Source organism: Gouania willdenowi, unplaced genomic scaffold, assembly GCF_900634775.1.
Source record: "Gouania willdenowi unplaced genomic scaffold, fGouWil2.1 scaffold_184_arrow_ctg1, whole genome shotgun sequence".
NCBI classification, from domain to species: domain Eukaryota; kingdom Metazoa; phylum Chordata; class Actinopteri; order Blenniiformes; family Gobiesocidae; genus Gouania; species Gouania willdenowi.
The window spans coordinates 272-72,360 of record NW_021144935.1 but is presented as its reverse complement, the minus strand read 5'-3'; the positions used below and the strand labels follow the sequence as shown (position 1 = coordinate 72,360).

Below are 72,089 nucleotides of genomic sequence, written 5' to 3'. Positions count from 1 at the left end.
AGATAACCTTTAAAGGGGAAACTTAAACCACTTTTTATCTTTTTCTTTGGACATTTTGCAACTTCCTTTGTTCCATTTTTGTCCATTTTCCCAAAATGTTGATATTTTAGTTTTTTCAGATTTACCTTCCTTTTGCCATTATATAACACCTGTTTCCTTTAATGTCACTTCTCTTTTTTTGCCACTTGACTGCTTTTGGCCCATTTTAGTCAATTTTTATTCTTTTCTTGCCAAGTTTTTGCCACTTTTGGACCATTCTTTACCACCTTACTCATTTTTTGTCACATACTCATCACTGTGAACTCTTTGTTTACCTTCTCAGAACAGCATCAAGTGATTGACTTGATCACCATTCAATCAATCTAACTGAACCAATCTGTTTTCAACAATGAATCCCTCTGTAAAAAATGAGGGGGATTCACTTTTGTTTTCATAAAAGTGTGGGTGTCGCATCCCCCGCATCCCTCACAGGTGAGACGTGCCTGGGTTGTGTTTTAATTTAAAAAGAACAATCATTTTAAAATGTATTATTTGTTGTTTTACTCAACTACTAGACATTTCAGACGACCCTTCATGGAATCACGACCCCAAGGTTGAAAAACACTGTGTTATATCATTTCCATTATAATTGAGCTGTTTTCATGATTTTAAAATGCAATTGTAAAGCCTTTTATTTTAATACTCATTTTTATTATTTTAATTTGTGCCATTTTTCCATGTTTTGGTGCCTTACTTGAATAAATGTGATCCATATTGTTGCTTTGCTTTGTTGGACAAATACAAAAAATTATGATTCTGAATAAATACAGTTTTAAACACATAAACAGTATTACCTTTATTGTTAATATTATTCCTTTAAGCCATGTTTGAGAGATATTTTGGACGTGCTGCGTCTGCTACACTGAAGTCAGAGTTTCAAATCCAAAATGCAGAGTTCAGAGGGTCTTTGAACGCAGCATGAGTGAGAAGATGATGTTGGTGCAGCAGCAGCACTGTCCATCAACTCTGTAGTGGACCAACCCTGGATGTCCATCAACTCTGTAGTGGACCAACCCTGGATGTCCATCAACTCTGTAGTGGACCAACCCTGGATGTCCATCAACTCTGTAGTGGACCAACCCTGGATGTCCATCAACTCTGTAGTGGACCAACCCTGGATGTCCATCAACTCTGTAGTGGACCAACCCTGGATGTCCATCAACTCTGTAGTGGACCAACCCTGGATGTCCATCAACTCTGTAGTGGACCAACCCTGGATGTCCATCAACTCTGTAGTGGACCAACCCTGGATGTCCATCAACTCTGTAGTGGACCAACCCTGGATGTCCATCAACTCTGTAGTGGACCAACCCTGGTCGTCGTTCTCAATTTGTTGCATAATGAGAATCGTTTTTATTAAACCAGGGGTGTCAACCTAATTTCACATCAGGGACAGACATATAAAATATTTATCTGTAACTCTCCTTTTACAATCTAAACCTAAATGAATGATTTCTGATAAGTTTGACACTCTTGGTTTTGTGGTTTTAAGCTCCACCCTCTGACCCCATTAATGTAATCAATAATAATTACTTTTATTTAAAAAGTGCCTTTCAGGCCACTTAAAAACACTACAATAAAAACAGTATAATAAATAATATTAATTTGTAGTGTACACGTTAGTTTAGATGCATACTGTTGTTGTTGAGTCATGGTTTGAGTAGTAAATAAAATCCAAACATTGCCATAGTTAATTATAGATGCCATAATGTTTTCAGTCTTAATTTACAGTGTTGACCAATTTATACCAAAACTTGACAAATTTTTATTGCTCACCAACTAAATGGGATCATGATTAATTCATTCAAAATAAATACTTTATAAACATTATAAAAAACAAACACCTGTGAGGTTAAAATTGATTTAGCACAAACCAATTCATCTGAATAACCTAAAACATTTTTAATAAGTGGAAAAATGCTGAATCTTTAGTTTTGAGAAGAATTGTAAGTTTTACGACTTGCAAAGATTATGATTTACAAATTTTCATTAGAATAATTAGGTGGAAACTACAAAACTAAGAGGGCAGTGTTCACCACAAACAATCATAGAAGTACTTGGATCAATTATTCACAGTCAAACTCAAGCTTTAAAGAAGGCCAGCACATGGTGCAGAACCTTCTGAATCACATTTCTCACAGCAACTGAATGAAGAGTGAAAATCCTCCTTATATCCTCCAGTCCAGCTGATTGTCAACAACTCACAGTCGTGCTCAACTCTACAGGTGCAGCAGATCTCCCTGATTGACATGATGAGCTGGACATGGCTGTGCACTTTGTACCAATCTGTAACAGTAGGTAAATCCCCCAATAGATCCCCTGGAATTATCAAACATTTTGGCCTCAGTAAAAGATAACCAACAATTTGATCTCATTTCACATTTTGTTGCTATTTTCCTGCATGGAAACATCAGTGACAGTGAAAGAATCTTGTCAAAAAATTGTAAATATGGTTAAAGTTGCATTTTTTGCACTAGACAAATGTTTTGTTAAGACCTTAATGTACTTTACCACCATGTAGACCCTTATTTGTGTAAATGTGGACAGAAAAACAGAAACAGACTTTATGAGGAGAACGATTAAAGACTCATACTTTCTCAAATTCAGCCCAAAATAATACTGAAATAAAGTACATATTAAAAATACTAGTTAATTACAGTGTTTAAGTGGATTAAATTAAAGCAGAATTAAGTGTTTACAAGATAGAGGAATTATTTAATTCAGAATTGAAATTGGAATAAACCAGCCACCTAATTCAGATTTAAGTTTAATTTGGAATTAAATTTGCATTATGTTTACAAGGTGAAATTAAAGAGGATTTAACTTTTATTCTGAATTAAAGAGGAATTAAAGCTCAAATGTAAACATGGCCAGTGACAAAGAAAAAAAAAAAAACTAAGTTGATTGAATAAATAAAAGTACTGAGTAATAAGGACATCAGTGGAAATGTAACGTTACCCCCTAAAAATAATACTCAAGTAAAATTTCAGTACATTAACTAAATTTGTTCACACTGTATGTACTGTATATATATATATATATATAAATGTCTCTGGGGTCACTGGACATTAGTGGCTGTGGTTGTTGTGGTTGATGTTGAAGCAGGGCTGGTTAGGAGAGGAGCTGTCTGTCAGTGTGTCAGCTGACAGTGCACTTATCATTTCAGTTTTGGCTCTAATTATTGATTTATAATCTTATTATTTTTTATTATTTTAATTTTATTTCTTGAAATAGAGGTTCCTGACAAAGTCAAAAAGCCTTGATCAATAAACACATTAATGTGACTCTTTTATGTATTTAAAAACTAAAAACTAGTCGGTGCTGACACTAACACAAGACAAAGGTTAAAGTGTTCTCTGGTGGTCTACTGCCTTTATGGTTAAACACAGGCCATGACCTGTTAGTCCAGGTAAGGCTACAATAAATCTGAAAACAATACCGTAGATACCGGGTTCGATCCTGCTTAATCCCAGGTTATCACATATACAGTCACTGGTTATCACCTGTACATCACTGTAAATAAATAAAACTAAAATAAGTCTGCATTCATAACTGGACATCACGAAGCCATCAGCAGACTGTACGTTTATGCAAAACTATCATACAAACATAATTAACCAGAGATCACCAGACACGCACACACAGACACAGACAAATCACATGCTGTGCAGTAACATCTAATTAAAAGCTGTTTTCTAGTATATACATTGGTTAAGATGGTGTTTTTTTAATGAACAGTTTCAATGGACAAGAGTAAGTCTGAGGGATGAATATAGTTTATATATATATATATATATATATATATATATATATATATATATATATATATATATATATATATACTGTATATTAGATTTATATATATTAATACATTAAAGGGTTGAAAAACCCTGTCAAGCCCTCCTGAGTTCAATGAGTTCAGATGTAGATATGATTTTCCAAACACTGTAGTTTTTAATGCCAGATTAAAAAAAGGAAATTGTTAAAAAAAAAATGTAATGTCTTTAATACAGAGAAAACAACCATTCACAAATAACAATAATAACTATAAATAATATCACCACCACCTCCCACCCCCAACAAGTATAAAATAGAAAAATTCCCAACAACAAACAGATATAAAATACTTGAAATATATACTTTTTTTAAAAACTTAAAAATATCTATTATTTACAGTTATTTACAAATTTACAAACTATTTTACAAATAGCAAATTCAGCCCTGTGATGAGAGTGGAGGAAAGAGGTTCCTCATTTCCCACTTTATTTACTTTTTGCCATAATTGCGCTCCTCCAGTAAAGCCCTCCACTCATCATAGGACTGAGTCTCAGTCTCTTCTCAATACCAGTTGCCAAAATACTGGCGATGTGTAGGAGGGTTCCTGTCCTTTTTGCACTTGCTGCAAACTATAGTGTCTTTCTTTTTGGTGTATTTTCTTTTAAAAATACCTGACTGATCTGCCTCCATTTTTCTTTTCCTATACTGCTGTGTGGTGTAGGGAACCGCTTGAGGTGTTACCTGTGTCTGAAATGTTAGAGGGGAAGTAATGAAGGGTTTTGGAGGGGCAGGTGGAACAGGATGAAAAAAGAGCAATGTCTGTGGTGGTGGTGGTGGCTGAGATGGTGGCCTTCCTTTAAGTTGTGCCTGCCCAGCAGTGTTCGGTGGCAGCACAAAAGGATGAGGCTGAGCTAAAGAGCCAAATGTAAAAGTTAGTCCTTTCTGCAGGGCAGGTGGAAGTCTTGATGGAGCTGCCATTGGGGCCTGTAAAGCTGGAAGACCCTGCTTTAAAATATCCTGCTCCTGTGCCTTGCACCGCCTGCAGTACCTATGAAAACACAAAATAATTATTATGAAAACAAAAGTTTCTACATTGTAAAATGCACAAAAAATGTAATCTTGCTTTTGATGTGATTTACATAAGACAAATATGTCCCCGAGGCCTTAATCTGGAATATGTAATAAAGTTTCATAAACAACAAAAAAAGTCTCATAATTAGTGGTCAACAAAATCAGCTGTACATAAAATATGTATATTTATATAAATCCTACTCACCACTGTGAAACTGTTGCAGCATTTACTTCAGGCAGCTGTATAGTGGTCTCGCTCATCAGCCTGGCGTTTGTGACTACGCACTCCCTGATGTTTTTGTATCACCACAGTGTATCTTGACAGCTTCTTTCCCTCACAGCGCACAGTGCTCGGGTAGATGCAAAAAGCTTGACAAAGATCGCCTCAACCACTCTGTTGCAGTCGGGCCACTGTGCAGGACTGTGAGCCCCGATGAAAGACCTGTAGTTAAAAATAATGTCTGCTTTAAAAACATTACAATAATGTGTGACTTACATTATATTTCACTTTTTTTTTACATAACCCAGATATTGTGTTTTCCTAGTTTAATTCACTTTTTGGTGCTCTCCACACCTGGAGCCACAATCTTCTTCGTAGCCCGGAATCGTCCCTTGCTCAGGCTGGTCTGGTGTCGAGCTGGGTAGACAGTTTTTTTTTTTGTCATACTCCCCCAGTTCCTGCCACAGAGCAATGACCTGACTACATTCCTCCTGAGTCAGCGCAAGACGGTGGTCTCTTAGTCCAGCCAAGTAATCAGCCAGATCCTGCACTGCACCATACCCTTCAATGTTATCAGGGCCAACTGAATCCTACCAAAAACAAAAACAAGAAAAAAGAACCACTGATGACAGCAGTGCACACTCATCAATCCAAGCTATTGCAACTTTTCTTTTTTTTTCTTTAAGGTAAACAACTTCTTACATGGCATGAGGAGGAGTGTGGAGATGGATCAGTAGATGGCGCTGATGCTAAAAGAAAAAGACAAGTATTTAGAGTAAAACATTTTAAATTTAAAAAAATAAGCAAAAGGTGAGATTTTAGAAACAGTTGTGTAAAACTCACTAGACTGTTCTGCAGGAGAAACTGTTTGTGTGGAATGGGGGAGCAGAGCGGTCACAGCAGGTGAAGGAGCTGCTTTGACCTCCACTTCTGGTCTACTTCAGGGAGCGTCTTTATCCAGCCAGCTGGAAGACAGACTCTCTGTGCTAAAGCACGCACAAAAAAATGCAAAAAACATAGATGAAAAATTAAAAGCAAATATCAACATAAACAAAATATTTGAAAGCTTCTGAAATAACATATGAATGCAAAAGACATAAATACAAAGGAGGTACATAATATACATTTATTTTTCATTTATAATATAAATGCAAAAACTAAATGAATAAATAAAATCAATGATCAAAGACTGATATTTTTTTAAAAATAATGTAATGTTGACTAACTTGTCGTTTGGGCCTCTTCCCATCTTAACCCTCCTGTTGTACTCGGGTCAAAATGACCCGCCACTGTGTTAAAAACCAAAAAAAAATCCCCTAAATGATGTTTTTTTAACTTGAAATTTTATGACTTTTCCTAGATTGGCACCAACAGTAAAAAAAGTGAAATGTTGCTTTTATTCACATTTCCATGTAAGCTGTACAAAAAAAGGTACAAAGGTGGTCTTCGGGTCAAAATGACCCGTGAGGCAAAAAGAGTTGAAATCAAGGTCACAGAGTTATTTACACACCACAGAATGTTACAATGTTTTAGTTGTGTCTCAGATCAATCAGTAGCAGAAGTAAAGAAGACAAATCAGGTGGGCTTCTCGCGGACCACTGTGCCTTTGATCAGTCTCAGATCAGTTAGTAGTAAACGTGAACAAGACAGTAGCTGACGTAAACAACACAAAGGTGTTCTCGCAGACTGCAGAGCTCTTTTTCTGTGGATTTCCAGAGGTTATAAAGGTGCTGCAGATGACACGACCCCGAATTCTGTCTGTGCTGAAGCCATGAGTGTGCGTTATAACGTTGGAGAGGCTCTAGAGCTGATTTTCTCAGATGTCCAGCAAGACAACTCTGATTCAGAAGCGGAAGTGGAGAATGTATCAGAAGAAGAAGATGGGGAGGAATATAACCCAGAGCAAAATGAATCATCTTCAGAAGAAGAAAACCCTGAAGCTGAAAGAGAGACTTTCCTTTCAAAAAATGGCAAAATACCATGGTCCTCAGCAGCATATGACCAACACGGCAGGCATGCAGAACAAAACGTCATAAAGATGACCCCAGGACCCACAAGGTATGCCGTTTCTCATGCCCATGACATTGTCTCTACATTCTACCTGTTTATCACACCTGCAATAGAAAAAATAATCCTGGAGATGACAAATCTGGAGGGTTTTCGCAAATATGGAGACAGCTGGAAAAAGATGGATGAGACTGACCTGCAGGCCTACTTAGCAGGCCTATGGGATCAAGTCATGGGTGGCTTGCGATGCCAAATCAAGCTATGCTTGGAAAATGCAAGTCTATACCGGGAAGCCGACCAGTGGATGCCCACAGAAGAACCAGGGGATACGAGTTGTGCTTGATGTGACAGAGGGACTGAGGGGTCACAATATGACATGTGACAATTTCTTCACCTCTTATGAACTCGGACAGCAGCTCCTGAAGAGGAAGATCATCATGGTTGGTACAGTTCGAAAGAACAAGCCTGAGCTCCCACCTGCACTGCTTGCATCAAAAGAGAGAGAGGTCTTCTCAACAAAGTTTGCCTTCACGCCCACCACCACTCTTGTTTCTTACCTCCCAAAGAAAAACAAGAATGTAGTTCTTCTGAGCACACTGCACGCAGAGGGTGACATTAGCGATCGTGAGGACAGGAAGCCAGTCATCATCCTAGACTACAACCGCAACAAAGGAGGTGTGGACAACCTAGATAAGGTGATTGGAACATACAGCTGCAGAAGGATGACTGCCCGCTGGCCCCTGGTCATCTTCCACAACATCACTGATGTTTCCTCCTACAATGCCTTTGTGATTTGGAGAGAGATCAACCCGACCTGGATGTCTCGTAAGCAGAACAAGAGGAGGGTGTTCCTGGAGCAACTAGGAAAGGCACTTGTAATTCCACTCATTGAAAGAAGGAAGCATGTCACAGAAGCCTCAGCAGCAGTTGTGAAAGCTATTCAGAGTGCAGGAGCTCCTGATCAACCTGAGGATCCAGCTACCACAGCCACTTCCCCAGCTAGGGCAAGTAAGAGGAAGAGATGTCAGTTCTGCCCTCAAAAGAAGGACTGTAAAACACATACTGTGCGCTGCAGGTGTAAGAAATGTATCTGCAAAGGCTGTGCACTTGCATACTGCCCTACATGTGCTAATTAGTTGAATGGGTTATGTTATTTTTCATATTTTTGTATTGTACATTGTCTTAAATTGTTCACTGGAGAAAGAAAATGAGTCATTGGGATGAATAAAAATGCATTCAAAACTCCTTTTTGCACATTTTTTTTTCTTTTCTTAAGCTATAGAAATACAAGTGAAGGGGGAAAACTCAAGTATTCACACATTGTGTGGTGGATGACAAGTTGTTTCTTCAAGCAAGATGAAATTTGGTGTTTAAATTCAATTAAGCTGCTTATATTGGGGGTTTAGTGAAGACGGGTCATTTTGACCCGGAGGACACAGGGTGTATACAGAAAATGAGGACAACAGGAGGGTTAAGACCTCTGCCAGCAAAGTGATGTCATCAGGCTCAGACACAGGTTTGCCGGGGGCAGATGAGGAGCGTCCAGGGGCAGAGGAGGGTCCCGGGACTGCAGAGGTGGATGGAGTTTCCTCCACAAAGGACGATGAGGGTACAGAGGTGGGAGGAGTTGAAGCGGTGGGGCCACTGATGGTGGACGAGGGCTGCGTACGTGCATGCGTCAAAGCTACCAAAAAAAGAAAAAGAAAAAGCATCACAACTACTGAATGGCAGACAAATAATAAATGAATGTATGTATGTATGTAACATGTAATCACATGTTTCCTTACATGGTCTGACTTTCATTGGAGACACCAGCCTTTTCACCATCTGGGTTAAGTTTTGCTCGCCTTTCCTGACCAAGAGGGAGGACAGGGAGGCAACAGAGGAGCATTTCTTAGGAGAAGGCTGTGATCCTTTACTCTGAATAGAGCTCTGTTGTGTGGTGACTGTCTGCTGAGACTTTTTCTCAACATACTGCTCTTCCTTCATAGCAACAGCAATATTGCCTGAAGGAAAGAGCTCCACATACTCCCTGAAACACTGCTTATTGTGGGCATGATCTGTTGAATCCTTGCTGCCTCCTGTGGGATCCCTCCTCATAGCAGCCACAAGGTAAGCAGCATACCCGAGAGCATTCTCCAGCACCCACTTGAAGGTCTGTCCACGGAAAACACCAAAGTGGATTTCAAAGAAACCCAGTAAGTGTTTTCTGTTGGATGGATCTCCTTTGTGCTCCAGCAGGTTGCTTCGAGCCTTATCCATCACAGCCTCCGGGGACAAGGGTCGCATCCATGGCTTTCCCTTATTAGCCTTTTTTATTTCCATTGCCTCAAAGGAGTCAGATATTTTTAAGCTACCATCAGCCCGTCTAAAAAAGTGGGGTTCCATCTGTTTGACAAAGAAATAAAAAAGACTGAATAGGCATTTCAGCAGTTGCTTAGTTGTAGTAGATGAGCAGATAATGTTTAATTAACAGCAAATATTTGCATATATTATGTACACACGCTGACTTAGAATTAACATGTTATTCCTAACACAGCTAAGTTTTTAATTAGCAAACTTGTTAAAAGAAAAAGGAGGAGCTAGATGCTAACCTCGAATAAATATAAAAAAGTACTGAATTATCTACACACATTTGCCCTATCAGGGGGAAATGAATGAATAAACGATTGACTGACTGACTGACTGACTGACTGACTGAATGAATGAATGAATGAATGAATGTTTGATACACAAATCTACAAATAAGTGGAACACAGTTTAAGAACACAGTAAATAAATAATACACGCTTCCGTTTGTAACATTACGTTAATTGATGAATTAAGCTACCACTGGAAAATAAATCTTAACACTTTGCCGTGACTTAAAGCACTATAAACAATGAGTTTAAGTGCCGAAACAACCCCAGAAAAACAGGTAGTGGGGGGTTGTGCCAGGTAAAAGCGTCGTAATTACGAGCGTGAATATAATAAAATGGCTCTTGCTAGACAGACACCCTGCCAATTCATTTTTAAAAAAGTGTTTTAAAAACACAAATTACTTAGTTCATTGCACTTACCTTGTAAAAATCGATGTAATGTTGAGCGATGCTGTGGTACAGTGAAATCTCCGGTAATTTTCCAAGTCCGCTGGCTAAGAATGATGGAAGTCCTCTGATTGGTCAATTCTTGGTTGCTGTGGGGCGGGACTTCGGGAAGCGATTGGTCAATTCTTGGTTGCTGTGGGGCGGGACTTCGGGAAGCAATTGGTCAATTCTTGGTTAATTCTTGGTCACAAGTCGAGAGCTGATTGGCCCTCACTACCAAGAATTGCCTCGAGCTACAGCCGGGCGGGAGAGCCTTGTGTGTGTGTGTGTGTGTGTGTGTGTGTGTGTGTGTGTGTGTGTGTGTGTGTGTGTGTGTGTGTGTGTGTGTGTGTGTGTGTGTGTGTGTGTGTGTGTGTGTGTGTGATCCTCACACAAGCAGCTGATCAGAGCAGACACACTCCACACTGCAGATGAAATGTGTCTGTTCTCTGTCTCCACCTTAGATAATGTTTCTCTTAGTTTTACAAGCTATTTATCTCGTTTGTTATCACTCTCTCTCTAAATCAGGGCAGACTGTGCACGGACTGAAAGCAGATCAAGTGAAGTCCACCACACACAGAGTCAGAGGAACCTCTGTGACTCTGTTCGTCATGAACATGTTTGTGCCTTTATTCTGTTGCTTCTCCACCTCAGTCTTCATTTTTCCTCTTGTTTTGACAAAAGTCACGTTAGAGATTTCTGCTGGAATATAAAGTCATGGGACTTTATCTACTCTCAAATCAAGAACATACGTTGATTTTTAATGAGCAGCTCCAGCAGCCAATAGTAATGCTTAAAACAGCTCATTAGATTGCTGCGTTGGTATAAAGACCTCTGATTGGCTGACATCCATCCTGTATTGATAAACTTCATTTTCAGAGCCTGGAGAAGGAGAAGAGATTCACTGTCTACTCAGAACACTTTGGATTACAATATGCTCAAAGATGATTATGGACTTTTGACCAAATAACATAAAAAAAAATAAAAAAAACATACTGCAGCTTTAAGCGAAGGGATGCGTACTGCTGAATTTTCACCTGCCAACTTTCTGGGTGTTTAGAACCGTGATTGTTTTAACTCAACCATATTTTTACACATTTTTGCAGCTTCATAGGCCAGTTAGCTCAGCTGGTCAGAGCGTGGTGCTAATAACGCCAAGGTCATGGGTTCAAACCCCATACTGGCCAGATATTAATCAAGGACCTTAAACCTGCTTTCATGTGTTGTAAATGTTAGTGTATGAGTCAGAAAGGACAAGGTATGAATATGTATACAATAAACACAGATAAAGAATATCTAAACTGTTAATCATTCCCAAACCTGGAAGAAAATTCACAAGTAGCCAAAAATCTAGAATGACTGTCAGTAAAGAAGCTTCTTTTTGACATCTTAATAAATCAGCAAGTAGGACAAATACCAATTTATTGATGAATAATCCCAGAACAATTTAGGTTAAAGATCACATTACTCCTGTATTAGCCTCTCTGCATTGGCTTCCCATAAAATATAGAATAGAATTCAAGATTCTTCTTCTCACTTATAAAGCCCTAAATGGACAGGCACCAGTCTATCTCAAGGAGCTTGTAGTGCCATACAATCCCCCCAGAACACTACGCTCTCAAAATGCTGGCCTACTCGTTGTTCCATTTGTCTCTAGAAGTAGTATAGGAGGAAGAGCTTTCAGTTATCAGGCCCCACTTCTCTGGAACCATCTACCAACCACGGTTCGGGGGGCAGACACCCTCTCTACCTTTAAGGTTAGGCTCAAAACATTCCTCTTTGGTAAAGCTTTTAGTTAGGAACCAGCTCATAGCTCATAGTTAAGATGCAATAGGCATAGACTGCCAGGGGGGGTCTGGCATGCTCGATTGGAGAGAGGTTGGAGAGGGCGTTAAGAGAGAGGTCATTTAGGTTAGAGAGGGACCGGAGAGGATCCCATTCCTCTCTCTAACACTCCCTCTATGTCTGCTTCTTCCCTTGTGTGTTTGATCCTGTACTCCTTCTGGCTTTTGTCTTGCAGGTCCGTGGGATCCTCAGTGTGGAGTTACAGAGTCTCAACAACTCTGTCTCCACCCTTTCCTCTGCACACACCCAACACAGCATAACGTGGATGGCTGTTCATCATAGGAATGGGATCCACACAAGGTTCCTGCTGCTTAACAGAAGGTTTTCCTTGCCGCCATGATGAATTCATGTTGGGTGTGGGATACACATGTATGTGTATATACGTATATATGCATATGTGTGTATCCATAAAATGAAGAGTCCGTCCTTAAGACTGCTCTACTGTAAAGTGTCTTGAGATACCATTGGTTATGATTTGGCGCTATACAAATAAAAGATTGATTGATTGATTGATAGCTGAGACCCCCCCCCCCCACCCACCCACACACACAGATATCAAAGAACGCAGAACCTGTCATGCCATCCACCAATCAGGAGCCAGCAGAAGGTATCGTCACACACTCTGCTGATGACATCATCAGGAGCTAGTCACACATCAAAGGACTCAGCAGCACCTTGAGTATTCTTTAATGAGGGAAACCCTTCTGAGAGAGACACAATAACCCCGAACTACTTGGACTCAGTGAATTTACTTTATCTCTGTCACTCTGACAACAGTTATATTTTTGATCTAATGATGGAAGTGCATCAGTTCAATGTAAAGAGTCTGGAACAAACATGCTTTGAAGCACTGAAGGATAACCTCTGTCCGGAAAAATGCATTGGGCTGTGGCAGTTTACTAAAGTCTGGTATATTCCCATTTTGTTTCAACTGAAATATGAGGCCTTTCACTTTATCTGTGAGAATTTTGAGGAAGTTTCACTCTGTGAAGAGTTTTTGCAGCTTGAGGCGCAGGAGCTGGCTGATATCCTGGGTCAGGATGACCTTACTGTGACCCAGGAGAGCACAGTTTATCAAAGTGTTTTAAGATGGATAAACCACATGCCTGAGGAACGACAGGGAGCCATTTCTACTCTGTTACCAAAGGTACGACTGGGGCTGATGGACAAAAGTTACATCACAGACAATGTGCTTGACAATGATGTGGTAAAAACAAACCCTGAGTCCCACCTCTTGGTCTCTGATACCCTTAAAGTCATGTCTCAACCTTCGTTACTCTGCTCTGAGTCTGGGATCAACAACACCTTGTTTTGCCGTCGCTTGCCAAATGCCGTCTTACTGATGTTTAGAATATTTTCTAAGACCATAGAGGCCTTTGACTACAGAACTAACAGCTGGATCACAGTTCACACTCATCCTAGTCTGGAGAATCCCATGACTCACTTATTATTCTACAGCACTGTCTTCCTTGGTAGATGCTTCCACATTGTGGGTGGTGGTTTAAGATGGACCGACCCCTCTAACAGAGTGTGGAGGTATAACCTAGTCACACACACTTGGCAGGAGATGTCACCAATGCAGGAGTCACGGGCCTTAATGAGTGTTACTGAGCTAAAGGGATACATCTACGCTATGGGAAGCTACAGGAATGATGATGTTTTCTCACACAGAACTGCTGAACGCTACCAGCCCAACATCAACCAGTGGACGTTCATTGCATCAATGAATGAAGGGAGGAGCTACGCCAGCTGCACCACACTGAACAACAAGATTTACATATGTGGAGGACAGAGTAATAGAGTACTGAATACTGCTGAGTATTACAACCCAGACACCAACCAGTGGACACTGATCACTCCTATGGGAACTCCTCGGTATAAACTTGGAGTCGTTGCATATATGGGCCACATTTTTGCAGTTGGAGGAAGCAATGGGTCCAGAAATCTGAGGTCTGCTGACGCTTATGACCCAGTGACCAACACCTGGTACGATGTCCCTGAAATGGTCCACACACACAGTTACTTTGACATTGCAGTGATGAACAAGAAGATCTTTGTTGTCTCTTGTAGAAGACGAAAAAGAATTGTTCAGTGCTATGACTACACTACAAATACTTGGTCTGTGGTATTTTCTGGCATGGGCCAGTGCAATGATTGGGTGAGTTGCTGTGTGATTTCTAGACTTCCCAACATGGCTGAGTACTGTTCACCTCGTAAACCCATCATACCCAGGACACAGATCTAAAAAAAGTCTAAACTAGATACTGAGATGAAGCAAATGTTATTTTCCATGATCCTAACTGGGAACTAATGTGTGAAGACTGAATTTCATTCAAATTAATGTCGTGGTTAGCAAGATAAGTATTCTAAAGGGTTAAAATAAGCAGAAATGGATGATTATTAGATTAAATTACTTGAAATCAAACTTCCTACAACACAATAACAAGTTAAATATACTGAATATAAAAAAATATTTCTTGTTAAAATTTTTTTTGCTTTGTCAAATTTAAGATAATTTAAGACTTTTTTTTTAAAGCAAAACAAACAGCAATGAACAAAACACATAATATGCTGCTGTATAAAGTGCTGTGATTTGTCACGTGAAGAAGGCAAAAACAAAATGATCAAACATTTGTGCAACACTACAATGTAAAGTATTCAAACATGTCTCAGTTCAAGGTCCATCTAACATGTGAGACCTAAGGACACTGAGGGAAAACTTGTGGCGTAGCTAGCCAAGTCAGGCACAAAACAACTTATTCAAAGGCATTGCAAACAAAAACAACTGTGATCTTGTAATAGAGAATAAGAACGCTACGTCAACTACATAAACTATGGAAGTATATCTGTACCATAATTCAATTTAAAATCCATTAACAGAAATGCTTTTTCATTTTCAGAATATAGCTGCATTTTTTAACTCATAAATAAAATGAATAATAAATAATCAATTTTCATTTTCTTCTTCCCTTAAACATGACGCTCTGGTGGGAGGAGTCAATGCAGACTGGAGAAGAATTACAAACGGTGGAAAATCAGATGATTTCAGGTCAAAATAATGTGAGCAGCTGATTTTCTGAGGGTGCACAGATCCTAGATGACTAAGATTGTAGTTTATAAATGTGATGACTGGACTACAATAGAGTTACACATAAGTAGTTTGATATTTGCAACCACTGTTTATTTGTCAAAGGTCACATATTAATTCAATGAAACTTTATTTATACAGGGACAATTCCAACAATAGTCACCTCGTAGCGTGAGATAACAGGCAACACATTGTGTGATCATTGGTTTCTAAGAAGGGTTTACAGATGAAAAGCTCTATTATAGCTAAGTGTGTGCTAATATGCTAATTATTGTAATATACAGTTTTTAATAGCAGACATGATATTTACAGTCATAATATATTTTGTTTCTGGGTGTGCAAATGTTACAGATGTGTTCCAGTGAATTAATATTCTTTTGATATTAATTTGAAAATATGTTCTAATTAATATTTCATCCCAAGGTTCCTTTTTCAATGCAAATATGGTAAACAATACCAAAAGTCCATATATTAATAACAATAAAAACTTAATAAATCTCCCCCAAGTGACCAAACCATAACACTGTATTTTTATTTTTTCCATTCATTATTAAATAATGATGACATGTATGGTGACCATACGTCTGGTTTTAGACATGTCCTCTTTTGTTTTCACCTGGTGTCAGGGCTGTGTGGGGATATTTTACAAACTTCTGGGTTTCCCAGGGACTTTGAACGCATCTCGAGGCATGCGTTAATTTAAAAGACTTACCTCCACAAAAATGTGTTCTATCTGTCACCTGCAGTCATAGATTTTTTATGATATAGATATAGAATCAACTGCACTTTGTAAAAAAGACAAACAAACAAAATGATATAATGTGTTACCATTGTTATTTTGATTTAAAAAACAATCAGAAATACCCCATTTTATTTGTATTTGGTTTTTATTTTTTTCTGTTTCTGGTTCTTCTGTTTTCCTGATTCTGGTTTTAAATTAATTAAAAAATTACAGGAAAAAAGTGCCACTAAAGTAGATGTTTTACGTAATAACATGCTCCATAGTTAATTATTAGTTATGTTTGCTGTGTCAGCATGTCTTTCATGTAATGTACAGGATGTGACTTTAATTCAATTTGTTGAAAATTATTTCCTAGAGAAACAAATGCAGTTATTCTGCATCATGCAGTGATAGACACAACAAACACATATACAGCTGTTATGTTACTGCACAATATCATATAAGTTAGCTGTTAGCATAATAGCTTCATATTGTAACAGCTCTGCTGTTTGTTGGATGTGTCCGTTGTAGATGTTCCTAATTCCTACAGCGTTGGCAGTCAGTGAAGGCAACTTGAGGATGCGTAGTGGAGATGTGTGTTTACAGTCTATGGTGTAGAGAGTTTGTGTCAGAAGTTAACTTTGGATTCATCTTTGTAATTTACCTTTCCATGTTTTATTTGGTGTGGTCACAGCAAACAGTGACTCAGGAATTTTCATGCAGTGAAAACTCCTGAGTCATGATGGTAAACAGCTAGGCAGGCAGTATTGGTTTCACGTTTATGGTGAAGTGCTACGAAGTGTCACAATGTGTGTGTGCACTCTGTGTATCTGTTGCACGGTGTATATTCTGTTTGCTTTGAAGAAGTAATCCCACTAAGTAATCCCATTTTTAATAAAAATACTGGTAATCTGATTACATGTTTTTAAATGTACTGTAACAGATTATAGTTACATTATTTTTGTATCCAGATTACATAACGCTGTTACTAGTAATCCATTACTCCCCAAGCCTGTGTGTGTGTGTGTGTGTGTGTGTGTGTGTGTGTGTGTGTGTGTGTGTGTGTGTGTGTGTGTGTGTGTGTGTGTATTTATTTATTAAATTAATATTCACTGTTATGCAGGATGTTTACTATTATTTGGGCCATAGTATATAGTCATCTTAAAGATATAAATCCTCGTTTTAATCAGAAAAAAATGGCCAAAAACAGTGGAAAAAGTTGTGAAATGGGATTTTAAAAACCACAGAAATTGGTTAAAAGTTGCAAATTAGAATGGACAAAAACGGACAGAAAAAGTGTTTTCAAAGTGTCAATATTGGAACAATTAGTTTAAACTTTCATATATTGGGCATGACAAAAGGTGTATGTGGTTAAATTGGCAAAAATAATCATGAAATATGATGAAAAAGGATAAAAGTGACAATAATTGGTCAACATATGTGACATTAGATGCAAAAGTGGTGGAAAGGAGTTGTAAGTGTTATTTGTGTAAACATTTGTTCCTCTAAAGATGTTTATTATGAAGATGAAGTGATCATCTGTAGTTTAAAAATGTGTAGCTCTGTGGGCCTGTACTACAAAGCTGGATACGTATATCCTGGATTTATCTCCGTTAGCGGGTTTCACCTAACCAAACATTCTCTGTCAGAGAGCAGCTGCACTATGAACTGAGATATCAACTCACTCTCTTAACCCAGGTGATGTCAGCCTGGCTACGTGCACGCCAGTGCAGTTTCTGGGAAAATATAGAATAAATGTTCCAAGGCTTCATCAATGTCTCTATATAAACCACACAGTTGTTCTTCCATTTTGAACCATTGATATAAAAAGTGTCAGCGTCACTATTTGGACTTGTGTGAGAGTTGGTATTACAGACCTTTACATGTTCCTTCCTAAAGGTGATGAATCCACAAAGATCCTTTACTCATTTCAAATATGATGTTTCATACCAAAAGATATATTTGAGTTGATAAATTGTCCATAAATAATGTCTATCAATAAATGTAACAGTCAGTTCTTTACTAAATAGTGCTCTTTAATTTGGCTATAGCTGTAGCTTGTTCTGCTCAACACCTCTTCCTTCTTGCTTGGTGAATCAGAACACGACACTTGTAAAGATATATAAGGAGGTTCCTGCAAGACATGCAAAAAGTATATCCTAATAAATATCATTACTGCTATTGTTTCCTAGCTTCTCTATAATCACATGGACCAGATTATCAATCTGTATGATAATCTAGACCTTAAAGCCATGGGACTTTATCTACTCTCAGATCAAGAACACACATTGACTTTTAATGAGCAGCTCCAGCAGCCAATAGTAATGTTTAAAACAGCTCATAAGATTGCTGTGTTGGTAGAAAGATCTCTGATTGGCTGACATCCATTCTGTATTGATAAACTTCATTTTCAGAGCCTGGAGAAGGAGAAGAGATTCACTGTCCACTCAGAACACTTTGGATTACAATATGCTCAAAGATGATTATGGATTTTTGACCAAATAACATAAAAAAAAAAAAAACATACTGCAACTTTAAGCTAAGGGATGAGTACTGCTGAATTTTCACCTGCCAACTTTCTAGGTGTTTAGAACCGTGATCGTTTTAACTCAACTATATTTTTACACATTTTTGCAGCTTCATAGGCCAGTTAGCTCAGCTGGTCAGAGCGTGGTGCTAAAAACACCAAGGTCATGGGTTCAAACCCCATACTGACCAGATATTAATCAAGGACCTTAAACCTGCTTTCATGTGTTGTAAATGTTAATGTATGAGTCAGAAAGGACAAGGTATGAATATGTATACAATAAACACAGATAAAGAATATCTAAACTGTTAATCATTCCTAAACCAGGAAGAAAATTCACAAATATCCAAAAATCTAGAATGACTGTCAGTAAAGAAGCTTCTTTTTGACATCTTAATAAATCAGCAAGTAGAACAAATACCAATTTATTGATGAATAATCCCAGAACAATTTAGGTTAAATACTAATAATACTTACTTTGTATGTGTATGCCTTGTGTATTCAGGTGTCCAACCATCATTTTGTATCCACAGTTGTGATGGAGCTGCAGAATGTAGGTTATACTTTCATCCAAATCATTGTCTTACAATGTAGTGAATAAATCATGGACTCTGTTTATCCAAAACAATGAGAAAGGTCACAATAGACATTAAATGAAACCTGTCTGTGAAATGATCTAACCATTGTATGTAATAAAAACTCATAGACTAATAATAATGTAGCCTATTTTTAATGATCAAACATGTACATATATTAGCACACTATAGCTACAACTGTGCTTGTTTTGACAAAGTATGTTTTACTGAACTCTAAATTAAAACTACTGCTAACCTGGACAGATGCTAGAGATAACAAGGACAAAACAATACTAGATGACTTTATACATTAGCTGATATTAAGGACAAGGGCTGATGTGCTGTTAAAACAGACCAGATTGTTTTAGGCAAGGCAAGGCAAGGCAAATTTATTTATATAGCGCATTTCATACTCAAGGCAACTCAATGTGCTTTACATGATAAAACATTCAATTGTTTAAAATCAATAAGAACATTTAAAATCATCAGTAAAATCAATTAAAATCATCAGTAAAATCAATTAAAATCATCAGTAAAATCATCATGACATCAACAACATGACTAAAAATCTCTCTCTCAATCATATGCAGTAGAGAAAAAAAGTGCCTTTAACTTTGATTTAAAAATGTTCACATTGGATGCTGACTTCAGCTCTGCTGGCAGTTTGTTCCACTTCTTTGCAGCATAACAACTAAAAGCAGCATCACCATGTTTACTGTGAGCTCTGGGCTCCACTATCTGACCTGTGTCCATAGATCTGAGAGACCTGCTGGGTTCATACCTGACTAACATGTCACTGATGTATTCTGGACCAAACCCATTCACAGATTTATACACCAGCAGCAGAACTTTAAAGTCTATTCTGAGGCTGACTGGGAGCCAGTGTAAAGACTTTAAAACTGGAGTAATGTGTTCTGACCTCTTTGTTCTGGTTAAGACCCGAGCTGCAGCGTTCTGAACCAGCTGTAGCTGTTTGATGCTCTTTTGGGGGATTCCTGTCAGAAGACCATTACAATAGTCCAGTCTGCTGGATATAAAAGCATGGACCAGTTTCTCCTGATCTTTCTGAGTCATTAAACCTTTCACTCTGGAGATGTTCTTTAGGTGGTAGAAGGCTGTTTTTGTGATAGATTTGATCTGACTGCTGAATGTAAGATCTGAGTCAATCAGAACACCAAGGTTTTTGACTTGGTCTTTAGCTTTTAAAGATCGAGACTCAAGATAATTGCTGACAGCAGTCCTCTTTTCCTTGTTACCAAAGATAATCACCTCCATCTTGTCATGGTTTAGTTGAAGGAAGTTTTCACTCATCCAACAGTTAACTTTTTCTAAACAGTCACACAACACCTCAATGGGACCATAGTCATCTGGGTTCAGTGATAGATATAGTTGTGTGTCATCTGCGTAGCTCTGATAATCAACCTTACAGTTCTGTAAAATTTGTCCTAAAGGAAGCATATAAAGGCTAAACAGAAGAGGTCCAAGAACAGATCCCTGAGGAACCCCACAGGACATTGGTAATCTGTCAGATTCAAAGTTTCCAATGCTTACAAAATAGCTTCGCTCCTCCAAGTATGACTTAAACCATTGCATTACTTTTCCATTTAGTCCAACCCATGTTTGCAATCTGTGCAGCAAAATTGTATGATCTACAGTGTCAAATGCAGCACTTAGATCCAATAGAATGAGAACAGATACTTTTCCTGAATCAGTGTTCAACCTTATGTCATTGATCACTTTGATCAGAGCAGTTTCAGTGCTGTGATGAGAACGAAAACCTGACTGAAATTTATCAAATATTTTGTTGAATGTTAAGAATTGACTCAGTTGGTTGAAGACCACCTTCTCAATGATCTTGGCCATGAATGGAAGGTTGCTGATTGGTCTATAGTTAGCCAGTATAGAGGCATCCAGTGTTCTCTTTTTTAACAGAGGTTTCACAGCAGCTACTTTCAGGGATTTTGGTACGGTGCCTGATTGGAATGAGCAGTTAATTATCTGACACAAATCAGTGACAATTGACTTTACAACAGTTTTAAAGAAGTTTGAGGGTATTGTGTCAAGGCAACACGTTGATGGATTCAGCTGCTGAACAGTCTCCTCTATTGTTTTTGGGTTCACTGTAATAAACTCTAACATTGTAGTTGACCCATCTCTCAGTGGTTGAAGCTGTTCAAGCTTTTTGCGATTTTGCTGGTTTGTTCTGATGTTTGACCTTATTGATTGTATTTTTTCATTGAAATATACAGCAAATTCATTGCATTTTCCAGCTGACAGTAATTCAGGGGCTATCTGATCTGGGGGGGTTGTGAGCTTTTCAATTACAGAAAACAACGTGCGAGAGTTGTTGACATTTTTGGCAATAATTTCAGAAAAGTATTGCTGCCTTGCTTTGAACAAGCCATCATTGAATTTTCGCAGACTTATTTTGTACAGTTCTAGATGAATTTGGAGTTTTGTTGATCTCCATTTACGCTCAGCTCTTCTATGTAGCCTAATTGTTGTGTCGTCTACATGACATTAGAACCTGAACATATGCCATATAATATGACCAGTCTATAGCTTAATAATATAAGTATTGAAATGGAATAGCAATGCAACGTTAGCCTAGCCTAGCATTAATACACATTAACATGAGTAATATTTACACACAAATATAGTTCTACTGTTGCTACTTTCAAACAAGCAAGAGTTACACTATCAATTATCACCATGGTACATCACAGGTAAATAAGTCATGTGTATGAATCATGTTCTGTTAATTATTTATCCTTTGGGGTTCTCTTTAAGTTATTCTGTGTCTTTGTTTATTTGGTTTGAGTCTAGTCATGTGTTTAACTCTTGTCTGTGTTTCAGGTGTTCCTGTTTGTGGCTCCACCCCCCAGCGATGTCTGTGTGATTGGTTGGTGATTAATTAGCTCCCTCATGTTTCCACCCAGGTGTGGTCCATTCCCAATCAGGCCTCCTCCACTATTTAACTGAGTGCTTGGTCACAGTATGACTGTGGGATCATTGTTAATGTGTGTGTATGCTGTCGCCCCTCATCGTGTCCTGCTGCGTCTGGTCTTTGCTCCCTGTTCCTCCTGCCCTTTTGGATTTAAGTTTTGTTTTGTTTTGGAGAATAAAGACATGGACTGGTTCCAGGAACGTTATGCTTAGATCCTGCCTCCTTCTCTCTCTGCGTTTGGGTCCACACCCACACCGGACCTTAATAAGAGCTTCTTCACCCATTCCCTCAGACAGGCCTTAAGTCCTGATGCACAGGAGAACATTCTACCACAACAACTCCCACTCTGAGCCACCATCAGACGTCCATCACAACACAGCACCATGTAGCCCACAGCTAACGGTAGCCACACAGAGATAACATCTCCACACTTTCACTGCTGACACCAGACGTAGAGCTCAGGACCAGCCAAACCAGCGACACATCTGGATAATCAACTGATCAATAATAAATAAAATAATGTAACTTTATTGATCACCATAGTAAAATTCTTCTCTGTATTTTGACCCATTTTCCCAGAGGGGTAGCAGTGGGCTGCTAACTACAGACACCAAGGGAGCAGTTAGATAGTAGTTTAATGAATATTCATACAAACATCTCCCTATGTTCTTTGTTTGGTGGATCCCATCAGGATGAGGGAGGGGCATGGCAGGACTGTGTGTCATAGAAGGCTGACCCTGGAGTAGGTGAGCTCTTCTGCTGGACTTTGTAGGAGGTCCTAATGACTGTAGATTATATTTATTATACCTACATCACTACAACACTCTGTTAATGAAATGCATTTGTGTAAGTGTCTAATCTATCAAAGAATTCACAGCACGTACGTACGACCACATCACAGAACTTTCACCCTTTAGTCAAAACCAACACTTAATACACACCACCACCCAGCACGTGTCCTGTTCTCTCACTGGTAAGATTCAAAGTACAGTTGTCCTTAGTTATATTTGTCTATTCATCACAGTGATAAATATTGTGTTTCTGGTAAAAATGTGACTGTAAATTATTACGTTAAAGTCATTGTTAAACATGTTGAATGATAATAGTATATAAAAGCTTGTAGTTGTTTTAACAAGGCAACACAGTGTAGCTGCTCAACAGAACAAGAGTATTTAGTTACTTTGAAGGAGTAAACCAGGAACGCTGGTCAACACAGTGAAACTGTTCTTCCTGATGGACAAGCTTTTCCTACATGTTGGTGGATTCTGAAGAGAATTCTTCTTCTTCTAATCGTCAAATCATCTTCTTACAGAACATTCTAAGAACTGTTTACAATCTATTAGAAAAACCTTTTTACTGTGTTTTTCTTTCTAAAAGATGTTTGTGTTCTTTGTGGTTATCATGACCTCTAACCTTTGTGATATTCAAAGACAAAAAACACTCTTCCTGTAAATGCATTTTAATTCTTAAAACTTACAGTTGAATGAACTATTCCTCCTGTACAAAGCAAACACAAAAAATAATCATTAATACAAGAAACAATATTAATATAAACTAAAGATTTGATGTAGATAGCTTCCCTCCAGAAAAAAATCATTTCCTACATTATAGTAACAATTAATTTTCAGCATCCTGTTATCAGACCATTGCTGCTGTTAATACATTCATTGTCTCATCTTTATGATTTTGATTAAATACACACAATAAAACTTGTTACACACTTTCAAAATTGTCACACAAAGTGAAGAATTTTTCATGATATTTTCTTTTAAATTACCTGATATTTGTACACTTTCAGTGATGATTCAAAGGAAGAAAATCAGTGTAAAAAAACAATGAGCACTGGAATCAACGTGTCACATTTATTTATTTAACCAGACCAGATCAACATCTTCCTGAACTGTTGGTGTCCATTTTCCAGCAGACAGCAGGTTTATGTTGGAATCCTGTGCAGCCTGATCTCTGGGTTCTTCAGTCCAACACTGGAACCAGAAGGTGTCGTCACCATCCGTGTGACGCTGGGATCTGAAGATGATTCCTGCTCCATGTCTCCATCCACACAGAGATGTGAGTGGAGAACAGATGAAGTGCTGAAGGTCTTCCCACACTCATCACATCTGAAAACATTCTTCTCATGAACTCGTTGGTGTCGATTAAGGTCAGATTTCCACTTGTAAGATTTTCCACATGTGTCACATTTATGTGGTCTTTCTGATGAGTGGCTGATTTGGTGATGTTTTAACTGTTGATATGTTGTAAAAACTTTGTCACACTGGTCACAGGGACACACTTCATGTCCAGTGAGAGATCTCAGGTGGATGATGAGATTATGTTTGTGTTTATATATTTTCCCACAGTGGTCACAGCGATACAACACTGTTCTGGAGTGAGTCTGCATGTGCAGCGTTAAAGATGATCTATGTCTAAAAGTCTTTCCACATTGTTCACATCTGTGAGCTTTGATTCCACGATGAATGAGGACATGTCGACGGAGGTCTCCAGATTGACTAAAAGTCTTTCCACATTCATCACATGTGTGAGGTTTCTCTCCATTGTGAACAAGCTGATGGGTCTTCAGGTAATCCTTCCGAGCAAAAGCTTTTCCACACTCGTCACAGATGAACAGTTTTTCTCCAGAATGGATTCTTTGATGTATAGTGAGGGCTGATTTAAAGCTAAAGGCCTTCCCACACTGGTCACATGTATGTTTAGCTTTAACTCCAGCTTGGCTCTGCTGTTGAACTCTTTGGTCTGAAGTTTTTCTCTTAGATGTGTTTCTTTGTTATGGCTGAGCTTCATCGTCCTGAGAACGTTGAGGTGTCACTTTGTTCTGGCTTCCAGAGTCCTGTAGAACAGTAAGAGATTAAACACAGAGAAGGAACCAAACAAACATTTGTTTCTAAATGTGTTCCTAGAAAGAACAGTGGCTGTTAAAGATGGATCAGACATAGCATTAGGCTTCAGTAGGAGATCAACTCCAATAGAACATCCACATGGACGTCAGGAACCAAACTTCAATCCATTAATTTCTCACCATATTTGCTGTCACAGCTGAGTGGTTCCACAATCCTCCATTCACCATCAGCATAGAATCAGCTCCACCTGAGGGATAGAAGAGACAGAATGAACATGAAGGATCTAGAAATATTCATCCATCCTTTGCAGTGTCATCACTTTGAAATTGACTAAAATGATCAGTTTGTTCAGAGATCACATGATGTGGAGGAAAATATTTAGATTTTGTGGCTGAATAATTTAAATTCCCATTGATTTGTAAATGAAGGTCTTCAGAGGAAACAGTTTGACTTTGAGGTTTGACTTTGTTCTTACAGGATTAATGAACAACTTGTAATGAGCTCATGATTGGCTAATTATGGTCCCATAATATCTGTGTTAATAGAATCATAGACAGAATGACAGAATCTACCAATAAAAATAAAATCCACTGTTAAATGCAGAAAGTGACATAATGTGAATGAAACGCTGTCATCATGAGGTAAAGGGAAATGTTAAAGGGGACCGTTCATTTGGTGCACCCCAGCACCCCTCCTGGTCCTGAGCTAAACAACATGTTGAAGCGTCCACCTGAAACACGTCTAAACTACCAAAATACTGAGCAGACCAGTTCCCACGTAACGTTTATGTGTCTGTGAAGCTACGGCCATTTCTGGTGAAGAGCTGCAGTTGTTCTGTTGTTGTGGACGAGACCAACGATGACAGGGATTGTAGAGTCTGAAACATCATAGGTTCATGATAACTTGATAGCTTCTAATACTGTACAATATTCTGCCCTCTAGTGGTGAAATAACTGATGCTTTTGTTTAATCATTATAGTCTGGAATGATGTCATCAGGATAATTTAAATTAGTTTAATTTAAATGAAGTTGATCAAACTTAATCATTAAACCTGATCAGATTCAGTAAACTATTGATCCCTGAGGGGAAATATGTTGATATTAATGCTGCTCTCATACATCTTTATTTGACATATATAATAAAAAAAAGTTTTTTGTTTAAATGTATTTGTAATATATTTCTAGAATATTTCTAATTAAATGAAATTTAAAAAAAAAAAATGAATCATTTGTGTGAATAAAACAGAAAACAAAATATCCCTGAACTTATTGATTAAAGTCAGGTCATGTTCTCCACCACAGATCCTGGATCAGTACCAGTAGTGGGCGGTTAAGGAAGAATTGTTGGTAGAATCGTGCACTTTGGGTTAAAAGCATGAAACTTGGCACATAGATGGCATGAACACTACTGATTATTTTAGGATGTGGATCCACCTCAGCAACCTCCCCTAGTGGTCGTTATGGCCATTTTTATCAAAATGGCAGATAATTTATTGAAATACATATTGATATCCGTAGCCGAGCTCATGCTGCTTTATAAACACGTGTCTGTTTACATGTCAATCATGGCAGAGAGCTTCCTGGAGGCGTGGCTTCTCCAGCTCAGTGCCGAGTCAAATTCGTCATCAAAGTGGGAACGCGTCATCAAAATGTAGCGAGGTGTTTGGGCTCACCCTGTAGTAAGAAAGGAGCAAATCACCCTCTAACTAACGATTGAGGGAATTAATTAAAAACTATATTTAGGACATGTGTATGAAGCCCTAATAACACTTTATCATGTTTAAAGCACAGAAAAGTTAATTTAGCGTAACATGTGCCCTTTAAATAAACATTGTTATTGTCACACTGGCTCAGCATCTGATTTTGGGTTACACACACACACACACACACACACACACACACACACACACACACACACACACACACACACACACACACACACACTGTATAAAATGATCCAATTCAGACTAAATGTTAAATGTTAAAATGAACAGATTTAAAATGAGCTTTTATGACAAAGTCGTTCCAAAGATCTTTACATTATCATCTCATTCACACAATATTATTACTAAATATGTAAATAAGTTTAGAATCAAACAAGCAGTATTACTCAAAGGATTCTGGAAAATCTCAAAATGAGTCATTAAAGTTGACGTTATTATTATTAGAAACTCACTTTGGTCCCAAACGTTGCTCACTGATGACATCTGCTGGTCAACGTTAATCTATATTATTAAAGCTACTTTAGTCGTTAATGACGGTGCACGAGGAGATTCTGTAGAATGGTGGAGATTCTGCAGCTTTTATCTTAGCCTGAGTTACTATGACAACCTGTCAACATTGAGCTTCCATTTTTGCCTGAGTTGCCATGACAACCTGTCAACATTGATCCATTCAAAGCTGCCTTTAGTGATTAAATGTTTCACTAAGATCTATAATAAAGGGTGGTAAACCAGTTGCGTCCCTAAATGGTGATGCAGTTTCACTAAGATTGTAGCAATGATTAGCACACGTGCAGAAGTGGTGGAGACCGCCCTATTTAAATGAGCGTTTTGCTTTTTCAATGTGGAGACGTGAGTGCACAGAAGCACACAATGACATTTGAAGAAGTTAAATTGGAAGCAGATGGTCTTCTCTGTCTGCTGCACAAACATTTAATAATGTAGAAAACTAAATAAACAAATTTTTTTTTTTTTTTTTTAAATAAACAACTTTAAAATTTAATGATATTTTTTCCACCTTATTTAATCTGGCTGCTCTCGCCCTCAAACACACTTTACTCTGCAATTTCTCATTTAGTGGCTGTTAAATATTGACTATTGTTTTATTTAAATTATTTTCTTATACTAGAAAGGTTAACTTTTTCATCTCCGCTGTGTTTTGTGTCAACATTCAGTGCAGCCATGATCTCTGTGTGTGAGTTTACACCATTGATGCGTCGTCCCAAACATATATGACGCCAGTCCAGAATTGATGGTAATGCATCAGAAATCTAGCCTTCAAACCACCAAATGCTTTGGACAAAGAAGATCTCATAACCAATAATGGAGTTTGCACCAGCAGAGGGAGCAACGCAAGTACCAAGGAGCAACACAGGTTTGTCCGTCATCTTTAAAGGTCCCATGTCATGTTATTTTTCACACATCTCCATTTGTTCTAAGAACCCCAAAAACATAGTATTAGAGGTTTATCTTCCCAAACTTCAGAGTTTTAGCCTCTGAGAAGTCACTTTCTGAGCAACTCTACACACACAGGTTGATTTGCGGCCTGCTTATGCATATTCATGAGTGGGCGTGTCTATTGACGAGACACTGACTTCCTCCTCCCCACACTTTAGGCATGTGTATGAAGCCCTAATAGCACTTTATCATTTTTAAAGCACAGAGAAGTTAATTTAGCGTAACATGGGCCCTTTAAATAAACATTGTTATTGTCACACTGGCTCAGCATCTGATTTTGGGTTACACACAAACACACAAACACACACACAAATCCATGCACGCAAGCACACAGGGCCGGAGTGGGACTCACTTTCAGCCCTGGAGCTTCATACCTCAGACCCAGAGGCGTTGTAACGGGGTAGGCAACACAGGCAAATGTCTAGGGCCCCGAGCTGAAGGGGGCCCCGAGGGACGGCAGATATAAGCAATACAACTTGACACATTACGGTTATACGTCAGGCACCTCCCTAATGGGGCACCAATACGACCGGTGTCACGTCTGAGTTCACATGGGTCTGAGTTTGATTATGAGCATATGCACTACCAGAAAATGAATTCATGCTACTTCTGCTTAGCTTTTTTCTACTTCCTCCATGCTGAGGTTAAAAATTAAATATCAAAGCTAAGGTTCAAAGCTAATGTTATTTGATGAGTGCTGAATGGCTCCTTTTCTAGAACAAAAATTTACAAATGCTCAATATACAAGGCAGGAGAAATATGTTTTATAATGTATTCTATGCAGTTTTTATTATTACATGTATTGAGTTTGTATTAAAAATGTTTTATAATTTATTCTATGCAGTTTTTATTATTACATTTATTAAGTTCATAATAAAATTCCATACAAAAAGAAATAATTTATTTTCCAAAGAAACATGATTATAATAAACATTGCAGTAAATAACAGTGAACCTAATGTAACTTTATTTTTTAAATCAGTATAATCCAGCACAGGTACATGTCAGTACGTACTGACATTTTAAGAGGATCTCAGTATGATGTGAACTCAGACCGTGACATCGGTCCCTGCATCAACGTGCTGATGTTATCAAACACACACTGATAAAGTGAGGCAGACTTACCCACAGGGCTCATGAAAAGAAGAAAAAACAAGAACAAGATGAAAATAAAAACATGATAGTGGTAAGTGAGAATGTGTAAACTATGTGTTACATTATATAAAAATAGTTTGTCCCAGTTAGTCCCACTCACTTTGTCCCAAACTCCCAGTCATCCACCAGCACCAGAAAAGTTAACTGTATATTTAAGTCTGTGTAAAGTGAATTCTGCCATTTTCTTCTAAACTCATTCACAAAGTGTGTTTATATGTATTTATTAATCATTCATATTCAACAGTGTGGTTCTGTGGTATGACAAACTTAGAGCACATTCTTACTTTACACCAATTTTAACAGTTTTATTTTAAGAAGTATTCCAGCTTTGCTTACATCATAAGTCTTGTTGCCAATGGCTGTGTACATACTGTACATTTATAACCACACAATAAGTTAGTCCTTTGCTGACAATGATATTTTCTACTAGAATAAAGTATTTGTTGTCAAATGGTAAAACTGATACCAGCATCAATCCTACTCCTGCTGTCAGTTTAGTCTAGACTGTGTGACTAAGTAGGGGGTCAAGCCCGCGGGGCCAGGGAACCGCGTATGTAAGCATCCGCGGTTCCTAGGACCAGCGGTGCTAGGAGCCCTATTGTAATCGTAAGGATTATTGTTACCTTTTATTTTTCCCCCTGTAAAAGTAGTGCTGCAGGCTAAACCGTGGAAGGTAGGGCGATGCCCCTTGGGGGTTGGATCCAGAACACCCCGTGTACCTTGGACGCAAAAATTCACATATGTTCGCCCGCAGGTGGCGCTATAACAAAGGTCAACACGATTTGGACAATAATTCCCACACTGTTTGTTGCAAATTTAAAACCTTCATATCCACAGATTCCTTGAATAGCACTGAATCACCTGGGCTAGGCCACGCCCATTTCCGCCTCAACTTTTCTGGAGCAAAATCACAAAAACTGGAAAACCTACTTTTTCAAAATCCTCCTTGTGGTTTTGTCCAATCAGCGTGAAACTTGGCACGTAGAGTCTTCAGTTGCACGTGATATACAGTTAGTAAAATGAGTTTGTTCGGGTAAATTATGCGCAAATTATTAGCGAGTAAAGTTTCCTAGCAAGCTATAAAAATGCAAACTGGCGCATATCTCGGTCAAAATAAATGCTAACAACACGAAATCTGAGATCCATAGTTGGCATGTGACTGTGAGGAAATCTGCCAATTTTGAATGATGTAGACCACTAGGGGGCGCTACAAATAATGAATATTTATATCTCTTAATTGGCACAACCAATTGTTTCCAAATTTGGAGGGTATGATCTTGGGTCCCTCCTGAGGCGAGATCTCAAAGTTATTCACGATTGGTCAAAGTGGGCGTGGCTAATGACATAATAACATAAATAAACAAACATTTATTTCTGCTGAATTATTATGTTGAGGGCAGTGAAATATACAGGGTAAATATAGAAGACCACACAGACCACCCATACCAAAAACTGCCCCACTAGGTGGCGCTATAATTGCAAAAACATTTTGGCCTTTAACTTTCACAATTTAATTCACATCTTCATAAAATTCATATCCACATGTTCCTTAAATAGAGTCGCATTTTCTGACATAGGCCACGCCCACTCCCACAGCACATTGCTCTTTGTAAGTCACTATATATCACAAACTTATTTTTTCAAATTACTCTTTGGGGTTTTGTCCAATCGGCATGAAACTTGGCACGTAGAGTCTTCATTTGGACCTGATCTAGAGTTTTGCAAAAAATTTTGTTCGGGCAAAATATGCGCAAAATATTAACGAGTAAATTTTTCTAGCGAGCTATAAAAACACAAACTGTTGCATATCTTGATCAAAATAATTGCTAACACCACCAATTCTTAGATCCTTGGTTGCCATGAGACTGTGGGGGTATGAGCCAAATTTTAAAAAATTAGGCCTCTAGGGGGCACTGCAATTATGAGAAATTTATAACACAACCGATTTTTACCAAATTTGGTGGGTATGACCTTGGGTCGCTCCTGGGACCGGATCTCGAAGTTAATCACGATTGGTCAAAGTGGGCGTGGCTTATTACTACATAACATATAAATAAACAAACCTTTATTTCAGCTGAAGTATTATGTTGAGGGCTGTGAAATTTACAGGGTAACTATAGAAGAGCACACAGATCACCCATACCAAAAAGTGCACCACTAGGTGGCGCTATAATGGGTACAAACGCATTTTGGCCTGTAACTTTCACTTTTTAAATCACATCTCCCAAAACTTCATATCCACCTGTTCACAGCAAATGGCACGTTGGCCTGTGTCCTGACGCTCGCCACGAGCCCGTCATCCTTTGTGACGTACTTTCAGGGGCTCCACGAAACCTGGGGTCCGAGTCGCGCGGGAAGGCTTGGCCCCCTTTCATAACTGCTTGCAGTTCTATTTTGTATTTAGAATTAGAAGATAATATAATATATCTATAAATGTTCTGCTATAGTCTAAATGATACATTAAATAAAATATTAACATGAAGCATTAAAGTTATTACTGCAAATTAATGTTCATTAATTATTCCATACATATCTCAATGTTTAGTGTTTGTGTAGCATATACATTACATTACTTCATGTAAACCAACCAAATACATTGTGTTTTTCTTTTTTCTAACAACAACAACATCAACAACAAACCTCTCTACATAAAAGTAGGAACTTATTTAGTTTAACTTTTCAAAATACATTTTAATGTTTAAAATATATCATATCAAAATATATCACATGTTGTCATATCTGATTTAATGTGACAACACAAACATTTGTCTTAAACATTTGCTTCAACGCATTCTATCACCACCTCTTCATCACACACACACACACACACACACACACACACACACACACACACACACACACACACACACACACACACACACACACACACACACACACACACCTTTGTCTGGAGGAGGAAAAGCAGCAACGTGAAGTAATAAAAGCAACAAATTCTCTCACATTCCAGGTTTTAATCTCAATTTGTTTAGGATGACGTCCTAAAGCCTTTGTTAGTGCTACACACAGATCTACATTAATGTGCTTTAAGAGACAATCCTGTCTCACAGGAGCTCACCAGGATGTGTGTGTGTGCGTGTGTGTGTGTGTGTGTGTGTGTGTGTGTGTGTGTGTGTGTGTGTGTGTGTGTGTGTGTGTGTGTGTGTGTGTGTGTGTGTGTGTGTGTGTGTGTGTAATCAGGAAGCAGCTGTAATTCTACGTTTCATCAGCGACACGTTGAAATATCTCAAACATGGCGACTGATAGAAAATAACATTATTTTTATTTCCTGACCTTACTGAGTGGCGTTCAAGGTCACTTTTTTAAGTAGGAAGTTGGAAAATCCTGAGTTGTTTTGAATGCAGAGACTGATATCTGTGATAACAGAAAACATGTAATTTTTTGTTCTTGTTTGTTTTTCTCTTCATTTAAAATCAGGATCCAGTTTTACACAGAAATGTCTCACATTAATGTTTTGGGAGAAAATGACACATTTACATGTTATTTTTCCCTGAAGGCGACTGAATATTCAGTAAATTTAGCAAATGGACAAATAGGCCAAATTTCACCATAATCTTGTTTAAAATCTAATAATCACATGAAATATCTGCATGACACGGACTAAACCATGTTTGGGATCATATCACATTTCTGTGTATGTTTTCCTGTAAAACAAATATCTGAGTGTTTAGTGAGTTTAGCTAACAGACGTTAGTAAACGTAAAGTTACAGAAACAGAGGAACACTTGGTACGACCCAAAGAAAACAGAACAAATGAAAAGAAATAGAAGGAATGGAACGTTCTGTTCTTCCACTGAAATTGTGACATTACAGTTGTTTTTATTGCTAACAAGCATTGGTTGAAACTGAAGTCACATGTTCCAAACTCTAAACACAGCCTGTATATCCATCAGTCATCTCAGCTCAACAGTTAATGTCATCCACTAAAGTGTTTCTCACCAACAAAACACTTGATACACGTCTCAAAAGAAGCTCATTCAACCACAACACTAACAAATAAACACACTTTAGAAACACACATTGTCATTGTGAGCACACTGAACTACTAAATACTAACAACAAAGAGCTTTACATCAAATACATCTGATCTTTCAACTTTACATGATTTTTGTATTATTTTGGGCTGAATTTGAGAAAATCTGAGTCTTTAATCGTTTTTCTGTCCACATTTACACAAATAAGGGTCTACATGGTGGTAAAGTACATCAAGGTCTTGACAAAACATTTGTCTGGTGCAAAAAAATGCAACTTTTACCATATTTGCAATTTTTTGACAAGATTCTTTCACTGTCACTGATGTTTCCATGCAGGAAAATAGCAACAAAATGTGAAATGAGATGAAATGGTTGGTTATCTTTTACTGAGGCCAAAATGTTTGATAATTCCAGGGGATCTATTGGGGGATTTACCTACTGTTACAGATTGGTACAAAGTGCACAGCCATGTCCAGCTCATCATGTCAATCAGGGAGATCTGCTGCACCTGTAGAGTTGAGCACGACTGTGAGTTGTTGACAATCAGCTGGACTGGAGGATATAAGGAGGATTTTCACTCTTCATTCAGTTGCTGTGAGAAATGTGATTCAGAAGGTTCTGCACCATGTGCTGGCCTTCTTTAAAGCTTGAGTTTGACTGTGAATAATTGATCAAGTACTTCTATGATTGTTTGTGGTGAACACTGTCCTCTTAGTTTTGTACACTCTAAAAAGTAATTACTTAACCCAACGAGAAAAATTGAGGCAACCCTCTCCATTGGTCTTTTTACATTGAATCAACTTAAGGGAAATTGTCTTCAACTGAATGCTTCTTTTAATTTCAGGCAAGTTGATTTTCTCAACAGTAAAACATTTTTTTAACTGAAGACACTCAATAAATATGTGCATTGACCTACATTTTTGAGTTGATTGCTCACTTATTTGAGTTGCTTCCATTGATATTTGATAAAATATGCAAAAATGATCTAGTATATTGTTTGTAGTAAATAAATGCTTTTTTTTTTATGTACTTTGTAAACTTTGAAATTAAGGGTGGATGGATTAGGTGCACACACTTTATGCATTTTTCTCATTCTGTTTGAAAATTAAAGTCCAAGTGATAAATTTAATCTGATAAATAATCTGTTAGATTGACTTTAGATCGTCTTTATATTGTTATTGGGATTCTCCAAAATTATCAACCTATTTGTTTTTGTAAATCTTGCTGCCCAATTTACCTGAAATTTACCTGAAATTGCTTGAAGAGGTCATCCTCTTTCTCACCCAAGTAAACAATGAGTCAGCGAATAGCTGCCTCTCGGAGAGCATCAATGGTATTGTACTGGAAAAAGAAAGCGAGTCATAATTAGATATACTGTATTTTTTTTAAACAAAAGTATATTGTATTTAAAATACATACCTGAAAAAGTGAGTCTTTAGAGGTAGGGTTGGTAACTATCTCCAGATTCACTTTTCAACTTTTTGGTAGAAATGTTCATTATGTCCGGACAGATGTGAAGATCTTATGTATTCTGAAAAAGGAACGAAGAAAATCTGTCAACTGTAGCGTCTGTAAATCTGCAATAACTGCGACCAATGGGATTTTCACGGTTCGTTTTTTTTCAACCAATCACGTCTCCTGGTCTTCCTGCTCATTCACGGCCCCGTGCGTGCACGAGCGTACATTAAAAAGCGCGTCACCGTTGTTCGAGGAAGCCTGGAAGTAGACAACAGAATGGCGGAGAAAGTAGCTATTCCACGTTTACTGGTAACGTCTTGCCCTGCAAGGGCAAGAAAAGAAAGACGTTTTTAGAAAAAGCTGCAAAAAAGAGGTCTTTGGATTTAGCGAGAGGAAAGACAAAAATCTGCATCGGAACATCTTTTGAACGATGGTGACAATTGAAGGAGGACAAGGGCCTGAAAACTGATGCTATGGTTGCTGAATTACTTTTGGACAGGTAAGGTTGTTTTGTTGCCTGGGTGATTGTGTTATCTTTTAAAATAGTGGAAGCAATTCAAGCTATTTGTCATATTAGCCAGATGTTAACGTTAGCGATACATGTCGCAAAGTATTTCTGTTGTTGGATTAGCCCGATGCTACTGTTGATTCTCTGTTAGTGCGAGCTAGTTTAGCAGCTACAGTGTGTACAGTATACATGTGTGCGTGTTTGAGCGTGTGTGTTGTGTTTGCTTTCAGCAGGGCGGTCAACAGCTGTAATGTAGGATATCTGTGATTCTTTTTAGCTATAACTGTGCTCCGTCGACTTCAACGCCGTGGAAGGACTCACTTGTAAGACTACCTAACCCCGCTGTGTCAACTGTTGCTCCAGCCACCCAGGACCTGTTGCAGATGCATATAAAGTATAATATGCTTATGTGCGAAAGCTAATTAAAAATTTACTTCACATAATATTATAATAAGTCTACTTGTACATATTTTACAGCTCTAATAAACTAAAGAATTTGTATAAACATAGCTGATGAACAACTGAAACTGTAATGACTTTTTGTTATCGAGTGAAATACAATAGAAATGGTGTGGTTTGTCTATCAAATGCAGTAACTGTCAGATATGTAATTCTGATGTTCTTTCTAAAGGTGAACCACTGCCGAAACAATAAGTTCCCACAGTGGACGACGCTGCCACATACAGAGCCTCACCTGCCGACCAACACTTCATGTGTATTGCCTTTGTTAATTCCATTGTTTTTGCAGGATGAAAGTTGTATGAAGTGTATGTGACGTTTCTTTTTTATAATAAAAATTGTACAAGTGTACACATTTGTTATCATTACTAGTAAGGAGATTCAAAATGTTATAGCTTGATTGCAGATGCTTTTTGTTCAAGCAAATGCCAAAATACTACATAAAAATGTGTAAATACAGCTACTTCTTCTGTAATGATAATAGATAAAACAAAAAAACAACACCTTGCTCAGTGCAGGGCTGTCATATTTACACATTTATTTACACTTGTCATAATGGAAACATTATTGCACTCTTCCAGGGATGTAACCCGTATAATGTCCCAGTAGATCTGGAAAGCAATCTCTGATTCTCCACACAACGCAACTAGGAATAACAACTCTATTGCCTCGTCCCAGTGCCCCATATTGCCACATAACATATTGACGGTAGGCTGCATGGCATAATTGTTCCCCGTCCTCTGCCTCTGAGACGTTGGCCTCTATTTGTGGCAATCCTCCTTTGACTTCGGCCACGTCTCCTCTGACTCCACGATGTACTTGGCTCCGGACTGTAATCAGGGTCAGAGGCATAAAACCTCTCACCTTCTGAACTCTAAAAGAGAAATAAGAAATTATATCAAACATTTAGGCTTTTCGTCAATGATTATAACTGAACAAAAAATGTATCTGTAATTGCTGTAGACATGACATTATTTTTCCCAGCTCAATTACATCTATTGAATTAAAAAAAAAACAATATTAGATTAGATATGCTTTATTTTATTTCGGGCAGGGAAATTACAATTCCAGTTGTATTACAGAAAGAAAAGAAAAGCAGCACTCGGGTGAAATAATATATAAATACAGAATTTTAAATATAAAAAAGAAACCAGAATGTACAGAAATAAATAATAATAAAAAAGGTTTCTACAGACTACAGCTATACTCCTCTCTCTGTCTGTTGTATTATCCCTGACTGGTAATTAGGCAAAAAGTGGCACTAAAAAGAAACAATAAGAAATGAAAACAACACTAAAAATAATAATTATAGACACGCAGAAAAGTCAGATGTTGTAAGGGAAACTGAATAACAAGGTGAAAATGAATAAGGTGCCAAATAAATGAAAATAATGATTATAATAAAATAAATGAGGTAAAAGATGTATTACTTATGTTCTAGGACAGTGGCAGACCAGCTGATCGATACTCTGAGTAGTGGTAAAGAAAAACTCATTATAATAAACCTTTGTTTTCAGGAGGACTACAACTTGGGGACGAATGTCGCCCTCCTTCTAAACGCTTTACTACCGGGTAACCTAATGCTAACATGCTAGCTTGGCCGCCACCGTTGTTAGTAAATTAGTCACTTTTTTAACATATAAAATGATAAAGTATATCTTACCGCTGAATGCGACATCATACGCTTGGCTGAGGTCTGCTTCTGCGTACGCGTTCATGTGAGTGAGGGGGGGTGGCTTCAGAGGAAGCACAGGGGGGAGGGGGAGTCGGAAGGCGGAGCTGTCGGAGCATGCTACATCGAAATTAAGCTAGGTTTAGAAAGTTACTGACCCTACCTTTAACTTGATAGTATTATTAATAATTAGTTAGTCTAGTTTTAATTAAAATAAATAAAATAGTTTTACTCCCAAATTGATTGACAGTTGTCTGAGGCGTGACCCAGGGCAGCTGGACCAGATGTTTACTGTTTACTGCTGCAGCAGTGACGTCATGTCTAAACAACCAAACTAATGATCTGGTGTCCAGGGAAGAAAAACACAGAAAGAAGAGGAGGAAAATGTGGAAAAGCCAGAGGTAAGTCAGTGTTTGACTATCATGGATTAATGAATTGTCATGTTTTATCAAACAAGTTAGCAGAGCGACTATGCTAAGGCATGTTAGCAGCTAGTGCTAAACACAAACAGATAAAATACTAGCTTTGGTTGCATGGCAACAGCTGTCTATTTTACTTTACACAATTCACAAGCACAATTGAAGATTTACACATGATACTTCATGATAAATACACACAGATGTAACCACATAAAAGTTACTGTTATTTGATGTGTTAAATATTTATAAATACATATTTAAGTTTTCAGTAAATCATTAACAAAGTATAAGCTTTCTATGTCAATGTGTAAGTAGACAAATGTGGTGGGGCTATGTCCTTATTTTATTTATATATTTGTGTCAATTTTTAGGATTGTAATTATTTTTTTATGACACTTTACAGCAGTTGACAGACACTTGAGGGTAAAATCCGCTAGGTGGCAGTGTGACTGTGTGGTTACCGTGTTTTCCATGTGCACTGTGGAGGGAGGTTGAGTGATAGTCAGCTCTCTTTAACACTAAGGAAAAAAAAACATCAAAACATGGGATTTTTGACGTGATGTCTGTCCAGTTTGTATGTGTTTGTAACACCACGGCCCAACTTGAAGGACCAGAGAGGAAGACAGAGGACGCTGAGAACAACTCTGTGCTTGGTTGAGAGTTTATTTTAACTGTCCATTGGTTCAGCAGGTCAAACAGGTTGTTAACCTGGACAAAGGAAGAAGAGGGAAAGTTACAATCAAAGCATAATTAACAATTTTCTCATGCTGGGATTTTATATCTGCATTTAAATTAAAGAATCTAAATTTACTGTTATTTTTAGTTAACTTGATCCATTTTCCTGATTTAAACTAAATGCTTTTGTAATATTAAACAGTATGCTCAAATTATACTCACCTAATAAACCAATACACAACTAAAAATCAAACCTAAAATGTACTTAATTTATAAATAGTTATTATAAATCCTTAGTTTGAAATTTATTTAAACTTGGAAATACTTGTAATCTCAATGACATTTTCCTCAAATTGCATTTATTTATTTATTTATTTAATGCATTTACTTACTTATTCATTGTTAATTTATTAATTAAATTGTAAACACATATTTTACTCAGTGTTAAGTATTAATATCCATCACTTTAAACCAACCATTATAATTATCAATTTATGACATCACCTGGAACTTTTTCTTTATCTTTAACTAAAGATTTACTTTTGATCATTTTACTTTAGTTATTTAACCAAATAGTTCTTTTATTAACTTAAACACTACTCAAATCAAATATTCTACTAAGAAAGGATGACGTCTCACTGATCAGACCATTCCATCTGCTGCACAGTTAGTGCATTGCACACGCCTGCCTGTCAAACACGCGCTGACCTGTCTGTCAAACTCACGCCTACCCAGAGTATTTTATCCTTAACGTACATTACCCAATGATTAACATACCGTCTCTGCTCCTCTCTCATACACTGCACTCTAATGTCAGCTGGATGGCTCTGCTCGCGCTGTGCACCCTGCTGCTCTGAGGTGATGTCCTCTGCCCATTACGCAGCTGATCCAACCCCACCTGATGGTGCTCCGCCCTTTTAAGGCCCTGCCCCACGCAACTAGACAGCCCAGCAAAAGAAAATGTTTTTCTTTAAAAGAAAGAAATAAGAAAGTCAATGTTTTTAATTATTTTTTGGATGGTTTGGACTTCACAGTGTCTGATACTGTGTACTTGTCATGATAGCCTGGACTGTGGGAGGAGTCTGTCTTTACCCCGAACCAGGACATCATTTAATGAAAGTGGTGATTCCAGACCTTTAGTTTAAATTTTCACAAAATTTGTTTAGAACCAGTTACACATACATGATAAAACACGTGAAAATTGTGGATTAATTTGTGGATATTTTTGAGACAAAACTCTCCCATAGAATGGATGGAGCTTTTTTAGCTTGTGTTGGTTCAAACTGTTTTATAAATCACCATCAAAAAGACACTATTTTAATAAATAGTTTCTTTGTTCAATACCTCTGTGAACTGCAATTCTTTAAATTAATGTGTGTTCATTTCTACAATTTCAGTAATGTTATGTTAAATCTGGACGTTTTGCATCTTTTCACAAAATACTAAAATATTTTAGTCATAAGTATTTAGATTAAAAAGAATACTTGATGAGCCAACCCACCACTATCTATCTATTATTTATTTGTATCTTGTTTTTGTGCAAAGCCTTACTTTAATAATATTAATATTTATTCATTTATTCATTTATTCATTTATTCATTTATTCATTTATTCATTCATTCATTCATTCATTTATTTATTTATTTTTAACCTGTCACTAAGATATTTAAATTGGCTTTTATTTACTTGTCTGTGTTCTTATATGTGTATGTGAAACCCTTTCATCAAAATTAAATAAAATGTCAAAAAAGTAATGTTGCTCATGTTTTCTCCTTCTATAAAGCCTCTTTGTGGATATATTGAAGACCACTATGCAAGTGTTAGAAATTATCCTGATAATAATAATATAACAATAATGTAAAAATCAATTACTTGGAATAAAAAAACTGCATATAAGGGGGCACTATAAGAAAATCTGGCCTAGGGCACCAGAGAGGTTAGGGCCAGCACTGTAACCCATCATGGAGGAGCAGTGGGCTTCCTCTCTCCTTCCTCTCTGTAGATTCTTCTGAAAAGCACTTAAAGACTTACTTTTATAAGAAAGGGTCCGAGCCTTACCAACTCAGTCTGAGCTGCCATATTGATGGTATTTTCTTATATTTCAATGTGTCTTTGTGGTGATTGACAATAAACTGGACTGGGGGAGGAACACTGACTCCCTCTACAGGAAGGACCAAAGCCGCCTCTATTTTCTGAGATGGCTGAGGTCCTTCAACATCTGCAGGAAAATGCTGAGGATGTTTTATGAATCAGTGGTGGCGAGTGTGATCCTCTACGCTGTTGTTTGCTGGGGGAGCAGACTGAGGGTTGCAGACACCAACAGATTCATCCACAGGGCCAGTGACATTGTGCATCTCTAATATATATATACGAATAAAAGTGTCTGAAATGACTAAATAAATACAATGAGTGTGTTGGTGAAGAGGAGAAATAAATGATTGAGAGACAGTGTGAACCTAATGTTTGTGCTGATTATTGTTAACTGACTGCAGAGTGTCAGTGGTTCAATGAGGACATGAACCAGTTTCCACTGAGGATCCAGTAACACTAACTGCTCTGATCATAACCAACTCCCCTTTGATTGTTAGAGCTTTTCATTTTAATCCAATTTCCTTTGCAGTGAGTTTCTGTTTGACCGTTTGTGTAGTACTTTGCGCCTTCTACATTTCTTAGTTGAGTTTCTAGGTGTAATTTTTAGTTGTTTTTTTTTTCCCTACAAAGTATTGTCATTGTTTCCACTAATTTGGTTTATTGCTCCATTTGGTAAATTAATAAATTAAGACTTGAGGTCTAGCACAGAGAACCACTTGGATCCAGTGAGTGCAGAAAACGATTCCTCCAAGTTTGGCAATGCATAAGCGTCTTTTACGGTCTGTAAATTGAGCTTGCGGTAGTCAATACATAGTCGAATATCTCCATTTTTCTTCTTGACAACAACTATAGGCGACGAGAATGGTGATTCGGATTCTCTGATGACACCGGCCTCCAGAAGCTCCCTCAGATGTTTGCGTACAGCTTCTATATCCTGAGGATGAATTGGTCTTGCTCGGTGCTTGAACGGAGTGTTGTCGTGGAGATTAATATGGTGTTTCACATGACTGGCGCAGCCAACATCCATGTCATGGTGGGAGAAGATGTTGGACATTGCATTCAATTTGGTGGTAATCCTTTCCTTCCATTCCGGGGTTATTGGCGATTCCCCAAAGTTGAAAATTACTGGAGTGCCTCCAGCCCCCTGTGCTGCGGCACTAGTCACATGCTGCTCTGAGACAATGCATTCATACGCTCCCAGCTCTGCTATGATGGTTGCAGGTGGTATGTAAATGTCTTGCTCCAATTCATTTCTCACCATGACAGGTATTTGGTGAGGTGAACACGTTGGCATGGTGACAAGACAGCTGCTAACGCACAAACCACCCGGCAGGCCTGAATCCGGATGTTGGACGACAGCATACTGACTTGCTGGAGCAGAGATTTTAGCGGAGCCCTTCAGCAGCACAGTGTGGCCAGCAGGAATGAGCACAGCGGATTTACTGAGCAGGGTTACCACTCCAAGATGGTCACTGCAGCTTTGTTGGTAGGTCACTTGGAGAGTTTGTAGTACAGCTCTGTAGCCGGATGCATTTGGTTGGAAGGAAAAATAGTCGCTTTTCCGAAACTGATTGTAGAGCGTTTCCAGAGTGTTCATGCCAATCAGGATTGAGGTGGGAAACCCTGGTCTGACATCAGGAACAATGAGTGCGAGAGTTGGAACAGTGATGCTACTTCCAACAAAGTCTTTGGGAAAAGTCACTGTAGTTTCGATGTAGCCAAGATATGGAACATTCTGGCCGGCTGCTCCTTCGACGTGGAGTAGCTCGTGCAAGGATTGAACCGGATGATCGGAGAGATGCTCGTTGTAGAAGGAGACCGGAATGGTTGTAACTTGGGACCCAGTATCCAGAAGAGAGGACCCTTGTTGACCAGCGACTTTGACATCAGCCGTACATCTGGATCCTATAAGTCCTTTTGGCACTCTCCTTGATGTAGACAGCAGCTCAGAACAATTGACAGGAAGCTTACTCCTGGCGGGACAAAGTTGGTCCTGCTCAGCCCCTGGATGTCCCACACCAGGAACTGGAGCTAGTTTAAATGCTTCTTTCCAGATGGATTTTGTCCCTGCCACTTCTGCTGCTTGTCTTGAAACTGCTTTCGCTTGACGCTGACCAGCGCTGGATTCGGCTCGGAGTCACATTGAGGCTTAATATGACCGTCCTCCCCACAGCGGAAGCAATATCCCGGCTTCAGATTGGAAGAAGCTGGTTTAGCGTTTCTCCCCATCTTCCCGGTTTCAAACTGCTTTGAGGCAGAATATGTAGCTGCGGGCTGCTGTCTACTGGCCTGACCAGCGTTGAGAGCGGCAAGCTGTTGTTGAATGGCTGTCATCTGTTGTGAAAGCTCTTTGGTGAAATTTGTTATTGTAGTACACAAATTTGTCTCATCATCCACGCTTTTAACAAGTTGAACATGCGTGGTTACTTTGTGTTTGGTTGCTCCCAAGTGCTGCTTCATTCTTTGCTCCTTTGCTGCTTCTCTGTCCTCCTCCGTTCGTAGGAGTAGTAAAAGTTCAGCAAAAGACGGGGGACTTGATTTCCTTTGTTTGAGCTGGAGTTCTGAAATTAGTCCATTGTCCCAACATCCTCTGCAGAATTGAGCCAATAAGCGTTTGTCCATATCCCTCTCAGATACTCCTCCTCTCCTCACAGCGTGTTGCAGTGCCACCTGGAGTCTGTGCAGGTACTCAGAGGGCTTCTCTCCATGATTTTGGTAAGTGTCCATGAACTTGACGTAAAGTTCTTCACCGTCCTGGACAGTCCCATATGCTGACTCCAGCTGCTGCAGATACACATTAGGCGGCGCATCATGACTTAGATGTTTCACCAGGTCACACGCAGGGGGCAGCAGGCTGTCACGAATAAATCTGGTGCGTTGGAGATCCGAGATAGCTGGATCCCGCAGCACTAACTCGACACCAGACCGCCAGGTGTCATAGTCCATTTCATGGTTTGGCCTGGGCACTTTACCAGAGAACGGTCTCAGCCGGTGGGTGGCATGCATAGATGCATCACTGCTCCGGACCACATGCTCCACGACGTAGCGCTGCACCTCAGGCGGGTTGAGATCACCAGGTGCAATCGATCGTCTGCCGGCGCTGTTTATACTAGCACTGTTAGAAGCAGAAACAGGCGGGGTGAGAGGGGGAGGGGAGGGTCGTAAAGGAGCATACACTTGTCCAAAGGTTCTACTTGGTACTGGAGGAGGTACAGATGGCTCTGCTGGGTTCCTTGATTGGTCAGCTTGCTTTTGTTCACTTTTAGGGACATTTCCCGCAACAGGATGCAGTTGCGCTATTGTTTGTTGTATTTGGGACATAATTTCTCCAAGAACCAGTACTCTTTTCCTGATAATTTAGCAATGTTCTTCAGGTCTGACAAATAAGTGTCAGTCTTTGAACCGCTCAACTTTGAGGTGTAAATTTTGGATAAATTCCTAATATTGAATTTGTTACTTTTATCCGAAACAAACGTATACGGCAGTCTAGGCGACAGTTTTGCGACTTACGCTCCCGACACAAATTCGACCACGAGCATCTGATGAAATTCTGATTCGCTATCATCAATAATGTCCTCGCGATTAATGTCACCGTATTGATCGAGAAATTCTATAATTTCAGTGAAACTCTCTTTAACCGGCCCATCCACTAAGACGGCATTAGGAATTTTTATCCCGAGGGTTTCAAAGACTTCCATTACAAAAACGGACTGGTGAGTATGACTGAATCGTTTCTGTTGTTATAACGTGTTATTCACTGTACAAACCAGCTCCTAGCTAGCTCACCAAGATGTAGCGGGTTTTGAAGACTCGCTGCTAGTATTAAGGTTGGGCTAATACTAATACTTTAAGGCTGAAAAATGCATAGGCTAGTTGATCACAGAAGACTAAATCCAATTACAGGAGCTGGTGGTCAGTGACAACACGGAAACAAGAGGTTAACTTTGGTGCAGGTACCATATATTAAATAATGGTTTACATAAAGTATTTACAGAACAGTAATGAGGAAAAAAAAATAGAAAAGACCCAACAATATTTACAAACTGCAGTTCAACCGGTAACCAATAGTCACGTGTACTGTATGATTCTTATCGAGCAGGATGATCACAGAACACACAGCAAATATCACACACACACCAAGAACATAAAAGAATAATCCATATGATTTGGTTCCTTCAACGTCCAACGCAACAACCCACGAGGGTTTTGTAAGAGTTCATAGTGGCAAGTCCATAGGTTATTGATGGAGAAAGGGGAATGTGTATGTGAGCATGAAGCGTCGGTCGATTGAGAAGTGTGTGGGGACAGGCTGCGTACAAACTTCCTACCAGACCAGCAGGATGGCTGTTCAGTGTATGCTGCTTCGAAGGTAGGCTCCCAGCCTTAGTTCAGCTCACCATCAATCATCTCCAAGACAGAGAGAACCTGGCCTGTAATATCATAACAGGACCAATAAACAATAGGGCTATGTCCAGATCCATGTGTACACAAAATAATAATGTATTCAATTAAATGTATACACCACAAAATAAACAAGAGATTAAAAAACAGTCAAAAGTGCAATAATAATATCTGCATTAAACTTTGTGCATTAGCTGCACAAAGTTAATATATAAATATTAAATGTGCATGTAAACACAGTTAGTCTGAGAGGACCGTTTGTTCACACAACAATAACAATCTTTACAACATTATGAGATGCATCAACCATTTTATTTGAACAGCCAATGCTAATGCTAGTGTTCGGCGCCGCTAGCTTAGCATGTAGCCCATTCATTCATTCATTCATTCTTACTCACCAGTTCCTCAACGCGACGCAACACGATGGCGGCGACGGATTCCCCGCAGCACAGTAGGTTGTTCTAAAAGTTATAGTGACAGGCTTAACTTAAAATACATAGATCGAGCACACGAGTGAATAGTTTTAAAAACACGAACCTGTCCGCAGCTGTCGATCGGCTTCCCCACACCTCGGAATGCGGAAGACGCCACAGCCAGGTTAAACGCTAATGCTTCCATGCAGTTGACTAAGCACGGTCACGTGACTCGTCTACGTGAGGTCGAAGGGCACGCACCACGCACGGGTAATTTAAAGGGGCAGAACTAGTATATATTTAGTAGCAGATTTTAACCTGGGTTACACTACGTTGTTTGGTTTTTACACCATTCTAACTGGTCTTGTTACTCCTCCTTGACTCTGAGACCAAATGAGTCGTTACAAGGTTAACATTTAATTGTTTGGTTCCCCGTATGTTGCACAGTTTGGTAGTTTGTTAAAATGAAGGTGTGAAAAGTCAAACAGGAGTATTATCTCCAAGTCCTTTTTAGAGACAGGTACATTCACTGTACCGTACAATGCAAAATTGTGTTGAAATGAAAGACCAAAGGAAACCCTACACATGATCATTTTAATTAACACACCCTGTTCAAACAAGAAAAAAAACATTACAGCAGACATCTGATCTCAACTGTCTGCATGCTTCAAACTGTAGGCTCAATGTAAACTAATAATAAACTAGAATATTAGCATTTCCTGAAGTTCAAGTGAGGATGCAGAGCTGAAACACACCCTATTTGGCTACTGGGCAAAAAAAAGAACACCATCCACCAATCAGGAGCCAGCAGATGGAATGTCAGTGTGAATTTCATTGTGATATCATCACACACTCTGCTGATGACATCATCAGGAGCTGATCACACATCAAAGGACTCAGCAGCAGATTGAGTATTCTTTAACACTAGAAGTCCCACAGAGGTGTCAAATGAACTTTTTACCTATAAAACCCAGAGAGGTGTCATTTGACCCAAAGAGAACACAAAAATTATTTATTTTTAATGACAGTGTGGTGTGAGAAATGTGCAAAAGAACAACTGTGATTTGTTTTCAATGGTTTTTATTTGTGTAAAAAAAAAAAAAACAAACAAAATAAATAAAAATAACGATAATAACAAAGCAACTGTGCACATATTTAGAAGAATCTCCTTCATCCTCTTATTGAGACTCGTGACATACTTGGCACTGCCACGGTATCTCTCTCCTACATTTGCCACATGTGTATTTGTGGCAATGAACACATCGCACAGTTGCGCGATTGCTCTTGCAGCAATGGTTGATCTGACACTTAGCCCTTTTCCCAGGGCCAGGTGTAGGCGGTTGTTGTTGGCGCAGTTGCTCTTTGAGTGCCTTCTTTTCACTCACATGAGAGTTAGCCAACTCTCTTGCTAGCTGAACCAGGAAGTCCACCCGTCTCTCCTGCACCCCGGTGCATGCTTGATAAAGCAGATGTGCATTGAGTGCCGCCATGTCGATCATGTTGTAGAACACGGCGACTGGCCATCGCCGTGTTCCTGTGCGCACACTGTACTCCCGCACCATCTGGTCCATCACATCCACTCCGCACTTTGTGGTGTTGTATTGGGTGATGGTGTTTGGCTTCCTTTTGATGGTTTCCTCAGTCTCAACCACGCTGTGCATGCTGCTGAGAATGTAGACGGTCTTTTTTCGTTTGGGCGCATACACCGTCAGCGTGGCACCAGTGGTGGAAAACACCTAAAAAAGAAGAAATTGTTGTTATTATAGCGGTTTTAAACACAATGACACACTCAGAGGTGTTGATGGAATAAAAAAGACCAACAACATACCTGAGTGGTGAATTCCTTGCGGTCCATCTTTCTAGTTGACTGAGGAATTTCCCGGCGAATCTTGTTGACTGTCCCGAGGATGGTGGTTTTCCGGCTGAGCAGTCGTCATGCAAGTGTCAGTGATGTAAAGAAATTGTCCGTGGTGACCGTCCTGCCTTTGTCCATAAATGGTTCCATCAGCTTCATCACCACACTCTCAGAAAGTCTCTCCTCACTGGGACGACTGGGGTCCTTTCCAAGATATGGGAGGACATTGCAGATGTACTTTGTTTTCAAATCACAAGCCACCCAAAACTTTATGCCAAATTTGTCGGGTTTTGTTGCAATGTACTGCAGGAAACAGCAGCGAGTCTTCGATGGGAAAAGCTGTTCATCAATTGTGATGTGTCGACCAGGGTTGTAGCATGTGATGCAGTTGGTAACAAACGATCCCAACACATCCGAAATTGCAGCAAACTTATCTGTCTGCACTCGCTCACTGCGCGTAAACATGTCATCAAATCGTAGGTGACGCATGATGTCTTGGAAACGGTTTCGTGACATAATTCCAGTGATAAGTGGGTTTCCCAGGCATGCTGACCAGCTGTCACGCAGAGATGGAGCCTTGGTCACCCCCCTCAAAATAATAACAGAAATAAATGCCATTAGTTCATGGAGGATCATGAACCAGTCCGTCTGCTCCGTTTGCCGTGCATGCTGAATAGTCCATTCTTGAATGGGACGGAGCATGCCAACAGTAATGAAACAGAGGAAGCTCTGAAGGCGACTCCTGATTCTTCTTCTGGCCTTTGCTGTTGGCTCTCCATCTGCAGCGTACGGTTCCATTGGAGTGAAACGGAGAATTGTACCCACATGTTCTTCATGCCACACTGTGCCCTCTTTCGCCGTCTCTGTGGGCTCACTCTCCAACCGAGCTCTCTTTTCCAGATGAGGAGCAGTCTCGTCATCTGCAATGTGAACAAATTCAAATTATTCTTTTCTTCGGTTTTAAATAAAAATAAAGTCAGGAAATGAAAATAGGATGTTTGGGAAATCTAACCTGAAGACAGCTCAGAGTCCGAATCCGAATTTGGCTGAAGGTTTATGTCCTCCCCATCTGAGTCACAAGGGTTTGCATTGTTCAGGATCAATTCCAACGCTTCTTGAGTGGTAAACCTTCTCTGCATTTTGAGTAGAATAAGTGTGGAGTGTCAGCAGGTGGAAGCAGCCAGCTATTTATTCCCCACAGCACAAAAGGCTGCATGAGAACATGGTATTCCAGGGGTGTCCAATTCCGGTCCTCGAGGGCCACTAATCAGCACACCTTATTCAAATGATCATCCAGCTCTGCAGAAGCCTGATAATCATTTGAATCAGGTGTGTTGGAAGAGGTGACTCTGTTTCTTTCAATGTTTGTAGTCTGTGTTTGTTCTCCCCCAGCATCAAGCAGAACGAGTTAATAAACGGGGCATTGTGACTTTAGCTTCCAGGGCACTTCCCCCTAACATTCCAGACTTCCATTGTTAGAGTCAGGCTCTCCCCCCTGCTGATTTCTCAGGTGATTCATTTACAAATGAATAGATGCAAATTGTAGCCATCAGAGTCGTCAGTTTGGTCCTAGAGTTCATTTGACCCTGCTCTGGGACTTCTGGGGGGATATAGAAATCCCTGGGACTTCTAGTGTTAATAAGCTGGATTGAAGATTGAAAGAGACCCCCTTTGGGTTAAATGACATCCAGAGTCCAAGCCAGCAGGAACCCGAGGGGCCCCACAGCCTCTGATCATGAACCCCTTTTTCTTGTCCCGCGTCTCAATCTTTTAGGCAAAAAATGATCAAGTCCGTCATTATCCTGTCATGATTTGGACATCTGCTGTGATGAGTGCAATAATTAGTTATCTGTCAGAGGACTGACATTGTGTTTATTAGGCATGTGCTTAAGTCTTATTTGGGGGTCAAAGGTTATTTGGTCTCATCCTTTTTAAAGTGAGATCCAGGTGTGTGAGGTTACACAGGGAATAAATGCCTTCACAACATGCTTTAGGCCATGGGATGTGATAGCTATCCATGCACAACCCCCACCCCCAAGCATGTGAGACGCCATCTTTTTTTATGCTTTAGGGCAATGTTTCTCAAATGGGGGTACATGTACCCTAGGGGGACGCGATGGCACAACAGGGGGTACTTAAGAGAGAGAGAGAGGGAAATAAACAAATAAAGTGTCAGTGATGAGTCATGAGATGACAGGAAATGATAAAAACTATAGAAATAAATCTACTGAGGAGCCACTAAATCAGTGTTTTTCAATCATGGGGTCGGGACCCCATATGGGGTCACCAGGAGTTTAGAAGGGGTTGCCTGAAATTTATGAAAAATTAAAATTGATTTTAGAAATTTGTTTTTTATTTATTTATTTATTTGTTTTTTATTCTTAAACAACATTAGCATTTTCGAGGCTTTCACTTCTTTGTCAGTTTAAATCTTGTTCAACTAAAATGCAGTAATATATATATATATATATATATATATATATATATATATGAGCTGAAAAATTATTAAAAAATTCTAGAAAAAAAATGTCTGAGTTCGCCAGAATTTCTTGATATCAAAATGGGGTCATGATCCAAATAAAGGTTGGGAACCACTGCATTAAATACTGTTTGTTTTCCCACTTCTTTACAAAGTGAGATTCTTTAAAATGTGTGTTAACACTCATTTATTCCATCATTGTGCTCTATAGTTGTTTTTAAATAGCTTTCTAAGCTAAATGTTGTCGTTGGACAATGGGAGAACTTGAGCCAAAATAGTTTGAGAACCAGCGCTTTAGGGTCTGAACATGAAATCAAATGTTTACATGAGTTGGGATGAACTTGTTAGACGTCCCTTCAAGCAGATTCGGAATCAATACAATTCCTAATCCATTTTCACGTGTAATATTTTTGTCATACGTATCTGTGTACTAACAAAACACACAAATGGGGAACCAAATTAAAACTGGGCTCGTTGGAATGATTTGAATTTTTTTATTACATGTTAATGAGCTATTTATGATAATATTCTATATAATATAATATATAAAGTACTGTTACTTGATTAAAATTGTATTCAAGTAAGTCATACATGAAGTACTGAAATACAAATAAAAAGTAGCTCAATTCATTCCACTTGCATACAGTAAACATCACATGTATAAACATAAAAAAGAAGAGACTAAATCTTGCACAATTAGAACAAAGGCATCTGTATAAAATAAAAGATTTGTCACAATGTACAATTTTTTTTTAAAACAAAATAACACCTATGAATTCAATTCAAAGCAAAAACTATTCTCAGGCTCTATGTATAACTACATTTATAAGCAATAAAAGTGTGAAAATAACAAATATTCAACACTGATTTCGCGACATACATTACGTTTAATCTGGTTGGTCGATTTAATTGTTGCCAGTTCATTTCATCTTTTGTAGTTTCACTATATACGTTGATCATTTTAAAACAAAAAAATCATAATTTCCTCGGTAACGGTTGGTGAAGAAATGTAAGGAATTACTGATTTAGAAATATACTCATAAAAGTAAACGTACCCATAAATGTAACTCATTTACAGTAACGCGAGTACTTGTAATCCATTACTTTCACCGCTGTTTATGCCTTAATTACCATGACTCAACAAAGTGTCGTCTTTAAAACCAAAAGGTTGTCAGATCTTTTACAATATTTGTGCATTTTTGTATTGTTGTGTCTATACACGGAGGGAGGAGCTAAAGAAAAATATCTGTTATTGTTTGTCAGGCCGACAGTAAAATGTGTTCTATCAAGACTCACTTTATAAAAAGATCATATTTGCTCTCAGGCTTTCAAAGTGTTTTCTTATCAAACTCAGGTTATCATCAATTCCTGATTCAAAGCTAATATGATCTCAACCCTGTTATGAGTTGTTGTTTTACTCCTTTTAAATAGTAAAAGGACACGAGAGGTTGGTAAGATCCTTTCTTCACTAAATATGGACTCACTAGCAACATCTAGTGGACACATTCTGTAACTACACATGTCACAGATAATTGTGGCCATTACATTTTAAAATGACCAATTTACACTTCAGATTATCCATGTTCAATCATAACTCAATTATGATTCAGTGACCAGCATTTTTTACGGTTACAATTAAATTATGATTGTTTTTGTATCCCCTGAAAGTCAATTATGATTCTCAATTAGTAAAGTTCAATTACAATTAATCACAAAGTGGTAAATTTACAGGTCTGTTATTTTGTATGTGTCTGTATGGTGTTGTTTTAGCATCATTACATTTACATTTTAGTTCATTGATTAGAATATCTTATGTAAACTTAGGACAAGAGTTGGAATTTAACTATAAACTCTTAATGTTATTACTGTATATCCTAACCCTTCTAACCATTACCACCTGTATGGTGTGAAGACTCACTTACAGGTAGCGGGAAAACCTAATATTAAAACATATTTGGATAATTATTAACTACATACAGTATATGTAAGCCATGGATCTGTAACATTATTCCCCAGTTTTGTGTTTAATTAAATTATAACTTACATTTTTTATAGAATTACAATTAGTCAATTTTCTGAAGTCAATTCCAATTCAAATATGATTACAACAGCAACATATTATTTTTCAATTACAATTAATATGACATTTACACCATAATTGTAATTAATTATCAATTACAATTATAATTATTGACCCCGTGACCCTGAAAAAAGTGGGTCAGAAAATGGATGGAATGGGAGTTTTTCTTTTTTTAATAATTGTTTTTTTTCGATTATGTTATTTTTGCAATTGTTGGGTGTAATAATCAAAATTGTAATCGAATTTCAAATAATTGAGCAGCCCTACTCCAAAGGTGCCATAATTTAGTGAACGACACTTAATGACAGCCTTCATAACACCTTATTAATGCTATTGAGAGCATGGGGTGCTGGATCAGCAGCAGCCAGGGTGGGCTCATGGTAGGGGGAAGAAGTGTGAGGGGGGTCTCCGTCTAGGGAGACTAGGACCAGGACTGCAAACATAAGGGTTACCTGTGCTGCTCCAGCATTTAGACAGAGCCACAGGGCTGTAAAAACAGTGTCAGACAGTCTCCAACAAACTAAAAGCAGCCTACGACCAACAACAGGACAGTCTGAAATGAAAACTTAACAGACAAGCTGAGACAAGTTCAACATAAGACACTAACACAGACTACGATTGTTACAGCGGTGCATCCTGGGAGCTCACGTCCCATATCAGAGGAGATCTGGTGGTGCCTACAGCCAACACGCCTGAGGAGGTGGGATGGAAGAGCAGCAGCTCCAGCCTACCAAGTCCTGGATGCAGGGTGAGGTCTGGACTGCTCCTGGTCAGGATCACATAAACACCACAGCTTCACCAGTAAAACTGTTGTTTTTGGTCTGAATTATGGATTTTAATTCTTCATATCTTTAAATAATTGTTCATCAATTGTAAAGTAAATTGCTCTACACAGTGTCTATGTGTTTGTAATTGGTCTGACACTGTAAGCTCCACCCCTGTCACAGGAGCGTGTACGTAGCCTGTCTGACATCACCAGGGTTACATTAGTGAGTTTATATTGTGCTTCATAGTCCAGCTTCTGTCTGATGGAGAATGTTTGGTTAGGTGAATCCAGCTAATGGAGATAAATCCAAGCTTCACTTATCTAGCTTTGTAGTATAGGCCCTAAATGTTCAATCTAAATGTTCAATATAAATGTTAAATCAGTCACAGAGTGTAAAGCTAAATCATATAAGGTTGGCTGGTCAACGCCTGTCAATCCCCGCCCACACTCCACACACCCCACCCTCCAAGGTCTTCTGCATCCTTGATGTCTTCATCACTGACATTCAGCATGTCGGTACTCTCAGCGGATTTAGATTTAGATTTAGGTTTAATATTTAGATTGAACATTTTGATTTAGATTCAACTTTTTGTATTTAGATTTTTTTTTTCATGTTTACACATTTTTAACAATGATATAAAACAAATCAAATGAAAGAAACATCTATTTCTGAAGGACAGAATGGTTTGTGTGTGTGTGTACCTAATAACATTATTTGTTCTATATGTCTGATATTAGGCTGAACTGTGATCAATAGATCAGCTCACTGACTTTATCTTATGAACACACAGTCCCAATGGTTAGACATGTGTTCAGTAGACCAATGACCTCTGGAGTTTCCAAGGTGAAACATGTCAACGCTTTGGATCCAAAGGATTGAAAAGATGTGAAAAACTGCAGCTTTTTCTCCTTTATCCTAAAATCACAAACTACATGTGATTATTGTGGAGATAGTTTGTCAGAAAGCAGACGATAGACCTTCACAGTTGAGTCTGATCTGAGTGTTTGTAGATCAAATAAATCATGTGAGAAAAGAACGTGAGCAGCGTAAACACAGCAACAGAAGGAAATATGAATCAGGTGGGATGTAGAAGTGAAATGGAAATACCAACTATTTACTAATGCTGACGTTAATGCTGCTTAGGCCACAGATTGTCATCTACGCCAGTGTTTCTCAAATGGGGGTACGCCATGCCACTACAGGGGTACTAGAGGGAGACAATGACATTTACAGTGATTTCAACTCGATAAAAGACACAGATGTGTCAATATAAAACTTCATTATTAAATAAAAAAAACACCTATAAGTAAATGAGATGCTAATAATAAATATAAAAAGTAGGTTCTGGATCTAATGAAATAAGTAGTAGATGTTGTTCTGAGGCCAACCCTGGGGTCAAACACAGGTTTAATGGTGTAAAATAGTGTAAATGTGTGATGTTTAATAACAGGATTATTGATCTCTCTCTCCTCCCTCTGATTGGCTCGTATCACTCAGGTGTTATAAAACATCAACTTTGGACCTGTTGCTCTCAGCTTTGGCTCCGCCCCACTTCCTTGTGTCCCAGCTTCTTGTCTGTGGTTAGTTAGTGGAGCAGGTGTGTAGTTTGGAACTGTTGTGTTTACACACTCAGAGACCAACAGTATTTTCTTAGTTGCTCTCAATGCTGCTGTTGCCCTTTGTTGCCTCGTTGCCGCACTTCACCTGCTGCGTTAGAGCTCACCTGTCCATTCAGCGTCAGTGACACCACCTGACAGGTATGTTTATCCTGTTCCTCATTTCCCATTAGCTACGCTAAGCTATGCTAGTGTTATTAGAGAGGTGGAGACGCTGCTGCTTTGCTTTGCTGTGATTCCTGCAGTCAGGGGCTGTTCTAGTAATTTGGAGGCCCCAGACCAGGGTGTCCAACTCATTTTAGTTCAGGGGCCAAATACGGACCAGTTTGATCTCAAGAGGGCCACAGATTTTATGCTGGAAAACCAGTCATTTCAACATTAGTGTGTCATAGTTTGTACTTCTACGTATACATAAAATACATAAATAGTGCCTTGCATGGCAGTCCTGTCCCATTGGTGTGTGAATGTGAGAGTGATTGGGTGAATGAGCTGATATGTAAAGCGCTTTGAGACTGCTTCAGTGTGGTGATAAAGCTCTATATAAATCATGTCCATTTACCATTCAAAAATGTAAACTTCCATAGATTATAGATTCAGGGCCCACAATTTAAACAGTTTCAAGTATTTGTTTGTTTATTTTTACATCATTTGGGCTTCAGCTCATAAAACCTATGAAAGTGTGCCTTTCATTCAGGAATCAAGGTCCAAGTGTTTGGAGGAAGACTGGTGAGGAACAGAACAGAACATTGCACCCCAAATCATGACTGACTGTGGATCTCAAGCAGCTTGGGTTCTGTTCCTCCAAACACTTAGACCTTGATTCCTGAATGAAAGACACACTTTACTTTCATCAGAAAAGAGGACCATGGACCACAGGCCTGGTCTAGTCCTTCTTCTCCTCTTTTTTTCTGCAAAAACTGAAAAGTAAATGATGATTTCTTCACATTATTCTAATTTTTTGAATTCCTGTTTTCATGGGTTTTATGAGCTAGAAGCCCAAATTATGTAAAAATAAACAAATAAATACTTGAAATTGTTTAAATTGTGGGCCCTGAATATATAATCTATAAAAGTTTAACTTTTTGAATGGAATTATGGAACTTAAAGAACTTTTCCATCATATTCTATTTTTTTTTTAGAAAGGGTCTGTACATAGATTGATGGAAAAGTACAGGTGATGTTATTTTACAGTGTCTGTACTTGTGTTATGTTGATTCATTAACTTCATTTATTACATTTATGTGCTGACTCATGCTGACAGTCATGTATCGTATCATTTATTACTAATCAAAGGTCTACTGAAATCTTCCACGTTGTTTCAACTTTTTAAATTATTAAACTATGAATCTTTTTCCATCTACATTTTCAACATTTTAAACCTTTAACAGTGAACTTCAGCTGTTCATCCATTCTACACCTGATTTCAACTTTTAACGTGTTCATCTGTTTGTTCACTTTCAGATAAAACATTCAACACATTTCAGCTTTTTACACTTTTTCAACACATTTCAAGTTTTATCAACTGTTTTTAACTGATTTCAACTTTTTCAACCCATTTTAACTTATTTTCACTCTTTCAACCCATTTTAATGTTTTTCAACTTTTTCAACCCATTTTAACTTTTTCCAACTCGTTTGGACTCGTTTCATTTTTTTTCACCTTTTTTAATCAATTTTAAACATTTTTCCACTCTTTCAACAAATTTTAACTTTTTTCAACCAATTTTAACTTTTTTCAACTTTTTCAACCCATTTTAACATGTTTCAACTTTTTCAACAGATTTGGACTCGTTTCAATTTTTTTCTCACTTTTTTTAAATCACTTTCAACTTTTTCAAACCATTTTAACTTTTTTCAACCCATTTAAAAAAATTTCAACATTCTCCACAAATTAAAACTTTTTTCTCCTTTTTCAACCAATTTCAACTTTTTCAAACAATTTTTCAACCCAAATTTAACTTTTTTCAACTTTTTCAAGCTTGTTAATGCTTTTTCAACCCATTTAAAAAATGTTCAACTATTTCCACAAATTTCAACTTTTTCCACCCATTTCAAGTTTTTTCAATTTTTTCAACCTTTTCAATTTTTTCAACCTTTTCAATTTTTTCAACCTTTTCAATTTTTTCAACCTTTTCAATTTTTTCAACCTTTTCACATTTTTTAAAAAGTTTATTAATAAATAATGTTTATTTAAATTCATTATTGTGTCATAGTTTGTACTTCTACGTGAACATAAAATACTAAATATGTAAGAAACAAACAATATACTGTATAATCAATCAGTGACAGATATCAGTCCTAACAGGATCTACACTTTACAATTCCTAGATTTTTTTGACCAGTTTCTATTTAATTAAGGGAAATTTGATATCATAAAGAACATGTAACAATTTTGAGTTTTTCCAACTGTTTAACATTAAAAATGACTGTTATTAATATCAAAATGAGGTCACGATCTAAAAAGGTTGAAACCACTGAACTAATTACTGTTTATTTCCATTTATTTACTAAATGAGATGATTTAAAATGTGTGTTATCACTCATTCATTTCATCATTATGATCTATAGATGTTTTTAAGTAGTTTTCTCAGTAAAATGTTGAAGTGGGACAAAGGGGGTACAAGGATTCAGAAATGAGAGAAAAGGGAACTAGAACCAAAAAGGTTTGAGAACCACTGATCTAAATAACCAGTTTAACTGTGAAACACACGTCAATAATCTATGTTCCCGTTTACAGCAAAGGTTGTATTTTTTACTCAGACTAAGAGTGTTTGGTGTCAATCTAAAGATGATGTTTTTGTCTCATCAGCTGTTTTAGAAAGCATCATTGGTTCCAGAATGACAGCGTGGTACGGTAAACTTTGTGTCCAGTTGAGGTGAAAATGAAGTGTCTGGTGCAGACAAGCTTTGTAGGTTGTAGGAAGGACTAACATCTCCATGTTTCAGTCCCTCCACCATTTCACTTCTAATTTATGTGGTTGTTCAGACCTAAAATGCCTGATTTTACAGCAGCTTTTTCAAAAAATGTCAGCAAAAGTTGTCATTTTGATGTTTTATTATTTTCTATAACTTTGCCTAAACTGGTCAATTTACCAGAAAACCTGGTTGGCTTTGAATTATTTCACAACAATAGAGAAAAGAGCTCAGATTCTCAATAATTTAACAAGATATGGATTATTTCATCACATTTTAAATGTTTCCAGTGCAGAGAATATTACAGAGAATCAGTTTGTATAAGTTATTGAAACACAAAATCCTAAAATGAATAAATGTTTATTTTTCTGTGAGAATCTCATCAATGCACTCATGACTTTAGCTACAAACACTTTTACTGTAGAATAATCTTATGTGTTCAGTCATTTGGGAACTTATTTGTACTATTATTTATTAATTGGGCATTATTTTTAATTTGAATCTGTCTTTGCTTTTCCATTTTAGGACTTGATAGTCATAACTAGTTTTAATATGATTATATTTAAGGGGAAATTATTCCACATTTTCTAATCCCTGAGCATTGGCCTATACTGTATATTGGGTGAGCCCACTCTGGTAGTTAATCATCAACAGTATAAAACTGTAAAATCCCTGAGTCAGGTTTATGAGGAGTGAACACACACACACATACACACACACACACACACACACACACACACACACACACACACACACACACACACACACACACACACACACACACACACACACAGACAGTGTAGACTTTAGACAATAGTCAATCATCAACTGACTGATCAAAAATCATTGACTATAACGTTATAAAATGGTAGATATAAGACTGAAACTAAACATGGAAATAATAGAACAAGTAAAAGAATATAGGGTACTTGGAATGTGGATGGACGACAAGCTGACCTGGAAAAAACATATACAAATAGTTAAAAACAAAGTTGCCAAAAGCAGGTACATCCTATGGAAGCTTCAACAAATCCTACATACCAAATCACTTAAAACAATCTATTCTTCACTCATAGCATCACACTTAAATTACTGCTCCGAAATATGGGGTAATAATTACAAAACGTATCTTGAACCACTATTTAAACAACAAAAAAAAGCTATAAGAATTTTACATAAAGTACCACACAACGCACACACAAACGATTTATTTGAGAAGTCAAAATACCTAAAACTGCAAGAAATAATACACTACAACACACAAATACACGCATTTAGGGCTGCATCCAAAAAACTACCACATCGAATACAAAAACGTTTCACATACAATCAAAATCCCTATGAATTCAGACATAATAATGTGTTTAGACCAAATAGGGTCATATCAAACGTTGGCAAACATAGTACTGTGCATAGAGCCATGAACCTCTGGAACAGCCTTGACGAAGAGACACAACAGTCAGATAATCTGAAACAATTTAAGGACAAAATGAGGAGTACATTTTTACACACATACAGATCTCAAGTCAACTCTTCATTGAACGCCACAGAGGAACGTAAACAACGACTGGAAAAGAAAGCCCGAGGAAATACGAAAGAAAAAGACTGTGAGGAAGAGTAACAACAGGAACAATGACTGCAGACGAGAACACATCACAAAAAAAAAAAAAAAAGGGACAAAAAAAAAAAAAAAAAAAAGGGAAGAAACGAGGTTGGATGTAAAATTATCTGTGTTCAAATTAGGGGACGGATCTGGATAAGCATAATGCTTTTTTCCGTCGCCCTTTCCGGCATGAAAAAGGACAAAAAAGGACCAAAAAAAAAAAAAAAACAATGATGTGATTTTGCTCTGAATGTCAAATGAATTTCTGTGAATGCAACCATGTCGGAAATGAACTGAATAAATAAAAAAATAAAAAAAACATCATCATAGAAACAATTAAATAAACCATACGATCCACTGTGGTGTTCATTTACATAGAAAACTATATAAAAGCATCTATAGATCATTGTGATGGAATAAATTAGATGCTACAATAAGATGCTCTTAAGGGCCAGATTTGGCCCCCGGACCTTGAGTTTGCCACATGTGCCCCAGACAAACACTAATGTCCATTTATCTTAAATCAATCAGAGCTAATGAACAAACAGATGTTTTCTATGAAACAAGGCCACAGAACTAAAAGAGAAACCATAATGAGCTTTGTTTATGTTCTAACTGAAGACCTTCAAATGACCTTCAGTCTGTTAGAGGAAGACATTATGACTAGAAACATAGAACACTAGCAGTGTTAATGTAAACTATGTGTTGAAGTGTTCTGATGACACTGTATCCCTCACTTTGTTGGCTGTGTGATGCCAACTTTATCACCATCAATGGAAGAAAAACCCAAGAGACGGTTCTGGACCCTCACACCCTGGTTGGAACACACCATCATCAAATCAACCAGGGATCTAGGTATTCACCTAGACACCTGCTTCTCTAATGGGGGTACGTGTACCCTAGAAGTACACCATGGCACTACAGGGAGGAAAATAAACAAAGAGTCAGTGATGGTCCCTCCTCAGGCCTTAGATTACTGGAAATGATCAAAACTATAGACATAAGTCTATTCAAGAGCCACTAAATCAGTGTTTTTCAACCTTTGGGTCGGGACCCCATTTGGGGTCACCTGAAATTTCTGAAAAATAGTAATAGATTTTTGATTTTTTTAAATTTTTCTTCTTCACAATCTTAAACAACTGTATGTTTATACTGTCACTGTGTGAAATATTAATCCAGTTCAACTCACAATCCAAAATTTTTTTGTGTTTTTATTGTTCTTTATAGCTTCTACTTCTCTTATCTTTAAACTTTATTATAGTTTTTATTATTACTCTTCCCTCTTGCTTTAACTACTCCTGCATTTTCAACACATTTCAGCAAGTTTGGTGTCAAACTGTTCAAATAATTTAATTTATGCTATGTTTAAAATCATTTCTAACCTTTCTACTTTTTAAAACTATTTAACTATTTATTTTCCATCCACATTTTCAACATTTTAAACCTTCAACAGTGAACTTAAGCTGTTCAGCCATTCACTTTCAGATAAAACATTCCACACATTTCAGCTTTTCACAACTTTTTACACTTTTTTTTAATTTTTTTTAACCAACCAAAATTTCTACTCCTGTGTTCAGTCTGTTGGAGGCAGGCTCTCCTGCTTTAGCATCATCGCTACATGTGCTGCTACTAGCTATGGTAACTGCTGCTACTAGCTACGCTAACTGTCGCTCCACTATTTCCACAGAAACAACCTTTAGCTCAGGCTTAGCTTCACTTATTGGTTAAAAAACTCTTTAAAGGTCCCATATTATGAAAAACAGTTTTTTTTCTGGTCTCTACATCTATAAACTGGTCCTCCCTGATCCTTCCAACTCCCAGAATGAGTAGAATAAGTGATTCCTGCATGGTCTCTGCAGCCCCACCCACTGGTAAAACAGTGTTCCTACAGGCTGTTCAGATTCAGCTCCTGTTGTGATGTCACCAAAGGAGTGATTTTCATAGGCCGACCTCCTCTGAGCGCTGATAGGAGACATCAGAGAGGGGGGTGTTCATCACCAAGGTAGAGTTTGGTGTGTCCATTAGTGAGATAGCAGTAGTGTTTCTCAATGTCGTCACTCAGAGCTAGACACACAAATGGTTCTGTTGTTGGTTCTACAAATCATCATAAGTGTTTATAGTCTGTCCCAGATACAGAAGAACAGAAGAGACAGTGGTTGTGTTCCATTTTTAATGACAATGTGCTAGCTATGGTTCGTGGTAGCTTGTATGTGTGTGCTAATCACTTTAAATCAGACTACTTCAGTAACGAGGGTCAGTACAAAGCTGGCTTTGACTCAACACTGAACCTCATGAAAGGATCTGAACCAACTAAGCATGTGGAGATGAATCCATATGAATCACACCTACGTGATGCAAGTGTATCGATCCATTCAGTGTGCGTCGGTACAATTGACGGGTGAACTTGAGATGCATCTGTTACTGCGTGTCTGCATCAGTAAAATCCATGGTTGCATCTATTTTTTAATCCATCCATTTTCTGACCCACTTGTTCCTGTTTTTCATTCTATCCTGTTTTTCTGAGGCACATTGAATGTACCACGTGCTTTGTGTTTTGTTTTGAACACGGACTGAAGCCGGAAAGCACATTGGTACCTCTACAAAGTTACAACAATACGGAGGTCAGCTAGAGCAGCAACTATAGATGAGATTTATAACACACCTAAATACTTTAAATCAGGTGTCGAAAGATAGTAAACCTGACAATATTCATGTGGTTTGTAAAGAATGCAGTGCTGCTAAACCTGACACAAACTGAGCCCCCCCCCCCCCCCCCCTTCTTTGCACTAACTGTTGTGAAATATCTAACAGTGAAAGGTTATTATTATTATTATTCATATTATCAATGTAATGTTAATGTTACTGTATTAGCCTAATGGCAGACATAAATATGTACTAATATAGTCAGTGTGACTTTAAGTTACTCATTGAGAGTGATGATGTCACTGTTTAAGTTGTGACAGTGATAAACGGGGTCTAAATGTGAGGAACCACTTCCTGTTCCTTATGTTGAATCTGGTTCTAAATCTTAATCCTACTGGTGAAAACAACTGTTCAAATAATTTAATTTATGCTGTTTTAAATAATTTCTAACTTTTAAAATGTTTTCAACCCATTTCAACCTTAATGATAATGTTCAGCTATCGCTAGGTTAATGTTTAACTAATGTTCGGTCAATGCCAATGCTAGGCTAATGCTAATGTTAGATTAATGTTTGCGCTAGGTTTTTGCTAATGTTAGGTTAGTGTTATTGCTAATGCTAGCCTATTACTAACACTAGGGTAATACAATGCTAAGTTAATGCTAAAGCTAATGCTAAGCTAATGCAGTGCCAGCACCTGCATTCTCACTACCATTTTCATTGTTTAGTAATGAATGTGTTGTTTTCTTTTCCCTGGGATCCTCAGCATTATCTCCTCTTCTTCATGGTTAGCCTTAGCACTGATCATTTTATAATCCATTCATTTTCTTCCCTTTGTGTGTAACATGTAGCGTTGGCATCACAGTGTGTAACATTTAGCGTTAGCATCATAGTTTGTAGCATTTAGCGTTAGTATCACAGTGTGTAGCATTAGCGTTAGCATCACAGTGTGTAGCATTTAGCGTTAGCATCACAGTGTGTAGCACTAACTCTCATCCAGTCAGTGTGCCGTTAAACTTCAGAGCTCCAGATATTTGTTGTGAAACTCAGAGCTTTGACATCTTTTATCTTCTCTAATGTGTGTTTACACTCTTTACCATGATACTCAGGTAGCTCTGTCTGTCTCACACTCATATCTTCAGCTCATCATCTCATGACGTGGAGATGGATCAGGACACGGTGAAGGAACAACATGAGATCCAGACTGAAGATCAGAGGTGAGACCACGTCAGAGCTCAGCACTCACACCTCTGTACATCAGTGTTACACTGTGTGTGTGTGTGTGTGTGCGTGCGTGCGTGCGTGCGTGTGTTCAAGGACCAGGAAGAAGCTCACATCTGGACCTGGACCCAGCTGTGTGTCCTTTAGAAGTGACCGGTCCATGATTAAACCCATGAACTTCAAAGGAGGTCCATCTACTGACCCACAGTGAGTCCACATAAAGAAGGTTGCTGGTTGTCTTCCTGATGGTCCAGGGGCCTCATTTATTGATCCGTTCATAGAACTGGTTCTAAATACGTTCAGACCAATGAAATGTAGAATGTGCACCAGTACAAAAAGAATCAGTATTTATGAAGCGTGTGGACAGAGGTCGTACACACAGCAGTGTTGATTCATCTCTCAGTCCATGTGGACTAAAGTGTCAATCACTTTTCTTTGTTTTCACACTAAATACAGTCAACAACTATTTCCTCAGTCACTAGTTATTATTATTAATAACTATACATTATTATAATTAGTTCACCACCTGATAAACACTAAACTTTTACAGCACATTTTTCAAACACTAACACACTTTAGGACCAATGCTTGTTAACAATATAAAATAAAGTGTATTAATCTCTGATCAATGAATGGATCATATACTGTGTGGTAAACAGAGGAGATAAACACGTATATTTATATAAACATATTATTACTGATGGTTTAAACACATGGAGACTGTGATCATCTCAATAAAAAGTACAGGATACTTTACAGTTTTTTATTGTTAATCATTGGTGGAAAGTGAAGTCACATGATCTAAACTCTAACACATGTCCATCTGTCCAAAGCACAAATGTTGTTAATTACTGTAAATGACTGATTTAGTCTTTATTACATCATATACAATCATTTAGAACCATCAAAGATCTTATTTTATAATCAAACCTGACATAAATCATTCAAAGTTAAAGATCACATGTATTTAATGTAATGATCTTTGTTGTTAGTATTGTGTAGTTCAGTGTGTGTTTCCATGGTAACACTATGTGTTAGTGTTGTGGTTCAATGAGCTTCTGTTGAGACGTGTATGAAGTGTTTAGTTGATGATGAGATTAACTGTTGATCTGAGATCATGATGGACATGTGTTAGAGTTTAGATCATGTGACTTCACTTTGCACCAACGATTGTTAGCAACAAAAAAAAACTGTAAGACACGCCTCCAATTGACCCTATATGGTAGCAGCATCACTTTAAGAATGAGTGAACAGTGGATTCTGACACGACCAAAGCTCTCTCTCTGTGTGTGTGTGTGTGTGTGTGTGTGTGTGTGTGTGTGTGTGTGTGTGTGTGTGTGTGTGTGTGTGTGTGTGTGTGTGTGTGTGTGTGTGTGTGTCTGTCTCTGTCTGTCTGTCTGTCTGTCTGTACTGGTTCTACATATTTTCTACAGTGAAGTAATGAGGGTGTGATAGAGTCCCAACATGTGACCAAACAATGAGTGAAAACTACTCATGTTGGTGGTTGAAGTTACCAGCAAATGGTTTATCAGGTTATCAGTATAGTTGTGCTTAAAAACAATTTGTATGTATATGACATGTACATCATATTAATATGAAACTATTTTATATTTATGACACAAATGTCATCAAATACATTTCGAGTGGCAATATATAGTGGTTAGCACGTCCGCCCCACAGCAAGAAGGTCCTGGGTTCAAGCCCTGGGGTGGACACCTGGGTCCTTTCTGTGTAGAGTTTGCATGTTCTCCCTGTGCTGCGTGGGTTTCCTCCAGGTACTCAGGCTTCCTCCCATGATCCAAAAACATGACTGTAAGGTTCATTGGAGTCTCTAAATCGGATGAAAATGGATGGATGGATGGATGTACATATTATATATTAATGCTGTCCTAGGTAAAATAATTGTTCTTCTTTCTTTATACTATACGATATATGATTTAAAAAGCTTTTTAAACTGGTTTATGTTGGTGCTTTGTTTTATTTCATCCTTTAGACAGTTCCATAATTTAACCCCTGATATTCTTATACTCATCTTTTTCAATGTTGTTCTAGCATATTGTATGTTTAAATGTAGTTTTACTCTTAAATTATATTCTCCTTTTCTTTCTAAAAATCTTTTCTCAACCCTTTTGGAAGTGAACCTTTACTTGTTTTATAAATCATTTGGACAGTTTAGAGTTTGATGAGATCTGGAGTTTTAAATCTGGTGTTTTTAACAATAATCCATGTGTGTGTTCTCTGTATCCAGCGTTATGTATCAGTCTGATGGATCTTTTTACATTATGAATAACGGTTGGATCTTCGTCATGTATGTATTTCCTCAAACTTCAAGATAGTAAATTAAATATGGTAAAACAAGTGTACAATAAAGAGTGTGCAATGCTTTTTTATTAAGAATTAGCCTTGTTTTGCCCAGAACAGCAATAGAAATACTCCTCACCATCTTCCCTTTAATGTATTTAATGTGTGACTTCCAGTAGATCCCGTGGTCCAAGATCACACCAAAAAATGTGACTTTGTTCATTCTTTCTATGTTAATATTGTCTATATTTACTTTTACATCTATATATTTTTTTTTTCTTTTCTGATTTCCAAATAACTTAAAATTAGTTTTTTAGGTTTAATGGTAATTTATTATTTTTTTAGTTTACACATCTCCATAGCGACCATCCTCAAGAGCTGCCATCAGTCCACATCAGTACAAAGCATATTGGTTTCATCTGCAAATAACACATATTTTAGCTTTTCACTTACTTTACAAATTACATTCATATACATTATGAACATTTTTTGCCCCAAAACTGACCCCTGTGGTACCCCACATTTAATATTTAAACAACATGATTTGTTCTGTCATATCTGTACAAACTGTTTTCTGTTGCATAAATAACTTTTTATCCAGTCCAAAACATTACATTACATTACCCCTTTTCCTTTTTTCTTATAAGTATATTGTAGTAAACTGTATCAAACGCCTTCTTAAGATCTGAGAACACTCAATACCAGGTTATTTTTTTATTAAATATGTTAGTGTTTGTGCTGTTGATCAATTATTCCTGAAACCAAACTACCTATATGTTAATAATTCTTTTTTTTTTTTTTTTACAAAACCATCAAATTTATTTATAAATATGATAAATTGATAAAGTGTTGCCTCGGCTCCTTGTGACAGTGAGACATATAATAATAATAATAATAATAATAATATATTACATCAAAGACGAAACAGGCAAACACATATGACACCAATCCATGTACTGATTGTTCTTTGGTTATTTAGTTTCAATTTTTTTTTTTTTTTAAGTATTATGAAGTTTGTTTCCTATTTGAGGGTCACTTGGTACCAGCAACAACTGCTGGATTTTAACGGTATTGCACAAGTTACAAGTTTAAATATTACAGATTGCATTCTCCAACTGTGTTCCAAAAGTCACATGCACAGAGACAGCCAATAGAATGTCCTGGTTTGATGACACACACATACGGATGTTAATACAGACACAGAATAGATTACATACAGAACACTATGTTTACAAATACTTATTCTACACTCGGATTGAAATACAGACACAGAGATCAAAATACAGACACACAGATTGGATAAAACACACATAAATAGTTTTGTGGCAAAAATAGCCCCATATCACTGTTCTACCACTAGGTGTTTATATCATATTTAGATTTACACCTGTTTCTACGCTCCCACACAACTTTATCAATAACATATTTTGATTTGAATGATCTGTGCTTATCAACATGTAATAAATGAGGCTTCAGGTTCTTCACACTCACAACTCTGTATGTGTTTGAACCAGAACCGAGCCCAGACTAAGTGGACCTGCACCTGAACCCAGTTGTGTGTCCTTTAGAAGTAACAAGTCCATGGGCAGACTCACTGACTTCAAAGGACGACAATCGACTGACCCACAGTAAGTGAACACAAATAAGGTTGTTTGTTTTCTTCCTGATGGTCCAGGTTCTTCACACTCCACACTGATAAAGCACCAGTAAACATGACTCATCAGTTTTGATGGACTATGTTTGTTATTGAAGTGGTGTTGATGTAAATCTCAGCAAACAGTGGAAGGTGAAAGAGAAAAGGCTTTGTAGGAATGGTCTCCAGTGTGTAGGTGAGTCTTAGACAATGTGTGATCTTCAGATTTGTGAAGGATTGAAGACAAATAAAGCCTCAGTCCAACAGGCTTGTTCTCCTGTTCAGTGGAAACATGCTGAGATGTTCCACACGTGAGCTGAGCTCCAAAGGCTGCTCCACACTCACTGCACTGTGGCTCTGCAGGACATCACCCACTGTTACTGATGTTCACATGATGTTAGCAGAGCTTCCTGTGCTTTCCTCCAGCTGCTCCTCAGCATGTCTGAGTGTCTGTGTCTTCTCCACAGCAGCTTGGAGGGTGTGGATGGTTCCTCTGGAGCTGAGCCTGACTCCATCTTTACGGTGTGTACTTCTACAAAGACACTAAACCTGTGTCAGTCTGTGATCAAACCACTGTGTACACACACACACACACACACACACACACACACACACACACACACACACACACACACACACACACACACACACTCATCACCTTTAATGTGTTTGTGTTCCAGCTGCTGGAGGACAACATCATCAGCTTTGTTAAGGCTGAACTCAAACACATGCAGAAGATTGTGGATGGAGATGATCCAGAGTGCTCAGAGAGTCAGATGGAGGGTGAAGATGAGGAGCAGAGGAGGAGCAGGGAGGCCTTTCTGAACATCGCACTGTATTTCCTGAAGAGGATGAAGCAGGAGGAGTTGGCTGAGCATCTGCAGAGCAGTAAGAGCATGTGAACATCTTCACTGTGAGGAACATCACATGAAGGACACAAAGCTGGCTTTTCTTTTTCAAAGCATGATTCAATCAATCACATTTAATCTGAGGAACCATCCAGACTGAGAACATCACACACTTTGATCTCCAATGTTCAAACCTGCTCTTACTTCTCCACTCTAACATTAAGTTTGTTTTCATTCAGGAACAAAAGCTCCTCGATACAAACGTGAGCTAAAGTCCAAGTTGAAGAAGAAATTCCAGTGTGTGTCTGAGGGCGTGGCTAAAGCAGGAAGTCCAACCCTCCTGAAGGAGATCTTCACAGAGCTCTACATCACAGAGGGAGGGGGTGGAGAGGTCAACCAAGAACATGAGGTCATGCAGATAGAAACAGCATCCAGGAGATCAGACACAGCAGAAAGAGCCATCACACTAGAAGAGCTCTTTAAAGCTCCTCCTGGAAGACCTCGACCAATCAGGACAGTGATGACAAAGGGCGTGGCTGGCATTGGGAAAACACTCTTAACACACAAGTTCACTGTGGACTGGGCTGAAGACAAAGCCCAGCAGGAGGTCCACTACACATTCCCACTGACCTTCAGAGAGCTGAATGTGCTGAGGGGGAGGAGCTTCAGCTTGGTGGGACTTGTTGATCACTTCTTCTCTGGAAGCAAAGAAGCAGGAATCTGCAGCTTCCAGGACTTCCTGGTTTTGTTCATCTTGGATGGTCTGGATGAGTGTCGGCTCTCTCTGGACTTCCTCAGCACTAAGACCCTGACTGATGTTTCAGAGTCCACCTCAGTGGAGGTTCTGCTGATAAACCTCATCAGAGGAGAACTGCTTCCATCAGCCCTCCTCTGGATAACTACACGGCCTGCAGCAGCCAATCAGATCCCTCCTGAGTTTGTGGACATGGTGACAGAGGTCAGAGGGTTCACTGACCCTCAGAAGGAGGAGTACTTCAGGAGGAGGTCCACAGATGAGGAGCAGGTCAGCAGGATCATGTCCCACATCAGGACGTGTCGAAGCCTCCACATCATGTGCCACATCCCGCTCTTCTGCTGGATCACTGCTACAGTTCTGGAGGACATGTTGAAGAGCAGAGAGGAGGGCGAGCTGCCCAGGACTCTGACTCAGATCTACAGCCACTATGTGGTCCTTCAGAACAAAGTCAAGACAGTGAAGTTTGATGGAGGAACTGCCACAGATCCACATTGGAGTCCACAGAGCAGGAAGATGATAGAGTCTCTGGGAAAACTGGCTTTTGAGCAGCTGCAGAAAGGAAAGCTGATCTTCTATGAGAGTGACCTGACAGAGTGTGGCATGGACCTCGGAGCAGCCTCAGTGTGTTCAGGAGTGTTCACACAGGTCTTCAGAGAGGAGAGCAGCCTGTACCAGGACAAGGTGTTTACCTTCATCCATCTGAGCCTTCAGGAGTTTCTGGCTGCTCTCCATGTCCATCACACCTTCATCAGCTCTAAAGTCAATCTTCTGGAGAACTCATTGATGTTTAAATTCAAACAAACTTTTAACCTTCTCCATAGTGGAGGTCAGCCTGACTTAAAACTTCTCCATCAAAGTGCTGTCGACGAGGCCTTACGGAGTCCAAACGGACACTTGGACTTGTTCCTCCGCTTCCTGCTGGGTCTTTCACTGCCAACCAATCAGAGGCTCCTACAAGGCCTGCTGACACAGACAGGAAGTGACTCACAGTCCAATCAGAGAACAGTTAAATACATCAAGGAGAAGCTGAGTGAGAGTTTGTCCACAGAGAGAAGCATCAACCTGTTCCACTGTCTGAATGAAGTGAATGATCACTCTCTGCTGGAGGAGATCCAACAGTCCATGAGATCAGGAAGTCTCTCCACAGATAAACTGTCTCCTGCTCAGTGGTCAGCTCTGGTCTTCATCTTACTGTCATCACAAGAACATCTGGATGTCTTTGACCTGAAGAGTTTCTCTCCTTCAGAGGAAGCTTTTCTGAAGCTGCTCCCAGTGATCAAAGCCTCCAAGAAAGTTAAGTATGTGACTTTAGAAAAACATGTCTTTAATTCTGTCACAGACAAACATCTGTAAGGTTTCTCTGATTCTTCATCAGGTTGAGTTCCTGTGGTCTCTCAGAGAGAAGCTGTGCAGCTCTGTCCTCAGTCCTCAGCTCTCAGTCCTCCAGTGTGAAACATCTGGACCTGAGTAACAATGATCTGCAGGATTCAGGAGTGAAGCTGCTGTGTGAAGGACTGAAGAGTCCTCACTGTAAACTGGACTCTCTCAGGTCAGTGGATCACATGTTCCATCAACATTGTCCTGTTCCTCGTCTCCTCACTTGTTTCCTGAGTTGTGGATGTTTTTCTGAATCCAGTCTGTCAGGTTGTGTCATCACAGAGGTGGGCGGGGCTTCTCTGGCAGCAGCTTTGAGCTCCAACTCCTCCAGTGTGAGAGAGCTGGACCTGAGCTACAACCATCCAGGAGACTCAGCAGTGAAGCTGCTCTCTCAGAGACTGAACACTCTGAGGTGAGACACATCACAGCAGCTCATCACATGTTCACATCAATCCCCATCACATGTGTGACAGAGAGCTGTATCAGAGGAATGTGATGAAGGTGTGAGAGGTGGGACACTAAAGGAGGAGGACTGGGACAGGTTAGAGGGATGAAGGACAGAGATAAGAAGGTAGTGAGGAGTGAGGAGAGGCTGATGGAGAACTATGAGGAGCTGATGAAGGAATGAGAGAAAAGATCAGAGGAGGTGGAACCAATCAGTGAGGATTGTGTTCATACAGAAATATAAATATATCTTATGAAATTATATTTTAATTATTGCTCTGACACAAGTTATCAAGTCAAAAAATTAGGGATGAACCGAAATGTAAATTACTGGCTGAAGCCTGAAATAAATGATTGCATTTCCAGCTCTGAATGTTACTAACCACAAAAATAAAACATTGCAATTGTATAAATTATTCCCAATGTTTCAAATAATCAATCAATTAAAGGTAGGGTAGGGGATTTTTTTTCCAGACACACTTTTTAAGTTTTTGGTTGAAATTTTTTTAATGTTCTGACAGAAACTAATCATATGTGCTCTGAAAAAGAAACAAAGAAAATCCATCATGTGTAGCACCTGTAAACCTGTAAAAACTTTGACCAATGAAAAAAGACCGTTCGGTTTTTTATGAACCAATCATGTCTCTCTCTGTCCCTGCTCGTTCTCCACCCCTCACGTCCACGAGCCCACACTCATAGCGCGTCATTGGTGACGGACTTAAAACAGAGTTTTTAGTCACGTTTTTTAACATACAGTATATAATGATAAAGTTTAGTGTTTACTTACTGCTGAATGAGATGATGGAGTTTCTACACAATACAAACAATGAGCTTAGATCCACTTCTGCAGCAGCTGTGCTAATGCATGTGAGTGAGACGGAGCACAGAGGGGAGGGTAAGCTACATTCAAAATCATGCTAGCTTTCAAAAATCACCTACCCTGCCTTTAAAATATGAAAATATTTATTTAGCACTGACATTCCAACAATGCGTAATATAAAATAAAATAATAAAATGTTTAACTTGACCCACTCATACATTTATTAAAACAGAAATATGTATGTTTTTAAAACGTTTTCAATTTATTTCAAACTGTGGACTTATGTTATAAATATCATTGTTTAACAATTGTTAGAGTTTTTGAGCTAACTCTGGTGTTCAGTATCTGAGATTTCATACAGAGAGACATAGTCAGAGGTTTTGCTGAATCAATCAATCAATTTATTAGAGATGAACAGAAAATGAATCAACAAGTCATAACAAGTCAATAGAAGAACAGACACTCATCTAAAACACAGCTGTGGTCCTCAGGGTCTGCTCACTCCCTGGACCCCAAACATAGATTTATCAGTGTTTTTATATATTTAGAAATCAAATGATCAGCTCCTTGTAATTAGTTAAAGATGTCATTTACTGGTGATTTAAAGCAATACAAATTATGTTTAAGATTTATTGATTTATTCATTATTATTGATCATTAGATCAGATGTTCTGAAACTGTTTGTCCTTGTCCTGAAAATGACAGCTAACAAGTTGATCTGAATATATTTTATTAATAGATTTATTGAGTATAAAGATATATAATTATAGTATTACACACAAAAAGAAACCATGGATAATAATCCATTCTAACATTCCCTCTCTTCACATTGTTTAACAGTGACTATATAAAATTATGAATAAGACTAAATATTTAATTCAGACTATGTTTTATTATGTTATATTAACGTTATTTTGAAATTATAATATCAGGTTACTTAAATTAAGCTTGTTAATTTATTTTAACGTTATTTTTTCTTTAATTTATTTTAAAGTTAAATTCCTATTTTGTTTACCATTGTTAGAGTGGGCCGAAAACTTTTATTTAACTTTATTACATTTATTTAGATTTACTGTTAGACTATGTTTTAATATAAGAAAAAAGTTATAAGTAGAACAGAACAGAAAACAAACATGATTTGTGTTTAAATTGAATATACACAGTAAACTTGAAATTAGCCACTTATATTTATCTGTACAAACAATAACTGAATACATGCTCATCAAAATCAATCTTATAAAACATCACATGATTACAAAAGGTGTTGTAAGAATTATTCAATACAGATTTTATAATTTCTTTATTACATACAACCACATAGTGTGGTGAGTCTATGATTGCTATGTAGTGTGTGTGTATTTTATTTTAATATCACTTCTCTTTCCATGTGAATATGAAAACCCACAGCAGGAACCTTAACTGATTGATTGATTGATTCTTATTTCTTAGTGAGGAAAAATAAATTCACGGTCCTGCCTGCCCACAGCGACCAGTCATGAAATGACTTTCAGAAATTAATATCAATCTTTATCAAATTTATATGGAAGCTTTTGAAGCACAAACAACAAAAACATGTG

The 72,089-nt window shown here is 38.2% G+C and overlaps 2 protein-coding genes, 2 long non-coding RNA genes and 2 other non-coding genes across 6 annotated transcripts; 4 read left to right on the top strand and 2 right to left on the bottom strand.

Moving 5' to 3' along the window:
• Positions 1-5,450: 5,450 nt before the first annotated feature.
• LOC114458786 (uncharacterized) lies at positions 5,451-6,021 on the bottom strand. The gene is made up of 3 exons (XR_003673148.1): positions 5,951-6,021; positions 5,810-5,856; positions 5,451-5,697 (listed from the first exon to the last, which is right to left on the bottom strand). It is a non-coding gene; the product is annotated as an uncharacterized LOC114458786 (long non-coding RNA).
• A 2,469-nt stretch (positions 6,022-8,490) lies between these two features.
• Positions 8,491-9,403, bottom strand: LOC114458782 (putative protein TPRXL). Its single transcript, XM_028441172.1, has 2 exons — positions 8,902-9,403; positions 8,491-8,798 (listed from the first exon to the last, which is right to left on the bottom strand). Exons 1-2 carry the CDS (start codon positions 9,401-9,403, stop codon positions 8,491-8,493), a joined length of 810 nt encoding a protein of 269 aa, XP_028296973.1.
• Positions 9,404-11,292: 1,889 nt separating this feature from the next.
• Positions 11,293-11,366, top strand: trnai-aau (transfer RNA isoleucine (anticodon AAU)). Its single transcript has one exon. It is a non-coding gene; the product is annotated as a tRNA-Ile (tRNA).
• A 7,111-nt stretch (positions 11,367-18,477) lies between these two features.
• Positions 18,478-18,551, top strand: trnaf-aaa (transfer RNA phenylalanine (anticodon AAA)). The gene has a single exon. It is a non-coding gene; the product is annotated as a tRNA-Phe (tRNA).
• A 43,958-nt stretch (positions 18,552-62,509) lies between these two features.
• Positions 62,510-66,780, top strand: LOC114458785 (uncharacterized). The gene is made up of 3 exons (XR_003673147.1): positions 62,510-62,539; positions 66,148-66,261; positions 66,734-66,780. It is a non-coding gene; the product is annotated as an uncharacterized LOC114458785 (long non-coding RNA).
• Positions 66,781-66,952: 172 nt separating this feature from the next.
• LOC114458784 (protein NLRC3-like) lies at positions 66,953-69,634 on the top strand (the record flags this gene model as incomplete). Its single annotated transcript, XM_028441174.1, has 4 exons — positions 66,953-67,154; positions 67,354-69,169; positions 69,247-69,420; positions 69,508-69,634. Coding segments are annotated over 4 exons (2,319 nt in total), but the record flags the coding sequence as incomplete, so codon positions are not given.
• Between the last annotated feature and the right edge of the window lie 2,455 nt (positions 69,635-72,089).

Excerpts from the sequence above, each read along its gene's own strand:
- LOC114458782 (XM_028441172.1), bottom strand. The coding sequence starts at position 9,403 with ATGCGACCCTTGTCCCCGGAGGCTGTGATGGATAAGGCTCGAAGCAAC. Across the intron at positions 8,799-8,901 it reads TCCAATGAAAGTCAGACCAT|CTTTGACGCATGCACGTACG; the intron begins GTAAGGAAACAT and ends TTTTTTTGGTAG.